The sequence below is a fragment of the Cupressus sempervirens genome, chromosome 2 (assembly GCF_028749045.1).
Source record: "Cupressus sempervirens isolate cs-2001-9-10 chromosome 2, ASM2874904v1, whole genome shotgun sequence".
Lineage (NCBI taxonomy): Eukaryota > Viridiplantae > Streptophyta > Pinopsida > Cupressales > Cupressaceae > Cupressus > Cupressus sempervirens.
In genome coordinates this window covers 337,197,448-337,269,536 of record NC_143119.1, presented here as the reverse complement: position 1 = coordinate 337,269,536, position 72,089 = coordinate 337,197,448, and positions in this window count along the sequence as shown.

The window sequence follows — 72,089 nt, the reverse complement described above, 5'->3', positions numbered from 1 at the left end:
AGTCCAATGGTTAAATTAGAGTTGAAAACTAAGGGAACCTTCTTGCAAGTGCTATGAGCTAAATAATTGTCTTCCATTATATTTAATGCACTACCATTGATTTTAGATTGCATTTACCCATATTAAATCAAGTGTGTCAGAAGGAATATTGTCCATAACAACTATACAAAGTGCTTATTAAACTAGTATAGATAATCAAGGAAGAGAGACTCATTTCATAATTTCCTCATTATTACATTCAATCTCATAATGTTGAAAGCTTACAATGCACATTTTCTTGCAAGTAACTATATACATTTTCTCAACCCACCCTTACATATTTCAACAACATTAATGAATTGGGGAAAATTTCACTTTACATTACATTGAACAACAAAATGGGGGATTAATATTTACAACACATTTTGTGGTAACATGGAAAGGTTGGTCTCTACACACTTGAACTTTCAACATTTCCAAGGAGAAGCCCTAACACCTTCAAGGAAAATCCATCAACAAAAAACCTACACAAAACACACAAACTAGGAACCATGGAGGCTCACCTCTCATCCTAGGCTTCTATGAAGCCACCCAACAAGAAGCAAAAACAAGACCCAAATGGGTTACACACATACATCACTTGTTATTGCATGAACACAACACAAAACACAAAACAACTCCCTCCCATGGCTTTCACAATGATTCACCATTGGAATAATCTCACATTGGGTGAAGGTGGGCTCTTCAAAGAGGAGATACCTTAACCAAACATAAAAATCACATTTACCATTGCATTTTTCCTCTCAAGGCTATCATAAAAATCCCTTCCTTACTCACACAAACCCCTTATATCTCCCAAAATAACAGAGGTACATAGTTTCAATGGAGCCCATACTCCGTGAAATAAAGCAAATCCCTCATCATGAGGTAACTCTCTCAACTGCAATGTTAAGCCCAACTAAGCCCTTCACTCAAGGCTTCTCTTCCCTCCCAAGGGTGAGTAAAGCCTTCACACCCATGAATACATTCAAAACTCACATTCAAACAAGAAGATCAAGAAGGAAACAAAACCAAAGGAAAATATTCAAGAACACATATCACAATCACATTCCCACAACACAATGCCAAAGTCCATAATGTAAGATTCACAATGTAATGCATACTCCATTGAAAGATCCTCCACACTTGTAGATTTATTTTTTCCATGCTAAAAGAAGGAAAGAATAAAAAAGAAACATGTTTTGACACACCAACCTTGGTCCAAGCTAAGGCAATGATAGTTTTAGAAGAGCTCCCTTAATCTCCCTTTGAAACCAAACCATCTCTAAACTTAGAGAGTGCATGAACAACTCACTAATTTGGCCAAGACTCTCTAATAAGGTCATCTCACTAACTATTTTAGCAAGGAACATCAAGCCTCCTCTTCTTAAATTTTTGCCCCTCCAAAATAGGAAAGTTGACCAAGTGGGATGGTGAGGGTACACTCATGGGGAAACCCCAAATTTCGAATTGGTTCAAGAGGGCATTGTTTTAGGGGTCCCCTAAGTTAGCTAATCACTAAGATAGTTGAATTTAGGCCCCTAAAATATTATAATACCATTAGGGTGCCTTATTTTCAATAAAATGACACCTTAGGATCCTATTTAGGCCCCCCAAAATCTCTAACAAGTTTGAATTCGAAAATCAACATGATAGTGACCCATCCTAACACTCCCTTCCAAGTGGGTGTACTTAAACATTAATTGAAAGAAAAGGAAAGGGCTAAGATTAAGTGACCTTGTGGCCAACACTCTAAGTGACATGTCATCAACACATAGACAAATACAACTATCAAGTGACACACTAAAATACATTATAGTTCACCATGACATGTCCTTAATGCATCTAGATTATGATTAAACATTTTCACAAAAAGAAACCTTACATTTATGAAGAAAAATGTTTACACAATGAGGCTTTTGAATATTCCTAAGATTCACCTTGGTTAAACTATGTTCACAAGGTTTAGAACTTGTTTCCCCCAAGAATTTCCATGGTTCCATTTCCTGCACATTAAACTTGAGCATTAGTAGTCCAAGGAGGTCATATAAACATCTATATCCTAAATGCATATAACAACATTCATATTACCATAATTCAAATTAAATTTCCTTTCCTAGTCATTTCAATTATTTCATTCAAAATGTTAAACTATCAAAATCTACATGTCATAAGTCATCATAATCAAATTAACAATTATCTACATATCAAAAATCATCAAATTAACATTTATCTGCATATCATAAATCATCATAATCCTTTATCATCATAATTAAATTGACATTTTATCACATTATAATCTAGTACTATCATGTCATAAATTACATCCATATGTGTTTGATCATTTCATACATAAAATTAGTTTCTTAGTGCATGTAATAACTGTAAAATGCTACTAAAGTATTAAAATCAATAGATAACACAATCCACTATCCATCTCAATCTTGAATAGTTGTCAAAATACCAAATTCTTGAATGTCAAAATGTAAATAAAATATCTATGCTATGACAGGTTGGGGTGAGGCCTCACAATATCATTGTAATTCAGCTTCTTCCCAAGGATAAAATCATAATATTTATCTCTCAAAAAATGTAGAGGCGCATTGCAATTATTATAGGGAGGTTCGTCAAAGAGCATATACTACCTACCCCAAAATGTATCTCTCATCCTATTACAAATACACTAATGTATGGGAAATTTATTTGTAGATACTTCTAGGGAGTTACTACTAATAGGATCAGTGAAAAGAGCACATATGTCATCTTTACATATCCCCTTTTTTTACTTGATCATATGATAACCCATTGGCATAAATTGCATGTTATCTATCCCTGCATGAAACCCATGTTTTAATCTCCCTAGATACCTCATTATCACTATTGGCCATTTTCTAAGTTACTGATGAGTGATGAGTAATGAAAAAGACTAGAGGACCTCAACCTATTAACAAATATTGATATTTTGGAAGCCTTTTTTTAAGTAGATTTATTAGTTCCTCTTATGTGACATCAATACGACCTATCAGAGGATGCAAATGTGGACATTAAGGTCAATTTGTCTATTAGTGACTTAACACTTAGTCAATTGGTTTAATTGCTACTAAGCTCTACAATTGCTACTGAGCTTATCATTCATCTAGTAGTGTTAACCAAGTTTTTTAGTTGCTACCAAGCTAAATAGTTAGATTGCAGTTTATGTTGAGCTTCATAGTCTCTACTAAGCATCTGAGATAGTTTATAGTGTTGACCAAGTGTAGCAAAGCCTACTAAGATTTCAAGTAGAAGTGATGACAATCTTAGTGTTAACTAAGCTTTGTAGTGTTAACCAAGTATATTAGTGTCTATTGACCTTGTAGTATTAATGAAGACAGTTAAATATTGATAAAGCATTACAGTGTCAACCAAGTGATTTAGTATCTATCATGTTTTTCAGTGTTCACTGAGTCATACAATGACCAAGTTCCTATTATTCAAAGTGATCAGTATGGACTGAGCTTCAATGTCAACCAAGTTCTAGATTATGTCAAGTTTTGATAGTGTTTTTTGAGTGTCAAAACATCACTGAGTTGTCTTTAGAACCCAAGTTACAACAATAGGTCAACTTTGTGAATTATCATGAATTTGGTATTGTAGCTGACTCTAGAAGGTAATCAAGTGGATTGGTGTGTGTGTGTGTGTGTGTGTGTGTGTGTGTGTGTGTGTGTGTGTGTGTGTTGTATCTATCCAAATGTACTAATCATTGAGTATGTAAAGAAGTATGAAGAAGATGAGTGTGAATTAAAGAAGGCTACAAGTAGTATATGGTATAACAAAGACTTATCTATCATAGTCAAGTGATAAATGCAATTCAAGGAATCTTATTCAGGAAATCAAAGTTGCAGATCAGAGATCGGACACTTATTCATCCTAATAGGTGCATTAGTTGAAACCTTTAACCAAGTGAACTTAACAATCTTTTGGTAAATCCCCTAACAGAGTGCATTTTTCATTGTATGTTTGTAAATCCTTTAACAAGGAGGACCTAACAATCCATATTGCTCCTAACAAGGCAGATCACTAGAAGTGGTAAATTATAAGCCTTGACAGGCCAAATTTATACTGCAGTACTAAAGCTTGTTGGTATCATCACCATCCTAGTTTTACTTTCTATTTGGAAGGTTTCTAGGTCACCATATCATGTGTCAAAGTTTTATGAATGTTTATTTCTTTCATTCTTTGATGCATGCAATTTGATCAAAATAATGTATGAAGGATTAATTATAGAAGTAAGTTAAATTTTTATTGGTTCTTGATTCACTCCTCCCCTCTTAGTAACCTAGCCTACCTTATATTTCCAATAATTGGTATTAGAGCTTTTGGTTCTCACATTAGATTCTTAACATCTTGATAAAAGATCATAGGCAATGGAGGTATACAAGATAGAAAATGCAAGAAAAATAAGGAGAAGCTCTCTCAATCCTTGCAAAGAAGGAAAGATCTTGCACCATAGATGAATGAAAATCTCTACATTGAAGAAAGAATTGAAGACTTGTGCTAAGAAATAAATTCAGATGAAGTTGATGTAGCAATCAAAGACTTACTTGAGAGAAATCTCAATCTTCTAGATGAAGTTAGAAAGCTAAAAAGAGAGAGAAATACAATTAGTTAGAATGTGTGAGGTCATGGAACAAAAGGAAAAATCCTAACAAGAGATAGAAGAAAAAGATAATGAAATCAATCAACTATCCCTTTAGCAAATAGACTGCAAAATGATCTTAGTATTGAAAAGAAAGCCAATGAAAGAATGATGAAATCTCAAGAAAGCATAAATTAATTGAATGAGAAAAGTCAATATAGACATAAACGAAAAGAAAGATTAGGATATACAGAAGAAGGTGACTTGTTATAGGAAGAGGCTCAAAAGAATAAAAGACCTACTTGTAATCATTGTGGTAAGATAGGTCATACATTAAATAAGTGTTGGAGCAATGGTAAAGAAAAATTAAATGGAAAGTGTTGCAACTATAACAAGCATGGACATAGAGAAAGTGAATGCAAAAGAAACCTAAATTTGAAGGAAAGTGTCATAATTGTAAAAACCAAGGACACAAATCTTTAAAATGCAAGACCAAGAAGTGGAACCCAATAGAGAAAATTATGAAAGCAATATTTAGTTAGGGTTACAACACATGGTGTTGATGTCATTATTGTGGTGATTTTGGGAACATTGGATCAAATTGTGTAAAACATCACATGAGGAAGAGAGATACTACAAAGAGATCTTTTGTATGTATAGAACTTATACATCTCGCAAAGAACTATATGAATTGAAGAAGAGTTGAAGATGAAAAGAAGGAAAAAGATGACAACTTTAGAAAATAAATGAGGCAAAAATGGATGCAAAAATATCCAAAGAATGTAAGCCAAACTCATGAACTCGTTGACACCCAAGTCAATGAGTTGGATGACTCAACCATTTTGACTTAGTTCTCTATGGAGGTTACTAGAACTGTGATTCATAAGAAGTCATCTAACATCTATTTTAGCCAGCAAGTAGAAAGGTTCATATCAACATTTAAGATGTACAAGGATCACTGAGCTAAGATGATAGTTGAAGATCTTACCAAGCAAGGTCAGGTCACAAGACCTTACCAATTAAAGTTGAGTTGCATATCTAGTTCTAGATGTAGTAGATGTTGAGTTGGTGACTCTACTAAGTACCATGTTTAGACCTAGTGGTGGTAGCCTTACTGAGTTCAAAGTTCCTACTAATTTGAAGGTGTCTCCCAAGCCACAAATACCAAAACGAGTGGAGGACACCCTATCATCGAACAAACATGTGTGTAACAAAAATTTGCGTGAAGCATTAATGGGGATTGTAAAGAAAAAAATTTGCTAAAAGGAGAAAATTCATCAGATGATTTCACTAAAAATTTATAGAGCTAATAGTGAAGAGTAATTTTAGAGCCCCCAAGTGATTTGAAGTAGTAATTCATAAAAGATTACTGTCATGTTCAAGAATTTACTAAGTGAATGGCATCTTCAAGAAGCAAAGTAAAAAAGGGTTCGGAGATGTTGATTTTTTGAGTGGATTGCAAGGTTTCCATATTCAAAATAGCACTAGAAATTACAGAGGCACTTGACCTAATCAGAGTACAATCTCAAATCCCTTTGAAAGTACTCCTTATACACAATATTGGATCATTTTATCCCTATTCAATTCAAGAGCTTAGAACCCTAGAAATGAAATTAGAGTTCAATGAACTTTATATGGATGGTGTTTTAAAACTTGAGTATATACATTTGGAGACAAAGGATTTGACACACGTTATGCATATGTCATGAAATTTTCAAGGAAAATGGACCAGATACATCTTAAGTAGAGTTCACAAAATGCATTTGTGGTTGGATCACCCTATCTAGATAACAAAGAAGATGATACAAAAGATTAATATTTCCAATGTTAAATAAACCTAAGACTATGAAACCCCTAGGTTAGGTTGAACTAACAAAGAGAGCTCTTGTTGAGTGGGATGGCAGAGGAATGAAGCTTAACAATGTGACAGACATGAAAATCGAGTTTGGGATACATTTGATTTCTCACAAGATATATAGCTTGAGCAGACAGAACAACATTCCTTGTGAAGCAGTTGACCTAGTGCTGAAGATGGTGAAAAACAATTTATCTTTTAACCTTGCTGAGCTACTATTGAGACAATTGGGAAAAAACATGGAGAGTATCTGGGTCTCCAAGAAAAATCTATGTAAGTTTGGTTCTCTTTTAACTTATTTATTCTTCTATGTTCAAAAAATATTCCCTTCTAAAGGCACTATGGTATGGAGGAAAGACACACATGTTTTATATCAAATAAATGAGTTTATAGCTAAAATGGTAGAAAACTTTGAAAGTATAATGGATACCTACTTTAAAACATTCAAAGAAAAAATACAAAGAAGATATAGGATTCCTAAGAAGTTAGTAGAAGAGTATGAGAAAGATATCTATTTTCTGGTAGACAATGATAAGGTTCACATCCAAGTAGTCAAGCCGAGAGTGGCATGGGTAAAACCTTTGGGTTATGAGGTGAATATTGATGATGCCAAAGATATTATAGAGGATCTCCTAAATGAACCTAAGGATCCCAAGGCTAAATATTTGTGCACATATGAGGAGAAAAAGGATAGGATTAAACTTGAAATCAAATTTCCCTAGGTAGTAATTAGAGGAAGAAAGAGGATAGAGAAAATTATGAAGAATACCAAGTCATCAAGCTCTCCTCTCATGCTTACTAAATGTAAAGGAGATGACATAGATGAAGATTAAGATGAAGAGGAGAATGCAAAGGAAGTAGAACTTGAAGAAGAGGAACCTCCTAAGAAGAAAGGGAAGGTCATAATAACACAACCTACAAAGTCTTCATATTTACTATTCATAAGGAGATCCACCAAATCTAAAAGGAAACTTAAGTTGGGTAATGAAGAGGATGAATCTAAATAGATAATATTTTAGAAGACTACCCCCTACCTGTGAAGAGAGGCTGAAAATACTAAAAGAAGGAGGGGGGATGACATCCTTCAAATCACTTAACACTAGGAGTGCAACAAAGAAGAACTAGATTGAAGAGGCCCTAGTTGCACAGATGGAAAAATAGAACCATTCCGTTGATGAACTGGTCAAACAAGTTCTTGATGGAATTATCAAGGAAATTACACTAATATGGAAAAATGCATCAAATGTTGCAAGAGATGTTAGAGAATGGACCTTGAGACAACTCATGTTGAGTCTCAGTGACAAAGAGGTAAATAAATCTTTAAGGGAGAATGAAACAAAACTGACACCTAAGTTCAATACATTGGTAATCTTATCAAAGGACATTGAATTTATGGTGAATTCCAATAGTATTGCATGGAAAAACATCTATGGGCTACACAAGCCTATTTGCCATGTTATGGAAATAGATGATAAAGATGGTGAAGAAGATGTGGCAAAGGATAATGAAGATGCAAAAATAGAGGATGAAGAAATAGAAAATGTAGATGTTGATGATACTGATGAGGAAGAAGAACAAGAAGATATAGGAGAAAGTCCCCCAGAAATTTAGAGTGTTGAGGATACTAATGTAGAGAAGATAGCAACAGAGATTATGACTTCCCTTCCTCATTCTCCAAGTGAAGCACTGATGAAATCCATCTTAGAGATTTCTTCTACCAAGTTGGTGGTGAAAACTAGATCACCAAGCACCCAACTATCTGTAGAGTTACTTTAGTGAGTACTTCAATGATTGAAGTGTCAAACACTTCATCTACTCAACAATCGGCTCAAATCATTCCAGCATCAGGCTCTACCAAGAAACAACAAGGTATTTCAAGTATTCCTATTGTTAGTCTTTTTTCCCATATTTTTGTTTCTATTCCTAAATTTATTTCTATTTCTACTATTTTCATTGTTGTTTCCACCATGGCTAGTGCAATGATAGTTAATACTTAGCCTCAATTGAGCACTGAAAGTTTGAACAAAGTAAAGGAAATTGTTCAATCTATTATTCCAATAGAAAAGGGTAAAGAAGAAGAAATTGGTCTAGACGAGGATATAGTAATACTAGATTGGGATCTTTCCTATCTAACTCCTAATTAAATGGACACCCTTGGTGAGCTATGGAAGAAAAGAGAAAGGAAAAAAAAGATCAAAGAGGAAAAGAAGAAGAAAAATCAAGTCCTTGAAGATATCAAGAGCATATTTGTTGATTCTTTGAGCATTAAGGTTGATGATAAACAACCTATTTTGGATCAATTGGTTGAAATTGTCCACAAATACAATGAATAACTAAATGGTTAGGAAAAAATTCCGTAGAGGGAAAAAAGAAAATTTGGAAACAAAGTTTTGGAGAAAGTAGCATAGAACATAGCTATTGAACAAGTAAAATTATCTACTATTCTTGCTACACTTGAAACATATATAAATATTGTTGTTTCTTTATTTTTCAAGTTGAGTAATACATCTATATTTACTAAGTACATTAAGGATAAACTATCAAAGATAGATGAAGATATGAGGGAAAGTGCACATCAATTGTCACTTGATCCTAGTTGTAGCTCTACACATTTTGTAAAGATTAGGTACCTGATAGATCCCCAGGAAGAATTTTTAAGGGAAGAAGGTAGGATTAGGGTCACACTTGTAGATATTCAGGTTATGATTATTCCAAACATGGATGCACTTCAAAAACACATTACATATGCAAAGACACTAATCCATGAAAATAACTTCTCCATAGCTGACCACATGATGGAACTTTAAGTAGAGGTACAGATAGCCTTGCATACATCTAAGGTATTGCAAGAGAATTGGGAAAAGACCATGACAATAATTTTAAAGTTACATAGTGATTTCTTTTCACATTTTGGTATTAACTTGTAAATATTTTTCACATTTTGCATTTATGTCAAAAAGGGGGAGAAGATTATTTATATAAGAATATATTATCATACTTCAGATATATGTATGGGGGAGTAGTAGTAAGGAAACACATGTCCAGATAGTAGAAAATATGTTTGCAAAAGAAATTTTGAAGAAAAAAAAGAGTAAAATAGAGTAAGAGGTTACCAAGCTACAACAACAAACAATAGTCAAAACCAAGTTGAAGACATAGATTATTGATAAGGAAGTTTTCACTTGTAATTTTGAGAATTTATATTTTTGGTATGATAAGTGTTTTTCTCACTAGTGCCAAATGAGGAGATTGTTTGCTTTAATGTTAATTTATCTATTAGTGACTTAACACCTAGTCAATTGGTTTCATTTCTACTTAGCTCTACAATTGCTACTAAGCTTATCATTACTCTAGTAGTGTTAACCAAGTTTTTTAGTTGCTACCAAGCTAAATGGTCAGATTTCAGTTCATGTCAAGCTTCATAGTATCCAATGAGCATCTAAGACATTTTACAGTTTTGACTAACCATAGTAGAGTCTACCGAGATTTCTAGTAGAAGTTATGAAGATTTTATTGTTAACTAAGCTCTGTAGTGTTAACCAAGCTCTATAGTGTTAACCAAGTATATTAGTGTCTACCAAGCTTGTAGTATTAACAAAGAGAATTTAGTGTTGACCAAGCATTTTAGTGTCAACCCAGTGATTCAATATCTACCAAGTTTTTTAGTATTTAGTGAGTCATACACTATTGACTGAGTTCCTATTACTTGAAGTGATTAGTATGGACTGAGCTTCAATGTCAACCAAGTGCCAAAGTTTGTCAAGTGTTGATAGTGTTTGGCGAGTTTCAAAACATTGCCAAATTTTCTACAGAACCTGAGTTATAGCAATAGGCCAACTTTGTGAATTATGATGAATTATGTATTGTAGTCGACTCTAGAAGGTAATCAAGTGGATTGGTATATATATGTAATATATTGTATCATATTCAAATGTACTAATCAATGAGTATGTAAAGAAGTAAGAAGAAGATGAGTACAAATTGAAGAAGGCTACAAGTAGTATATGGCATAGGAGACACCTATCTATCACAGTTAGGTGATCATTGCAATTTAAGGAATCTCATTTAGAAAATCAAAGTTGGAGATTAGAGATCAGCCATTAATTCATCCAAATAGGTGCATTAGTAAAATCATTTAACCAAAAGGACTTAATAGTCTTTTGATATATCTCCTAAAGTGTGCATATTTCACTATAAGCTTTCCTAACATGGAAGATCACCAAAAGTAGTCAATTATGAGCCTTAATAGGCCAACTTTATATTATAGTACTAAATATTGTCGGTATCATCTCCACCCCAATTTTGCATTCTATTTGGAAGATTTCTAGGTCACCATATCTTGTGTCAAAGTGTTATGGATTTTTATTGCTTCCATTCTTTCTTTCATGCAATTAGATCAAAATTGTTAGAAAAAAAAGTCCACGAAGATAATTGAGAGGGGGGATGATCAGTTATCCAATTAAAATAATTATCAACCTTAATTAATCTTAACCATTCAATCAAAGTAAACAAAAATCATAACAAGATGCACATACACAATTATACTATATTTACTAATTAGGGAAACCCTTGATTAGAGGGAAAACCTCAATGGGAATGATGCCCACAAGATGATCTATTGATATAAATATTCCTTGTTAGAGGATGGCTATTAGGAGTCTATTACAACATTTAGTACATATGAGTCCCTATTCAGAGACTTTGAAACCCTGTTAGGAGATTCCAACCCTATCAGGAGGTGTGCCAACCCTATTAGGATTTTTAGAAGGCAGAAGGACCCACTATCAAAATAGCTTATTGGGAAAGACCATTAAACTCGTTGTCCAAATGATCTCTTAACTATTCCTTGCAGAATAATTTTCTATATTGTACTTTAACCTCTTTCCTCTATCCTGTCAAGTAGACCAATCACTATCAAACCTTGTAGACTAGGTCACGAACCTCAAATCCAAATATCTAACCTCAGATCTCACAATAAAACCTCGGCAACAAAGTTCTCTCCAACTTCACTTTGCTCTACTTATCTTCGCATTCCACTCTTTGTGCTTCTGCCAATCATTCATCCATACCATACATGATAAAGGAAAATGTCATTCCTTTATATCAAATCCATAAATTAATTCTCTGAGTTAGCTATTACACCTTCTCAATTAATTATTATAGGACCTCATTAAGAAACGTTACACTTGGTAATAACATTAATCTTTCACCTTGTAACTTGAATAACTTTCCATACATGATTGATAACTTTAGATCAATCAAGTGGATTTTCCATGAGCTGGAGGAGGTCAAAGAGTAGGTGGGTCATATGGAGGATAATAGAAATGGAGTGGACTCTAATAAAAGAGATGGCAACGGTGAGAGGATTAGTCTGACAGAGAGAAGGATTAACACCCTCAAAATCTACAATCGTAATCTCTCAAATTAGATGATTTTGATGCTAAGCTCCATTAATAGCAACATCATATCTTTAACAGGATAGATCAAAGATAGAGTTATGAAGGATGATGAGGATGGTAAAGATAGGGAAGAAGTCAAAATGGGGGTCAACACTGCAAAGGAAAACATTAACAATGGTTAGGACCAGGAGGATCAAAGGGTGCACCAGCAAGAGGATGATGAGAAAAAGATGGCCTATGAGGTAGCTCAGGTCATGCAAAACTTGGAGAGAAAGAATGAGGACTAATCCTTTGCCTGTTCTTTTGTTTCTATCTATGCCTTTTTTTGGCTTTTTGTAAGGGCTTTTGCCCTGGTCATTTCTTGTTGTTTTTGTTCCTGGTCTTTTCTTTGGTTTTTGTCTGTCAGCTGGGCCTTGTGCTTATTTTCAGCCTTTGAATTGGAACTTTTTTGGCTAGGCTTTTCACACTTATTATCAACCTTATTAATGTTTTAACTCTTGGGTTTTAGGGTCCCTGTAAAACCTGTTTATCTAATAAAAAACTTTCCATACATGTGACATCATGAAAAGCAAGTTGAGCCACATCATCTCCAAAATGTCTTATATACATCTTTAACTTTGGCTTCTCAAAATATCAATTCTACTAAGATATATAACAAGTTTACCAGAACATGCTTCTGTAAACTCTATCTTAAAACAGTCTTCACCAAAACTTGCATAACTTCTTCCAAAATTAATATCATATGCTTTTGAGGTTAGTTGCATATACTAGACACTTAGTAGTATCTCCCTTTAACCTTGCTTAGTGAAAATTTTTAGTGATCTATTTGTACCAACTTGATCTTTACAACTATTCTTCTATCAGATACCACAAAAAATTGGTATGTTGACATCAATGACAAACACAGTCATGAATGTAACATATTATCATGAAAATGATCTAATCATGTTTCTACAATACTCCCCCATAGAAGTATCATCAGCATTCATAATTCCAACAATATTCCCCTTTAGCATTGATGACAACATAGATGAAAAACACCTAGTTCCAAAAATACCATTTGTAAAAGACTATTATCCTTTCTTTTCAAATCCTCTTCATTAATAAATCTCCCCTAATGATATACCTCAATGTGCTCTATATCATCTATAATCTCTCCCTTCAATGTACTATATATTAGACTATTTTTCATGCTATAACCTCTCCCCCATTGAAATCAATGTCAAAGGTTTTAGTAACCATCAATCTCTATAACAACTGTCTCTGACTAGAACAAGTGTCCAAAGACACTGTTCAAAATAACATCCAACAAGAGTCCTAGATGACTTTGTCCATCATAGATACTCCCACATATAGGAAGCATCAATGTTTAGTCTAGACAAACAATAGTGCTCTATAACACTAGACTAATGCACTCTTGCATCATTTACTTTGATGTAAGAAGGGGCATAACCCATAGCCTACCATGCAAATACTCAAAAGTCTCTTTGGGAAGAGGCTTGGTGAAAATATCAGCAATCTTCCCTTTGGTGCATACTCCAATCTAATTTCATTTTCTACAACTTTCTCTCTCACTATGTGATATTTGATAGAAATGTGCTTAGTCTTATAATGCAACAATGGATTCTTAAACATATTCACTATGCTTGTTTTATCACAATGTATGACAATAGGTTCATTGAATTCTATCTTTATATCCTTTAGCATCTGCTTCATCCAAACAACTTGATTACAATTGTTTGTTGCTACAACATATTCTGCCTCTATTGTACTTTGTGACATACAATCTTGCTTCTTACATAACCAAGAAACCAATCTTCCTCCAAGAAAGAAGGCTCCACCACTCGTGCTCTTTCTGTCATTCATATTGCCTACCTAATCAATATCAGTAGAAGCATTTGAAGCAAAATCATTAGATCTGTTGTACCATAATCTAAACTCTAGTGTTCCTTTTAGGTATCTAAATATCCTTTTGACTAATACATATTGTGATTCTCTGGGATCAGATTTAAATCTTGCAATAATTCCAACTACATTTTCTATATATGACCTTGTGTGAGTAAGATATTACAACCCTCCAACCATAGATCTATACTTCTTCTACTCAACAATAGGTGTCTCATCCTTTGTAGATAACTTGTGTCTAGTTACCATAGGTGTTCCAACTGGTTGACATGTTTCTAAACCAAATCTTTTTAGTAGATCTTTCAAATACTTAGTCTGAGAAATAAAAATTTCTTCTTTATCCTGCACGATCTATAATCCTAGGAAGTATTTTATTTCTCCTATCATGCTCATTTCAAATTCCTTCTTCATTTCTTCTTAAAACTTGTCGCTTTCATCATCATTTCTTCCAAATATGATATCATTAACAAATATTACAAAAATCATCAATCCATCATCTATTTCTTTCTGGTATAGATTATTGCCTGCCATACCTTTGCTAAATCCAAGCTTAGTTAAATGCTTATCCAACCTTGCATACCAAATTTTAGGTGCTTTCTTTAAGCCATATAATGCTTTCTTCAATCTGCATACCATGTCCTTGTCATCTATTAAAGAAAAACCTTCAAGTTGTTCTATGTATACCTCTTCTTCATGCTCTCCATTCAGAAATGCTAACTTGACATCCATCTGATACACTTTGAATTTCTTATGTGCTACATAGGCTAAGAATAACCTTACTAATTCTATTCTTACCACTGGAGCATTGGTTTCATCATAGTCTATTCCTTCTTATTATGAGTAAACTTTACATACCAATCATGCTTTGTTCTTTGCAACTTAACTTTGTTCATTCATCTTGTTCCTAAATACCCATTTTGTTCCTATCATATTCTTGTCTATTGATCTAGGGACCAATTCCTATATCTCATTGTTTACTATCTGATCCAATTCTTCTTTCATGGCTTACTTCCAATAGTCATCTTTACATGCCTCATATGCATTTTTTAGTTCAACTTAAGATATCAGACATAGTTCTTCATTAATTCTTCTTCTTGTCATCACACCTTTATCTCCACTTCTGATGATCTACTCTGGTGGATGATTATTTTTCATATTCTTACCAGAATTAGGAGTTGTTATCTCAACTCTTAGCTTTGTTGAAGGTTCTGAGCTTTGTTCCTACCTTTTCTCACCTTAATTCTACAAATCATTGTTAGTCTCAAAGAATACTTCATCATTCCTTGGTTTAGTAACAACATTCTCATCATCAAAATTGTAATCAACTACTCTTTCTTGTATCCTAAATTTTTCATCAACACTTACATTTTCACTTTCAACAATAGTCTTAGTTCTTATATTATAACATATATAAGCTCTTCTTTTCAATTAATATGTGAGGCCTCACTCTTACCCTTCGTAGCATAGTTGATACCTCATTATTTTGATACTCACGACTCGCGATGTCGAGACACTATCAGATGCTTTGAACATATTATATTATTTCATGTTGTGTGATGTTTACTTTCAGATACTTGAGTTTGTCATTTAATGCTTTATGAACATGTATGTTGGAGAAGTAAGTAAATGTAGGATTTAACAGTTTGATTTTGAAATAGTAATGATTAAGAATGTGAGTAGGATGAGAGAAACCCTAATTGATTTGAAAGATGTATGTTTTGATTTATGTGATTTCCTAATACGTATATACATATGTGCATGTGATTTTATGGGGCTACTAATGTCTGCAATGAGTGTGCAGGATATTTTAGCTGAGAAACCTGACAGAGGAACATAATTGACCCATATATGCCATTTGTGGAAACCTTGTTCTTTGTAACTTAATTGTATTGTGAGATGTGTGAATGTATCTTCCTGTAATTTTGTAAATGCTAATGTTTCGTAACTGTGTTCTTATAGTGCCACTTGGCACTTGTGAATTTGCATATGCATTCTAGATTATAGTTAGGGTTAACTATGTAACCTTTGGACCTAAGTCAGACTAGGTTAGTGCCCTTTTTTCTAATTTGTTTTTCAATCAAGTTTAGTCACCCCTAATCCAGATTAGTGCTTAATCTTCATTTTGGAGTTGTTAGATGGTCCTAATTATTCCTAGCATTTGTTTGGTCCCAAATCAATCCCTAAGGCCTTAAAACATGAAATTTTTATACCCAAGGGGTATGGGTATGGGTTGGGGGCATTTTCCACCCCCTAAGCCCCTTTTGTTGACTTTTGAGGTCACTCAAAAGGTCTATTTTTGCCTTTGTTCAAAAATTGGAAGTGGTTATCATGAGTTGCATAACCTCAACTCCACTTAGTGGTTAACCTTAGGTTTGGTTGGATTAGAAACTTCTAGATTTGTAGGTGAGTGGGGAAGTTATTGCCCTTTTTGGTGGTTGAGTTTGGATCTTTTTAGAGGCCCTTCTTGGAGTAGTTTTGGTTGTTACCCAATATCTACTTTTAGAGAGGAGTCTTGGAAGATTGAAGGCAAGGAAGGAAAAGCTCTTCTCAAATTGTTCATTTACCATTACCTCTTTGTGAAGGTAGGAGTTCTTCATCTGCTTGTTTCAAATTGTTCATGCTTGTTTCATGCTTATGCTATTGTGTTGTTATTGGTATGCTCGTATGTATGTTGGGTATATTTTGGGAAGGATTGAAACCATGTTTTCCTTGAATGCTTTTCTTTCATGTTTTTGTTGAATTTCAAAGCTTTCTTGTATGGGTGTTTTGGCATTACTCACCCTTGGAGAGGGAAGAAGTGGCCAATTTCGAAAAAGGTCTTTTTAGTTGGACTCCAACAGTGTAGAGTCTCTTCTCAGGAAGAGAAGAGGGAGAGAGGGTAGGGTGTTATGGGCCCCTACCTATCAGCACAAACCACGTATGAGTTTTGGCATGTAAGAATGGAAGAACAGAAGTTCTTGAGTTATAGCCCCAATTGGGCACCTGGTTTGGTGTTGTGTCTGACATCTCCTATTGGAAAAATCCACCTTTCCCTAGTTTTGATTCATTGTGAATCCTGTTGTGAAAACCTAGTATGAATATGCATGTTTGATTTTGTCTCTCGGTCATGCTTGTTTGACACCTGATTAGATTATGCCCCCTCCATGATCTTAGCAATGTGTTGTAGAAAATGATATGTATCCCTTGATAAGGGTCATGAAGGAAACTTATATTGGATTGTTGAAATTTTGGGATTGGAATCCTATGTAAATTGTATTTCAAAACTTTGTTGTAGTGGCAACAACGTCGAGTTTTCTTCCTGGTTCTTTCCCAGCTTAGCCTTTGAATCATGTTGCAAATAAATAGTGATCGAGTATTATTGCTTCTCATGAGTTTTCTTATAATTTTCGGTCATATGGATGCACATAAAAAATAAGATGAAATGATGATGTTCAATTAGGCAAAATTTTAAGTTTTCTTATATGTTGAAAATGAAAATTATGTTATGAATGAAGGTTCAGATTTGTGATTATTGTAAACCAAAAATCAATCTTGCAATGTTGTTTTAAGAAGTTATTCAATTCTTGGCTTAACTAGGTTTTTAGCAAAATTCAATAAAAAAAAATATACATATACCCTTCTTTGATTATTGGATAAAATAGGTAGTCATACTTAGACAAAAAAAAAAAATATCTTTATGCCTACTGTTCTTAAAATTTCAACACTTAGAAGAAATTTGAGCTTGAGAAAATTTGCTCCTGCTTGAGAAAAATGGTTCTGCTTTTTGTATGAGGATGAATTAATCCTCTCAATTGCAACAGAGCATCTATAAAGAATCTTTAAATATTCTTGTTTTGAATTTATTAATATTAGATTTCTTAAATAAATAAAAAATCCTAACGTATCATTGCAAAATCAAATCACCTAATTAACTTTTTAAACTTAACTATTTCCAAAAAATGGGCGCAGACCTTTTTGACCAGTTTTTGGATTAATTGTGCTTGTTTTGTTTTTTGGAGGGGCCTGACATGACATTAGTGCTAGCGAATGAGAAGGGGGAAAGGTGTCATATTTGGCATCAAAGTCAAACAAATAAATGTATAACAAATGCATTTTTTTTAAACAAAAAAAAATCTTCCACCTTTTTCCTTTGCTAATGCCTAGCCTTGAAGGTCTTGTCACACATGTAAGAGGGGACAGACCTGCTAGAAAGAAGGCCTAGCAGCTTAAAAGAGTGTGCCTCTTCTAGGAAAGCGCATTAGTTTGTAAGGAGGTTGTTATGTGTGTGTAGAGAGGTTGAGGCAAGTTGTTTGAGAGGGAGATGGGATGTGGATGTAGGGTAGCTATTAGGTCAGGATTGTTTGTTAAAAGTTTGAATTAAGTTTTTTTTTAGATTTAAGTTAGGATTAAATTAAGCCTAGATTTGTTTTAGTTTATGTGATGTTAGTTTAATTTATTAAAGTTTTTAAGTTAGTTATTAATTAATTTAGGATTAGTTTTAGTATAGTTTGTATCATTTAAAGTTTTTAAGTGTAGTTTAGTTTGTTTTTAATAGTATTAGTATTAGTTTATAAGTATGATGTTACTAGTTAGTTAGTTTTGTAAAGTTATGTTAGCATTTATAATTGTTTTATTAAGTCAGTGTTACTTTGTTTTAAGTTTTTTTTTTTTTTTTTAGTATGTAATAGATGTTAGTATTTCTTTTAATTAAAATTCTAAAAAAAAAAAAATTAGTTAGTTATGCTTTGTTTGATAGTAATTATTATGTTTTAATTGTTAGCATATTAAAATTGAGTTAATTAGTAGGTTGTTAGGTTAGATGTTAGTATTTATTAAAGTTAGTTAGTTTTAAATTTAATTCAGTTTAGGTTTAAGTTAGTTTTAGAGTTATAAGTTATTATTATTATTGGATGTAAATTTAATTGAGTGAAATGAAATTTACTTTAAGAATTAAATAGAAATTCTTATATGAAAAGAAGAAAGATGTTAACATTATATTGTTTATTAATTTGTAGTGTATAATTTATTTAATTTAAATTTTTTTTTTGTAGTTGATACGTTATAAGTTAAATAATAGATTTTATTAAAATGTTAATCAATATGATTGCTTTAAAATTATAGCTAACATAGTTTTAATTTAATTAAAGTATTGTTAAAATTTGTAGATAATGTTTCATGAAATATTTTTATTATCTTAGTCAAATTTAAATTTAATTCATATGGTCATTATATTAGGAATGTTTTATTGGATTTATATAAAATTGTGATTGGAATAAAATTAAAGAAAGTATATTTATGTGTATGTTAGATGTGATATTATCTTAGTTAGTTCTTTGATTTAATATTTCAATTTAATTAGAACCATTTTCATTTGAATTGTTATTCAATATTTCTTTAAATATAATGTTATATTAGTAATGAAATAACGAAACAAATGTTGATATTAGATTAATAATGAGAGTTCAAATCTTAACGATGTATTCCTCCACAAGACTATAAACTTAAGATGAAATGTAGAGAACCTTTACTTTAACTGTGATCACAACCATATCGAACTTAGAGCATTTTAATTATTAATTAAAAAAAATTGTGTGTGTTTTTGCCCTCATGTTTTTGGGCATGACATAACAACTAAGAAACATACCTTCATCACTTCTAGTATTAAATTTACCAATATCATCATCTCTTTTGACGTAACATTTACTACCAAAAATTCTAAAATACTTAACTATAGGTTAGTGATCAAACCATAGGTCATAAGGGGTCTTGTTTGTGTCTTTCCTAACTTGCACTCTATTCATAGTGTAGACTATTTCATTTTTCTCTCCAAAACATCTTGGATACATCATTCTCAACTAACATAGCTCTTGTTGCTTTTGTTACTGGCCTGTTTCTTCTCTCTACAATACTATTTTGTTTAGGGGTTCTCAAAGCTGAAAACTATCTTTTGATTCCATTATCTTCACAAAAGATGTTAAACTCATTTGAAGTAAACTCTCCTCCTCTATCCGATCTTAAACATTTAATATTCATACTTGATTCATTATCAACTCTATTCTTGAATATCTTGAATTTATCAAATGCCTCATATTTTTTCTTTAAGAAATACAACCCAAATCATTCTAGAAAATTCATCAACAAAAATCATGAAATACTTTTCACCATAGAATCCTTTAGTCTACATAGGATCACTAAGATCTTTGTGTATAATCTCCAATTTTACTATAGAGAAAATTTTTTGCAAGGTGTTGGTAAACAGATTTGTCACAGTAGAATATGCCCAACGGAGTGTGTGTGGAAAACCATTCACAACAGTTGGAGAGGCCCTTGGTATGCGGCCTTCCTCTATGTTTAGAGGGGAAGCTCCCTCGTATGATATAATTTTGAAGTTTTTCAAATAAAAGATAGAATCAAACTTTTAAAGATGAGAAAGCTCATGATGATGAATGCACCACACAACTTCAAAGCTTGCCTGAACTACTAACTTAAAACCGCTAATAACAATGATCAAGATCTACACTTGAAAACTATTACTAGTACAATGCTGATCCACAGATTCATAAACATCTACACCATACCATGAGAATGCTCACTACAAAGAGAATCAACATTTGTAATGATTTAGATTCGAAAAGAGGGATCTCAAACTGCACATTCCATTATTTTCTTGCACCAAGAACTTAAGAAGAATTTCTGATTATAAAGACAAAATCTATACATACTTTCAAAATATCATCTTTTAATCAAAATTTCAGCATAGTGTTCCCTTATTCTCCAACCCAAAAAGTCCCCTTTACAAAGCAAATAGGAGTCCTTATATAGACATAGAGGTTAATAATTACCTCTTCGTGGTTAATAACCACCTTCCAAATACGTGATTTGGGTGAGGTTAATTAACCTCAACAAAATTAACCTATATGCCCTGAAATTTGAACCTTAGACATTTTGAGAAGATGACTGAATAATTGATCTTTATTGACCCCCTTTTACTCTTTAGATCATTTATCTAATGAAGACAAATTCTAGTCCACAGTCATCTCCCTCAAAATTATAGTACCAAGCTTTTAGATGCAATCTTGTACACATTCTCTGACAAACCATTACATGCTACAATACGCTCCAGTTGAGCCTTTGCAAGTCCTTGTCTTCCCTCATCAAACCACTTCCACCTTGAGAATGCTAAACATACAAGATGCAACCTGCAGATTAAGTTTATCTAACTATAATACATCTCCAAAAAATTCATAACCAGATCCATCTCTTGCATGAAAGCTGACCGAACAACCACAAAATCCTCCAATATGAGAGTAAATTTTGTAGGATTGCTGATGTCAAAAGAAGAATGTTACATTAAACTTTGTACATTCTTGACATTGCTCAGGATACCTGAGAATGCTTGCGAAGTGAGCCAATTATTGATGACGAAGGCATTTCTACAATTTCAATTCTCTTCAACCAAAGTGACGACATGTCCATGGGAAGAATTTGATTGTGTTTTCCTGCGCACTCTACATTGTAGCAAATTTTAATGTGGACAGTCATTTTATAAAATCCTAACCTGCTATAGTGAAATTATGTCAAGCAATTGGCATGCTTTCTATTACTCTTCCTTGATATTCATTAGCATATATGTTATGATGATAAAATCCACATTAGAGAATCCTTTCAGTTTCCTTGATCATCTAACTATTTGTCTAGTCCAAAAAAATTTGATGAGATCAAACACCCATCGGAAGCATATCACAAATAAGATGGTTTTTGTCAAACATTTTGTAGTCAACTTCCAATCTAGCCACTAATACTACCACCACTTTTGAGAGGTATTTTGCATGGCATGTATATCATTATTTCTATTCAAGATTGTGTGGGTGTTCTACTAAGAAAAGGCTCTTGCTCAAATTAATATATAACACACAAGGATGAGACTTAATCATATGCCTTTTCATACACTAATCATGCACTCTTTCTCCCGACTCGAGAATGGATTTTTACCCTTAACTGGTGTTGATGCAACCCGACTATCTCTATACCCTGTTGGCACAAACTAGAAGGATGCTAGCAAAGATTGTAGAGCTGAGCTTTACACCTGCTAACTCCATGTGCTTTAAAATCTCCAAAGCTTTATCAAAGAACCCATTTTGTGTATACTTGGCTATGATTGAAGACCATGAAACCACGTCTCATTGCGACATTTGGTCAAAACCATGTGACTGACTCTTGAGGAATCCCGTGCCTTGTATTTCTCCTCAGAACAAATTAGTTTCCATATTCACAATTTGTGGCTCTGATAAATGAGCCAGTTGAGAAGGTAGGTCCCCTAAGAAACGATTACTTTGGAAGTAGAGTGAGGTGGATGCTTGCATATGCCATCTTTCTTTCATTGCTACCAAAAATAGCACACCAATCTATAGTCAAGATATTCATAATACTTATTAAGAAATTCATTGTGTTGTAAGAAATAAGAAACTTTTCATCACGATTAAATATCTCAACCCAACCAGGATGGTGGTTAAAGTAAGATGCAACTATCTCTCCTTTCAAATTAAACATGGCAACACTGCCATTGTAAAGTATCATGAATAATCATTTCCCATGCAAACATTTGCATGTATTGAACCTTGATTTTTCCAAATCAATTATCTCTTCAATATGAACATCAAGCATTTGTAAGCATTCATTCGTCTATTTCAAGCATAGTTTGGATTTTTCTTGCCCTTATTTCTCCATAGCACAACATAGACGCATTTCTTTCTTGCAATAAATCAAAAAGTTTTGCAGTGCTTGTGTTGTAGACCTACATCTGGCCCACGAATTACTTACCATAGACATTCTCCTGCCCATTGATTCTACACTAAAGCTCCTTTGGTAAACAGATTCCCAAAATCTGTCAGTCTGTAATTTTCAATATGCCTCTTGCCTAACTTCTTATGGGAGAGTTTTAAACATGTTAATAACTGCCTCATACAGGTTAAGAAAAACATGTTTTGGGTGGCGATCATTAACCTTTTAAGAGGTTAATGAAAACAAGTTTTCGATAGCTATCATTAAACTTTTCTTTGGAGAGGTTAATGAAAACAAGTTTTTGATAGCTATCATTAACCTTTTTTTTAGAGAGGTTAATGAAAACAAGTCTTTGATAGCTATTATTAACCTTTTAATAACTTGAGGCTCAGAAGTTAGATTTTAAAAATTCCAAGTGCTATGTGGAGCCAAGAACGAGCTGAGGACATGGAAGCTTAGAGACTCACAAAAATTCAAAGATAAAATGGCCAATTTAAAACTTAAAATCGAGCAAATTTCAAAAATTAACCAAGGCTTATAAAATTGAAAGAATTTTATAATCGAGCAACACTGGGAAAAGAAGTTTTGGTATGATTTTCTAATACACAATTTTTAGTAGGCTTTACAACCTTAGGAAAATCTCTAACTGCAAAAATACTACTAGTTTTCATAATTTTGTCAAACTTTATATGAAAAAATCTCTTATGCCATAACCAACTATCATTTATCATTTCAACTAAACATGTCATTTTAGTGGGATTCAACTCAAATACATTACCTCTAGATTCGGTTCCTATTCCAATTACATTTCCATCCTTGTCTCTTATCATGCATGTCTTCTCTATGAACTATAGCTGATAACCTTTAGCCATTAGTTGTCCAACACTCAAAAGATTATGTTTAAAATCATCAACAAAATATACTTCCTCAATGTTAGTCTTACCATCAAGAGTTATAGATCCAATACCTTTAACATGGCAGTTGTGTTATTTCCAACTTTGACAATGTCTCCATCATGACTTTTGAAGTCAACAAACTTATTCATATCACTAGTCATATGATGTGAACAACCACTATCAATTATCTAATCAGATTTATTTTCAACCTATGATACCAAAGCTATTTTTTCTAGACTTTCTTATTTAATAGCTACAAATCTTAATTCATCATTACTACCACCTACTATTTGTTCATTAGAATCATCTTCTTCATTTGCATACCAACAATCTCTAGCTCTTCTAGGTTTTAAATTTCCTTTGTACCTTTTTCTCTCTTTTAGGACAATTAGATGCATAATGACCAAACCCATTACAACTCCAACATTTAAATATTTTCTTACCATCCTTTTCTCTTCTTACTAGAAGGGTTACTCCTTCTTCTATCTTCATATCTTCATCAGATCTACTACTGCTAGCAAAATCTTCTCTAGCACCTGTGCTCCTTAATAAACTAGATTGAATGTTTAGGGCACTAAAAGTCATTTCTTCTCTGGTAAATTCTTTGAACTTTCTAAGCGCATTCTCAACTGCTTCAAGTCTCCCAAGTAATGTTTCCTTTGTGAAATCTTTGATACAAGAAATCAACAATTGTATCATTTGAATTGCTTGCTTAAATCCTGGCATTAAGCTCTTCAATATCTTCCAGATCACCTCATCATCTTTCTTTGTTCCTCCCTAAGATCTAATACCTTCAATGATTTCTAATATCCTACCTACATATGTTCTTATAGATTCATCTTCCATAATTTTAGCATCTTGAAATGCACAAACCCAGCTTTGTAGCATCAATTTATTAGAATGTTCATCACCTTCAAAACTATTTTCCAAAGCTTTCCAAATGTTATGAGAAGTATCAAGTGATTTTACTTGGTTGTACTCAATTTTAGGAAGTATAGATAACAGTGCTTCTCTAGCTCTCATTTTGCACATGAAAAATTCTCTCTCTTCCTTGGTATAAGTTTCCAAAGCACTTTTAGCAATAATTGTCTTTTTTTATTTTGTCAAGATCCAATATCTTGGACCCATACATAGAAGATGTGTCTTCATATTTTCCTTCCAACTTTCATAATTTGTTCCATTAAACTTCAAACTATCCTTTCTAAATATGTTCATCATGGATCTCCCAAAATTGTTTAGCTTTATCTTCAAGGATCTGATGCTTTGATACCAATTGTTAGAAACAACAGTCCACCAAGATAACTAAGAGTGGGGCAAGGGGTGAATCATTTATCCAATTAAAAAAATTATCAACCTTAATTAATATTAACTATTCAATCAAAATAAATAGCAACCATAACAAGATGCACATACACAATTATACCAAATTTGTTAACTAGGGAAACCCTTGATTAGAGGGAAAACCCTAGTGGGAATGATGTCCATGAGATGATGCACTAATATAAATATTCGTTGTTAAAGGATGGACCCTATTAGGAGTCTATTACAACATGTAGTACAATTGAGTCCCTGTTAGGAGACTTTGAATCTTTGTTAGGAGTTATGCTAACCCTATTATGATTTGTAGAAGGAAGAAGGACCCACAGTCCAAATAGCTTCTAGGACAAGACTACTAAACTCACTATCCAATTGATCTCTCAATTATTCCTTGTTGAATAATTGTCTATAATATACTTTAACCTCTTTCCTCTATCTTATCAACCAGACCAATCACTGTTAGACCTTGTAGACCAGGTCATGAACCTCATATCCAAATATCAAACCTTGGATCTCAAAATAAAACCTCAGCAATGAAGTTCTCTCCAACTTCACTCTGCTCTACTATCTTCACATTCTACTCTATGTGCTTCTTGTAGTTATTCATCCATTTCATACATGATAAAGAAAACTGTTCTTCCTTTATCTCCCTTTAACCCTTCTTAGTGAAAATGCTCAACGATCTATTCATACCAACTTGATCATCATCATTGTTTCTATGTCAGATACCATAGAAAACTAGTATGTTTACATCAATGACAAACACAGTCATGAATGTAACATATCATCATTATAATGATCTAATCATGTTTCTACAATAGTCCCCCATAGAAGTATCATCAACATTCATGCTTCCAACAAGAATAATATATGAAGGATTAATTGGAGAAGTAATTTAGAGTTTTATTGGTTCTTGATTCACCCCTCCCCTCTTAGTAACCTAGTGTACTTTATATTTCCAATAGTAGAGGGTTTACATTTGGGTTTGGTAGTGGGTTTGGCAATGGGTTTGGGTTTTGTTGAGGGTTTTCTTGTTGTGGGGCTACACTTTGAGGGTTCTCTTCTTGTTCATTTCCAACATTATCAAGATTTTTTTTGAAGATATTTTTTTCTCTCTTTCATGGATAGGGATTTCTTTCTAAATCTAACATCGAAATAATTTAAAATAAATTTAAAAACTTACAAAAAACATATCCAATTGAAATTTAAATAAAAATAGTTTTAGAAAATCATTTGTTACCTATTTGAAGGTGTGCCATGCTTGCAAAATAATGAAAATAAAAATAAAATCTAATAGCACAAGGAACGTGCTTGATTTTTGGGAGTTTTTACTTCCTTTCTCTCCTTCAATCTCTATTTTGGTGTGTAAAAATTACCCAAAAGGCAATTTTTTCAAAAAAAATTGTGAGAGCTAAAATTCGATCATGTTTTGAAAAGCATTTTTCTTTGCAAAATGCACTCGCATTTATTAAAATTAATGGTTTTTTATTATTTTTGTGGCTTTGAAAGGCTTGGTTTTTCCAAGCCTAGTGTTTTCAAAATGTGAATAAGAAGATCATGTTTTGAAAAGTTTTTTTTAGGAGGTGGTGATGTAGGAGCATCCTATTGGTATGTTTGTCATTGCACCAAAAGTTTGAGCTATCAACGAATGTCACAAATAAGAGACTTACCCAGATCCACGAGAGGTGGTTAAGTTATGTTGCAAACCCCAAAAGAGGTGCAAACCACCAGGTCAACAATCTCCCCCTCAACACCAACTGAGGGTTCCACACTAAAAGAATGAAGGAGACCTCTCGAGATTCAAACTCATGACCTAAGGCTCTAATATAGATTGTTGGTATGCTTGTCATTGCACCAAAAGATCAAGCTATCAATGAACGTCACAAACAAGAGACTTAACCAGATCTATGGGAGGCAACTAAGCCTTGTCACAAACCCTAAAAGAGGTGTTGATTACTAAGTCAACACATCCTAGGTGTAAGAGCAATCTTGCATCACCCAAAAATATTTTTATTTTAGTCTCTTCTATTTTAATAAAAACTAGTAGACAAGGGGGTTGCTATTTCTTGGAACTTACTATTTTTATTAAGTTTTTCATAGAAGCTCAAAATATTGTCATTTTCTAGAGGAAGCTTCATTTTAGAGCTATAAGATTACCATAAAAACATCATAGCTCTAGCTTAAGTATCAGAGAAGTTGTTATAGATTTTTGGTGGAAAAAATTATAGAAAAATCTTCATGCTCACCATTGAAGGCCTTAGATTACCTAGATGAGGTCTGAAAACTCAACAAAATGGTACTAACACCATTTAGAGCCTCTACAACAAGAGTTGACATTTATGAAAAGTGGTTATAATAGCCAATCAGAGCAATGGATCAAGAGTTATGGCAATCCAAAGATGGGTTACCCAAAATATCTAAAATAATTGTCAAATATGTATTTGGCTAACTCTATATGTAATGTTAGAGGGTATGTCAGCCCTAGGTGTTAAGTTTCAATGTCTAGAACCTTCCTTAGTGGCATAAAATTTCCTATTTAAGAAAGGCCCAAACATTGTCAAGGATAAATTTGAGTGCAGTTCGTAGTATCATCTTGCATATTACTATAATGAAGGTACCCATGTGGGTTCGCATATTGTACTTGTGAACTATGTAATTACACATTTGCAAAAAATAAGAAGTCCATATTTTATTCTCACATTTGTTTTTTTTTATTTGTTTCTATTATGGGTTTATGGTATTGGGAAAATCCCTTCATCAAGTGGTATTAGAGCTAGAGTTCTTGAGTGTATGGACAAATCACCAACTATGAGGTAGTTTGCACAAAGACCATGGTTTTGGTTGAGCATGTGGATGGATCGCCAATTATGAAGTAGTTTGCACTAGGGTTTCAATAGAAGCAAGAAAATGCCTCCACGAAGAGAGTGTGGTGGAAGAGTTGTAAGTGTTAGTTGAGGATTTTAGAGCCCTCCAAAGACAAATACAAGCATTGGAAGGAAAAATGCATAGAGGAATAAATCTTTCCATAAGAGATGAAAAAAAGGATGAGGACGAAGAAGAAGAAAATGTTAAATTGAAGGCAGTTCTAAACTTAGAGGAAGAGAGGCTTTTTAGGTCCATCTCCAAGATTAGAAAAAGACCTAATATTGAAATTCTCATATTTTTGGGAAATCTTAACCCAAAGGATCTAATCAGTTGGATCAATGAACTAGAGGAGTACTTTGAGTAAGAATATATTGATGATCCTGATAGGGTCAAGTTTGCAAAGGTGAAACTAAAGGGACATGCAAAGATCTGGTGGTAGGAGGTTCAGTTCAAGTGAAATAGAGAAGAAAAGAACAAAATCACCTTAAGGGATTGAATGATAGCTAAACTAAGAAAAAAAATTCATTCCCATGGATTATGAGCTTGATCTATTGAAGAAGATTCAAGGGTTGAAGCAAAAAAAAAAATCTATTTGAGAGTATACTGAAGAGTTATATTGAGTTCTCATTAGAATTGGCATTGCAAAAGTTGATAAGGAGAAAGTGGCATGTTATCTTAATGGATTGAGGCCAAATATTTAGGATGAGTTGAGTTTAGTTTGAATGAACATTGTTGAGGAGGCATACTAGTTTTCCCTAAGAGTTGAGGAGAAACTAAGAAAGAAGTTTGACAACAACAATAGAGGAAGAGGTTGTAGTGGAAGATCTAGTGGACAATCTTATGGAGATCATAATGATGATTAGAAGAACAAGGATGAGGCCAAAAGTAGTAGTTAAAACCATAAGAGAAATAATTCCAATCATTTCCATGATCACAATAAAAAAAGATCAGAGATGAAGAGGCAGAGGACAAGGATTTAGAAGAGGAGGCTTTCATGGGAAATGTTTTCACTATAGAGAAGAAGGGCATAGAGCATTTAAATGTTTCGAGTGCCAAGAAAAGATAAAATGAAGAACAAGAGGCTAGGCTACAGTTTCACATGTTGATGAAGATGTTGAAAGAGGAGAAGTCCTAGTTAATATAAGAATCCTACTGTGTTGTGAGAATGAATTTGATCAAACGAGCTTGTACCACAAAAGCTCCAATTGTGAAGATAAGTGTTGTGATGTGATCATTGATGGTGGAAGTACTGACAATTTGGTATTAGAAACAATGGTCATAAAGCTAAAGCTAAAGAGATAGAAACACTCATATCCATACCATATTTCTTGGGTGCAAGATGACCACAAGGACATCATCAATGATTAGTGCTCAATAAAGTTCAAGATTGGAAGCTACCAGGATGAGGTACTATGTGATATCATACATATCAACATATGTCATATGTTTTTGGGTAGGTTGTGGTAGTTTGATAGGCATGTTGTACATGATACACAAGCATATACCTACACTCTAACCAAGGATAAAGTGAAGCATAAGTTGAAGTCATTGGAGAAAGAAGAAAAGGTATATAGTGCTACTAGAATATGTTTTGTTGATGGAAAAGAGTTTATCAAAGGAATGGAGTGTGAGTTCTTTTTCTATATTTCCAAAAGATAGTAAAGAAGAAGTAGAGGAGGTACCTGCAAAAGTTGTAGATATGTTAGGAGAATTTTTTGATATTGCATTAGATAATGTACCTAATGGATTGCCCCCAATGAAGAAGATCAATCATCAGATGGATTTGGTTCTAGGAGCTAGTTTTCCAAACAAGGTAGCAAATAGAAAGGCACTAATAGAAAGTGAAGAGTTGAACAAGAAAATTCATGAGTTGTTGCAGAAAGGGTTGATTTGAGAGAGTCTGAGTCATGTGTTGTATCATTTGTATTAACACCAAAGAAGAAGGGAGAATGGAAGATGTGCACAGATTCTTTTATTATCAACAAGATCACAATCAAGTATAGATTTCCATTACCAAGGATGGATGATATTATGGATTGTTTAAGTGGGGCTAAGTATTTCACAAAGATAGATCTAAAGAGTGGGTACCATCAGATTTGTCTTAGAGAAGTTGATGAATGGAAGATTGCTTTCAAGACAAGGGAAGACTGTATGAGTGGTTAGTCATATCTTTTGGGCTAACCAATGCACCGAGAACTTTCATGTGACTCATGAACGAGGTACTAAAGGAGTTTTTGGGTAAGTATGTCATTATTTACCTAGATAATATTTTGTTCTTTAGTAAGACATTGGAGGAGAATTTGATCCATATTACTAAGGTGTTTTATGAGTTGAAGGAAAAAAAATTATTGATAAACCTTAAGAGGTGTAGTTTTGTAAAGAAGGAGTTGGTGTACCTGAGATTTGTAGTCTTATTAGAAGTTTTGAAAATGGACCCAGAGAAAGTGAAGGCTATCATTGAATGGCCTACTCCAAGAAGTGCAATAGAGGTAAGATCTTTTCATGGATAGGCTAGTTTTTATAGAAAGTTCATAAGAGGTTTTAGTAGTATTTGTGGACCCTTGACTGAAACAATGAGAGGGGATAGGAAAGACTTTAAGTGGACTATTGGAGCAAATAAGAGTTTAGTCTATTGAAACTGAAAGTTACTAAGAAACCTATCATGACACTTCTTGATTTTAACAAGGTGTTTCAAGAAGACTATGACGCTAGTGGTACTACAATAGGAGATTTTTGAGCCAAGAAGGTAGACCTATTGCTTATTTTAGTGAGAATTTGAATGATGCATAAAGAAAATATTATGTTTATGATTAGAAATTTTATGCTAGAATTAAAGAAGTGAAGACACTATCCATCCTAAGGAGTTTTTTTGTATACTGATCATCAAACTTTGCAATATTTGAACAGTCAAGGAAATTTGAACCAAAGGCATTTAAAGTGGGTTGAGTTTTTCTAGAGTTATACATTTTTTTTGAAATATAGGAGTGGGAAGTCTAACAAAGTTGTAGATGCTCTTAGTAGATGACAACTTTTGCTGATAGAAATGCAGATAGAGGTGGTTGAGTTCAAGGAACTTGATATTTTGTATAGAGATGATTATAATTTTGGTGAAGTGTGGAAGGCTTGTATAGAACTTGTTACACTTGATAGGACAAAGTGGTTGGATTTTATGATCCAAGATAGTATGACATTCAAAGGAAGCTAGTTGTACATTCCCAAAAGTTCAATGAGAGAGGATCTAATCAAGGAGTAGCATAGTGGAGGATTGGCTAGACATTTCGGTAGAGATAAGACCATTTATTTGGTTGCTAAGAATTATCACTAGCCACAATTGCAACAAGATGTGAAGAAGTTTGTACAAAGTTGCAGAGTATGTTAGATGGCAAAAGGAGTAAAGCAGAATACAGGGTCATATCAACCATTACCTATACCAAATAAATCGTGGGAGGATGTCAACAAGGATTTTGTTCTTGGATTACCAAGGACACGATGTGGCCATGGTTCTATTTTTGTGGTGGTTGAGAGGTTTTCAAAGATGGCACATTGTATTCCTTACAAGAAGACTAGTGATGTTATTCATGTGGCAAAGTTGTTTTTCAAAGAAGTGGTGAGATTACATGGTCTGCCAAAGAGTATAGTGTTAGATCGAGATACCAAATTTTTTGGACATTTTTGGTGTATGTTGTGGAAAAAGTTGAAGATAGATTTGAATTATAGTTCATAAGCCTACCATAAAACTCATAATAGAAATAATGAAATAACAACAAATGTGAGAATGAAATATGGACTTCTTATTTGTATCACAAATGCGATATTATAGAATTCACAAGTACAATATGCTAACCCATACGGGTGCCTTCATTACAACAATCTAAAAGACAAGCTATGAACTATCACCTAGAGTTGTCCTAGAAATTATTTGGGCCTTTCTTAAATAGACAATTTTATGGCACCTAGTAAGGTTCTAGATACTCAAACCTAATAACTAGGGTTGAAAAACCCCAACAATACATATAGAGTCATCTAAATACATTTTTGACAAATTATTTTAGATATTTTAGTAGCTCAACTTTGGAAGGCCATAACTCTCAAATTGTTGCTTATATTAGCTATTATAACCACTTCTTAGAAATGTCAGCTCCTAATCTACAGGCTTGAAATGGCATAATCACCTTTCCATCAATTTTTCAAACATCATCTGAGCACTCTAAGGTATCCAACGATGAGCCTAAAGATTTTTTCCGCAAATTTTTCCTCCAAAAATCTGCAATAACTTTTGTGATACTTAAGCTGGAGTAATGAGATTTTTATGGCAAGCTTATAATTCCAAAATGAATCTTCCTGTAGAAAATGAGAACATTCCAAGCTCATATGACAAACTTACTAAAAATAAAAAGTTCCCATTAATAGTAACCACCCTATCTACTAGTCCTTATTAAAATATAAATGATTAAAAGGAAAATATTTTTGGGTGATGCAAGATTGCTCTTGCACCTAGGATGCTCCTACATCAGACACCCGAGATAATTTTAGAAGTGACCCCATCACATCTAAGGTGTTTAAAGGAAAACCAAGATAGTTAACCTCCTTATTTTCTAGCCATGATGAATCCTCAACTGGCTCCCTTTCCATTTGACCAGGTATTCCTCATAAGTTTTGTTCCTAGTACTTTTTCTAACACAACTGTCTAGTATCTCCTCAATCTCCTTTGTCATTGAACTAGCTACTAGAATACTCCACTATGCTTCTGCAACTTCATCTCCATCACCTCCTTTATAATACTCTATCAAATCTAAAATGTTAAATACTAGTGAAATATTCATTTCAATAGGCAACTCCACTTCATACGCATTTCCAAAATCATGCCTTTTCACTATCTTACATGGTCCAAACTTCATTTTCAACTTATTATATGTACCCACTAGAAAATGCTCCTTTCTCAAATGAACCATGACTTCAACTCCAATCTAAAATTCCTAATACCTCCTTTTCACATCTTCCTTAGCCTTATACTATGTATTCATCTTTATGATGTGCTTCCTCACCTCCTCATGGATGTTCTTCAAATATTCAACAAAATCTTTTGCTTCGACACTACTTATCTCGCTTTTATCCAACTATCATAATTTAGAAGCATTTCTAGGACTACTCCCATATACAATCTAGAATGGTGATTTACTAGTACTCCTATTGATAGAATTATTATATGTAAATTCTACTTGTGGTAAAATCATATCCTTTTGATTTATCTCCAACCAAGCATCTCAGCAAGTTTCCCAAACTCCTATTCACCACTTCTATTTGTCCATCAATCTATGGATGATGCCATGAACTGTACATCAAATATGTCTTCAATTTCTTCCACAATGTATGCCAAAAATATCCAAAAATTTTGGTATCTCAATCTGAAACTATACTCTTTGGTAGACCATGTAATCTTACAATTTCTCTAAAAAACAACTTTGTGACATGAACAATGTTACTAGTCTTCTTGCAAGGAATAAAATGTGTCATCTTTGAAAACCTATCAACTGCCACAAAAATAGAATCATACCCACATTGTTTCCTTAGTAAGCCAAGAATAAAATCCATGCTGACATCCTACCATGGCTTCTCTAGTATAGGTAATGGCTGATACAACCCCATGTTTTGCTTCACTCCTTTTGCCATTTGACATACTCTTCAACTTTGTACAAACATCTTCACATCTTGTTGCAATTATGGCTAGTAATAATTCCTAGCAACCAAAGGTATGGTTTTATCTTTGCCAAAATGTCTAACCAACCCTCCACTATGCCTCCCTTTAATGAGATTCTCTCTCATTGAACTTCTAGGAATGCATAACTGACTTCCTTTGAACAACATACTATCCTAAGTCATAACATCCAACCACTTTGTGTTGTCAAGTGTAACAGGTTCTATACAAGCCCTCCACATTTCACCAAAATCAGGATCATCTTGATACAAAGTACTAAGTTCCTTCAACCCAACCACCTCTATTTGTATTTTTGTTAGCAAAATTTGTCTTCTACTAAGAGCATTTGCAACTCTATTAGACTTCCCACTCTTGTGTTTCAAAAAAAATGTATAACTCTACAAAAACTCAACCTACTTCAAATGTCTTTGGTTCAATTTTCCATGACTATTCAAATATTGCAAAGTTTGATGATCAGTATACAAAACAAAATTCTTAGGAAGAAGATAGTGTCTCTGCTTCTTCAATACTTGAATTATAACATAAAATTTCTGATCACAAAGAGAATATTTTCTTTTTGCATCATTCAACTTCTCACTAAATTAAGCAACAAGTCTACCTTCTTAGCTCAAAAAAACTCCTATTGTAGTACCACTAGCATCACAGTCTACTTGAAACACCTTGTTAAAATTTGGAAGTGCTAAAATAAGCTTCTTAGTAACTTTATGTTTCAATGGATTGAAACTCTTATCTGCTCCTATATTCCACTTAAACTCTTTCTTACCCCTCTCATTATTTCAGTCAAGGGTCCAAAAATACTGCCAAAACCTCTTATGAAATTTTTGAAAAAACTAGCTAGTCCTTGAAAAGATTTTACCTCAGTTGCACTCCTTGGATTAGACCATTAAAAGATAGTCTTCACTTTCTTTGGGTCCATTTTGAGACCTTTTGCTGAGACTACAAATCCCAGGTACACCAACTCCTTCTTTACAAAACTACATTTCTTCAGGTTTATCTTCAACTTTTCTTCGCAACTTATCAAGTATTTTGTGAATATGAATCAAATTCCCCTCTAATTTCTTACTAAAGATCAATATATCATCTAGGTAAACAATGAAAAGCTTACCTAGAAACTCCTTCAATACCTCATTCATGAGCCTCATGAAAGTGCTTGGTGCATTGGTTAGCCCAAAAGACATGACTAACCACTAATACAATCCTCCTTTGGTCTTGAAACCAGTCTTCCACTCATGATCTTCTCTGATACAAATCTGATGGTACCCACTCTTTAGATCTATCTTTGTGAAATACTTAGCTACACTCAAATAGTCCATAATATCATCCATTCTTGACAATGGAAATCTATACTTGATTGTGATCTTGTTGATAGCATGAGAATATATGCACGTCCTCCATTCTCCATTCTTCTTTGGTGCTAGTACTATTGGTGCAACACATGGACTCAAACTCTCTCAAATCAACCCCTTTTACAATAACTCATAAACTTTTCTATTCAACTCTTCACTTTTTGGTTATGCCACTCTATGTGCTGCCATGTCTGGAAAATTGACTCCTAGAACAAATCCATCTGATGATTGATCTTCTTCATTGGGGGCAATCCATCAGGTACATTATCTGATACAATATCAAAAAATTCTCCCAGCATATCTACAACTTTTATAGGTACCTCATCTACTTCTTCTTTACTATCTTTTGGAATTATAGCAAAACACATGTGCTCACACTTCATACCTTTGAGAAACTCTTTTCCATCAACAAAACATATTCTCGCAACACTACATACCTTTTCTTCTTTCTCCTTCAACAACATCAACTTATGTTTCAATCCATCCTTGGTCAGTGTATAGGTATTTTCTCACCCATCATGTATAGCATGATTGTCAAACTGCCATGGCCTAGCCAACAATATATGACATATGCCCATAGGTATGATATCACAAAGTACCTCATCCTAGTAGCTTCTAATCTTAAACTTCACTGAGCACTTCTCATTGACTATAACCTTATGGTCATCTTGCACCCAAGCCATATGGTATGGATGAAGGTATTTCTACTATTAGAGTAAAGCATTAATTTAATTTCATTTATTAGGTTACCCTTTCAAGTTTTGATCTCCTTTTCCTTTTATAAGGATTGACCTTTTGTAATTATTTATTATCTCTTTCATTTTTGAGAATACATTTGTATAATTTATAGAGTAAAACCCTTGCCTTCTCTCATCTTTTTCTTTTGTGACAAGTTTTTTACATGCAAGTGTTTGAAGGCTTTGTGGATTTGTATTGATCAAATCCTTCATGGTATCAAAGCTAGATCTACTATAGCTTGTTTATTATTTGGAGAAAAAGGAGAAGAGTTTGATAGAATAGATTTGGGGTTTTTCAAATTTTTTTATGAAAAGAAGGTGGTCACAGATTTTTTTGAGTAGCTTTAGGCCAAATGGAAATCATGGATGGATTTAGAAGGTGTCAAAACCCCTATCTCCATATAAATTTTCTCCATTCTGGACAACATTGATCCACAACAAAAAAGAAATTTGCATAGCAAGCCATATAGCCTCTACATGTAGTTCGAGATGCATAAAAATTACAAAAATGACATTTTTTTGGCTACTATGGTTTTAAAAATTGGCTAGCAGTTACCCAAACTGCTAGCGGTCTAACAAAGTGACAATGGTCCCACAAATCGACACATTGCCACTCAGCTTTGCTATGCTTGGCAATGCTCTACCTCCTCTGCCCTCCTCCACACAGGTCACCGCTCCACCACCACTCACCAGTGGTGGGCTTTTTAAAAAGATTTTATTATTATTGTTATTTAAATAAATTTTATTGCTTATAGGGGTCTTGTTTCTTTTTTTGCAATAACTCAAGCATACGAGGGTTATTTTCTAATCCAAAAAAAGAGTCAAAAAGCTAGTTCTAAGACAAAGACAATGGAGAAGGAATTTTTTGGATTTTATTCTAGATTGATACATGTTTTGGCACTTGAAATCTATTGATGACTTCTATCTTCTAGGGGGCATAACTTCTTTGTTATAGCTCAATTTTTTGTTCTGAAAAAAGCATCAAAAGCTCTTCTCAATCACTTTCCAGATTCTCTGTCATTTCACCAATATTTGGTACCAAGTATTTTTTATACATATTTGAATCTTTTTCTCTTCTCTCATTTACACAGTCTATTTGTAAGCTGGGGTTTGGTTTATTTCATTGTGGGGGACATTTTTATATTATTTTCTATTATTATGTCATTATATCAAAATATATATAAAACCCTTTTGGAAACAATGGCCGAGACCACTTCTTCTCTAGAACTTCTCACCCCTCATAATTATCACACCTATAAGACCTTGATGACTCGGCTTCTCTAATCAAAATAGTTGTGGTCCTGCTTAGATGTTGTGTAGCCTATTTTTTAGAGGCCTTATGAGATCATGCAACACTAAAGCAAAATAGATGAAGTATTTGGATTGATTGCATTACAGGTATTAGATAGTCTATAGTTTCATTTGGATGGGTGCAATACTCCTCTAGAAATGTGGACCAAGTTTCAAGGCTTGTTTGGTGCTGTCAATGAGTTCAAGGAACTTTAGATAGATTGAGCTTACATCACTTGTGTTAGATTCCTTTCCAACTATTGATGACTTCTTGATGAAGTTTACTCAAAAGAGATCCTTGTTGTAGAGTTATGGAAAGGCAAAGACTAGTGTTGAGTGCATCTATTTGATTCTCTCTAAGCTTTGAGGGAATTTTTAGATATTTACTTCCACATTCTATTCCACCAAAGATGCTTTGTGGAATAGATTTTTTATGGCTACTTTTGACATCTTTTTTGATCTCTTGACTAGAGAGTAGTCAAAGCTCACACAATTGGATACTATGACTAGTTCTAAGATGAAGGCATTGGTAGCTCGGATATCTATACAAAAGTTGAAGTAGAAATAGAAGCATAAGATAGATTTACAAGGCAATGAGATTTCATCCAAGCCTCCTCCCAAATTAGATGCTTGGAAGCCCTCTCAGAAGGGTAATACTTCTAATTCTAGTGAGTCTTCCTCCAAGACTAAGAAGTATGCAGGTGAACCTTGAAATTTTTGTAGCAAGGAAGGACATCCATTTTTTGGGTGTTGGAAACATCTTGAGGCATTAGAGGAGGCCATGCAAAATTCTAGTATTACTTCTCTGAAGCTTGCACCTCCACCTCCAAGGAAAGGAAATGCTCTTTATGCATGAGTGTTGTCTTCTATAGCTTCTTGGATTCTTTATTCTAGAGCTTCCCATCATATGACATGCTCACCTAATTTGGTTACTTCACTTTCTTAGAGTGCTATTACACAGATTGTAATTGGTGATTCTTCCCAACTTTCAGTCACAGGTTCAAGAACTATCTCTTTAGAAGGTGGTTCACTACAAGATATTCTCTTGGTTTCAACCATTTCTATAAACCTCCTATCTATCTTTCAGATTGGTCATTCAGGCTCTAGAAAGGTAGTTGAGTTCTCACCACATGATGTGGTTATTTGAGAGCTCCATGATCTTGACTTAGTTATTGCTACAAGGAGTGGTTATCTTCAGTCTCACTTATATCAGTTTGATGGATTAAGAGCTTTGATTCTATAGGTGTTTCTCTCATTGCTCATGTAGACATAGTGAGAAATCTTTGGCATGAGCATTTTGGCCATGCCAACTGTAGATATCTACACCAAATGAGTATATAGGAGCTAGTGATTGGGTTACCTCAGATCTCTTGTACTAATGATGTGTATCAAGGTTGTGCACTTGGAAAACATCATAGAGATCCTTTTCTAGAAGGTAGATCCACACATGCTATGGCACCATTGGAGTTGATACATAGTGAGATTATGTCATTTCCCACTCCATCTTTTTCAGGTGCTCGATATGTGCTCACCTTAATTGATGACATCTCTAGATGCACATGGGTGTACTTTTTGATGTACAAGTCTGATGTCTTTGATTCAATTTTGAATCTTTAAGACTTTTGTAGAGAAGCATTCTAGTCTTTCAGTTAGGCATATATGCACTAACAATGGGGGGGAATATGTGAATCAATCTTTTAGAGATTTTTTCACTCAGCATGGTCTACAACATCAATTCATTGTTCCCCATACACCTCAATAAAATGGGGTTGCAGAGAGAAAGAACAGGACATTATGGGAGATGGTCAATTGTATGATACAATCTTGTGCTATGAGTTCTCCATTTTGGGCTGAGGCTATCAATTGTGCCAACTGTTGGGACTAAAATTGAAGCCCTAATTTTGAGTACCATTGAAAAAAAAGCCCTACAAGCACTTTTAATGCATGTGTACCTGGCTATACTTGTGAAGCCTAAGGGGTGTTTAATATTTCTAACACCTTGCATTCAGTATGCCTATGCATCCCATGAAGATAAATTTCCATTCTGAGCCATTCTGTGAAGTCCCGTTTTGAGTGATGTCCAATTCTACATTTTGCCTAAGTGTCAAACAACAATAAGAGGCCATGTTTGCAATTGAATATCTCGCACCCAATAACATTTCATGACTCACCACTTTGGGATTGTTTAGTGTTTATACCAAAGAACCTATTTTTTAGATTTTGAGTCATTTCAAATCCATTTGACTAGGTTTTAAATCCCTTAAATTTGGTCATTTATTGTTGTAATGCTGATGCAAATTGTTCAAAATTATGGGAGGCCTTGTTTGACTTGTTATAACTTTGACCTAGTTGACCAAAATGAGATAATTCCTTTTAAATTGCATTCTAGAGGTTAGATATTTGCTATATTTCAATTTTGAGCTTATGAAAAATCTGTTTGATCAGTTATCAAACATGATTCCAAATGCAATTTGTAAAGCTTTACAAGTGTTAGTAAATGCAGATTGGTCAGTACCCTTTTTCATGATGTCATATCTCTAAATCCATGATAGGTGAGATTGAATGGATTATACCACTATGTTCTACTCTAAAAATACTTTAGGTGTGCCAATTTTTAAGTCTTCACAAATCCATCTTCACACTTTCCCAAATTAATTATGTTTGCAAAAATTGCTTTTCTGCCAGTGCTTTTAGTCTGCAAATTAGAGTAGCCTACTTTGATAGCTCACCATTCTCACCCTGTTATTCATAATGAGACCTAATCATAGATGTATACCCTCCTCATGATAGTAAACAAATGCCCCAGTTTTCATTTCCCCAAGTGTTAGTTTGCCTAGTTTCCAAAGCCAAAACATAACGCAATTTATTATTTTCTGACATGTTTTCTTGTAGGAAATTCAAAGAGGGTAACTTCGACAGTCAATATCTTTTGACTAAAAAATTTTCATGAGAAGAGATTTGATAGGGTAAGAGTGTTTAGAACGAAGAATCAATAATTTTGATTTCAAAGCCCAATTATCTCTTTGGATCAATTTTTAAAGCCAGCCAATAGGCCCTATTAGTAGAAAATCATAGTTTACAGATAGGAAGTAAAATGAGTTTTAAAGGTTGAATCAATATTGCAAATTGTTTCTAGTTAGTAAGGTAACTTCTTTGGAACAATTTGGAGGTTTAGTTGTTCAAAAATGAAAAAAAAATTAGCCAAACACACATTGGGGCCTGATTGATCCATCACATTGATAAATTGTTAGGGAGTGAGATTGCTCAAGAGTTTTTTTAATGATTATTATCATTAAATATTTTGGTATGTAAAAAAGGAACCATTTGATAATGTAGTTGTTTTTCAATAGTGCAAACAAAGTAAGAAAATCTTTCTTTTCCAATACAACTTATATCTAGTTAGCATGAGCTTACAAATGGACCATTCAAAAGGCCATGGTTAGAGCTTCAATGTCATTTTAAAGAGAAGTGTTAGTATAGCTATTGCACTCACAAATAGTTCCATTATCTGACACTCTTAAGACGTGAAGGACCCAAGATTATAAGTTTGGTTAATTTAGAAGATGTGATATGTTATGAAGCTTTATGTTATTTTACAATCAGCTCACATTGCCATACATGGATTGCACTACAAAAGGAGAAGGTAGAGGCTCTCACCTATCAAGTTTGGATAAATAACTTAAAATAGTCATCATGCAAATTGGGGCTTTCATGTAAGGCATGGTTTCTAATTGAAAGGGAAAGCAAGATTGCATGTTGAGAAATGGTACTACATGAAATTGTGAATTTGGAATGTGAATCCCAATGTGCATGTCAGGGGAGGGTTGGCTTTTGATAGGATTGTCCTAACTCCACATGATTTGTAACTCTTCATGTTGATGTTTTCATGAATTTCATGCTTGTGGAAGTAAATAGCAGTTTGAAAAGAAAATTTAACGGTGAGAGCAGATATGTTAATGGGAAGGATTACAATGTGTGAGGAACTTTTCCCCTTCCACTCTATTGTCAGGGTTCTTTATCAGAATTGCTTCTTTTAATGCCAAAAGCTCATCATCACTAGTCTATCACCCTAAATAACAAAAAGGGATTTTGAAAATTATTTTTCTAAAGAGGGAACATATAGCATGTCCATGCATTTAGAAATATCATGGATTTGGATTTGTTACTAGGGTACACATAGTAGGTCTAGTGATCCATGTAGTTCTCATCATTCTCCAAGTTATTCTCCATATAGGGGAGATCACTTTGATTCACCAACACACTTACTATATGATAGAAGAAGATAGAGGAAGTAGTAGGAAGGAGATTTTTCAAAATCAAAGCATCCAAATGTTCACCGCAAGCCTCTGCATCATTCCTATTCTTTTGCAGTCAAAGTGAGTGTAGCTATGGTGAAAAAGGATCACCATGAAGTTGATGTAGATTGCATGCATGATCTTTCATAAAGGAGATGCTAGCATTAACACAGTTGAGAAAATAGTGATGGAAGATTATAATTTATGCCCATTTTATGCTAGTTCTCCATGGCTGAATCTATGCTTGTGGCTATAAATTGCTATGTGGTAATAGTTCATAAGTCTAAATTGATATTGATGTCAACATTTATTCACAAAGTGCTTGAATTCTAATATCTTACTGCAGAAACATCTCATATTAGTTCTTGAAAGCCCATTAAAAGTTCCCACATTGTTTGTACAAATGAGCTTTGAAGTTTTTAAATAGAAAAACACACACAATGTTATTGTCTAAAAGGCTCATGCCTTTTGAGACACAAGGCAAGCTTGTGGTGGACCCATCCGGCCAGATTTGGAGGGAAACAAATTTTGAGAAAACATGTTGAATGGTGATGATGTGGACTCATAGCCAAATCTCTGACTAATACGTGGCAAATCAACTAGACCTAAGATGGGCACTCCAGATTTTGCCACATAGCGAGATATGACGGTTGGTGCTTCCCTACATTCCAGAGATGCACGAAAGTTAAGAAAGTGGGGAAGCACCTAGCTGCCACATGGTAGCGAGCCCCAATCCATGATGACATGATAGGTGCAACTCCCGATGAATAATGAAGTGTCACATGGTGATGATGTGGCAAGCTTTGACAAAGTAGTGAGTTGGTAGTGACAAGATAGTTGAGAAGCCAATGAGAAGCTGCCACATGGTGGTAACTGATAAGCCAATCAAAGAGTGCCATGTGTCAACTGGGTGGATGGTGATTGTGCAAAATCTAACCAGTCAAATCACCACACATAGAGGAGATGGTCAAATAGATTTGACCCAAAATACATGGTGAGCCAAAAAATTGAAAATGATACAAAATGATTTTTAATCATTTTTCAAAAAGACACGTACACTATTTTTCTTCAAATTCAAAAATGAATTTAACATAAAGTTTAAACTTTAGGATTTTTAAAAAAATTCATAAAATTTTAAAATGACAAAGTGCAAACAAAGACTCTAAAATAGGTATATTTTTCAAAATGACTTTTTGGGAGTTTCTAATGAGCATATATACACATATTATATATTGTCAAAATTGAGAGAAGATGAACTTTCTGATTCTAGATTTTTTTTTGGCATAGGAAACTATTTATTCAGGTTATTCAAGATTTTCTCCCAGATTCCTAGTTTGCAACCGCATTAAGGTATTGAAGTTCAAAACTGATTTATAGTAGGCTAATGAGATAAATGTGCATAAAAGACAGTAAAAATACAATTATGGATGAGTTGGGTCACCTTCAAATCAATTAAATCTAAATTTTATCAGCATTTCTTGATGCATTCCAAATATTTTGGTGACACATCAGTTTTCATCATTCCTAAGAAATATTTTCAAGTTTGTTATAGAATAATGATGAAAACTAAATCAAATTTTAAGGGTAGAAAGAGGAGAGATGTTTTACAACAAAAAAGGATAGAATTTCAATGGACACATGTCATCTTTAGATTAGATTTGAGAATTCATTCCTTGTCTATATCTTCTTCTTTCTCATCCATTAGAGGGGTTGGTTCTAGTTTTGGAGAAAAATTATTCACTGTTGTGATACCATGTGTGTTCCAATCATGAGTTTTCTCTGATTTGTGAAACTAGGGTTCCATTCTTGATTTGTTCTCATCACTGTGACACCACATTCTTCAGTAATTTCTCTTGTAATGAACAACAAAAAAATGAGAATATAGATAGTTCTAATCTATTAGGTAGTTTTGCACTTCAATTTCATGCATCTTATTGTATTTGTTTCAAAGAAATGAATGAAAAGACAACAACAAATTAGTCTTCATTCTGATATCTTATCTCCCATTCATGTTATTTGTGATCTTTTGTGTTTTTTAAACAAAGACTATGAAACTCAATTACAGTCTATTGGTTGTATATGTTGATTTATTTTTCTTATGACTCAAAGAATTATATAAATTCTTGATTCATCATCATAGGATTGTAGATCTCATGAAGGGATAGGTCAAGTATGAGATTTAGAAAGATGTCGATGTCTAATTCACAAAGTGGATAGATAGATTAGGAAGTCTTGAAGTATGGCATATGTCAATGACTTTTAGGGATGTGTGTTAGGGGTTTGTGTGACTGCCCAACAGATAAGGCAGTAATCATTTTGAAGGATCATAGGGATATGTTGTTCATGTCATGTTTTGTTGAACTCAACATCATTAATCAAATATATTTCCCTTTAATGTTCAATGAATTGAAAAGGATGCCCTCACTTAGCTTAGCAATTTATTTGACCATGTTATTAGCTATTCTATGTCTAAGATCTGTGCATATGTGGTAGAAGATTAAGGGTTTTTATCTACTTTGTTAGATTCAAGAATATGTTTTAGCACTAGTACCATATAAGTGAATTTGAGGTACACTCACCTAGGTTTTGTAGAGCCTAAAGAAGAAGAAGGGCCTAGCCTTATAGTTGGTCTAGTGTCTAAATGGTATGGTTAAGATGGAAAGTAGCTACCCCTAGATGTATCGTGTTCTCATTGGGGTAATTTGAAACCATGTTATTTCAAAACACCAACAAAGTGCCGACTCTACTAGGGAGATAAGATGGCAATACACCTTGTTAAAAGGACAAGAACCTCTGGTGTGAATTAAATATCTCAGTCCTATTTTCAATATGGTTTTTCCCATCTTAGTCACCAACAAAATAGTGCCTCTATTAAGGATGTATTGAATTTGAATGGTAGACAAACCTTGATAATTTGAAATAAGGAGATTCAATCCAGTAGGAGAAGTGCATGGAAAATGTTGTAGCAATATGTCCTTTGATGTGTTTCTAGTTGCTTACTCAAATATCATGCACCCCAGTCATGCCTTGTTCAGGACAGCAGTATCTTTGATGGTAAATGTGAATTGTACTTTTACTAGGTTTTATCTTCAATCAATTCATCCAATTGTGGCTTTCAAAATATTGTTGTAAATTCAGAATTAGAATTGTTTTAAAGTGGTTTCTATCTTCTAAGTGTTTATTGATTTGAAAGTCCCATTAGTTCAAAGTTCAGTTCAGATTTGTCATGCTATAAATCATGTTTTAAATCTTTCTCTTGATTATGAGTGGGGACTCTCCAAAGGATCTTTGTACTAGTGCAAATTGGTTCTATATAAATGTTTTCAAAGAGTTTTTAGCTTGGTTATGCAGATTTAAAAGTTATGATAAGTTTTAGGCAAGAAGAGAGATTATACAAGTTCTTGACTAATAAGTTATGAGGTGTTGTATGTGATCTACTGTCATAAGAAATTTTAATATTAAGAATGAATCACAACAGTGATTTCATTTGTTTCTAATCAAGGAGATGGTGAATCTACTTGTTTTGATCAATGGTGTGAAGAACTGAAGTTAGCACTCATGCCAAATCAGTAGATTAAGTTTGCAAGCATCAACACTCAAGGTATTTTTCCTACTTTCAAGATATATTTTTTCCATGAAGGTAAGATTTACAAAAGATTCTCCATCAAGTGGTATTTTCAGCACTAAGTAGGAGAATGGTTTGATATATCTCAACATACTTTGTGAAGGATAGATTTAGCAAATATTCTTATTATTTTGGAGTACGTTCAAATTTTGAATTGGTAGAAAGGTCTTTAGATCTGTTGCAAGTAATAAATTTTGAAAGTAATTTTGGTGAATGAATTATAAGTTTGTTAGAAATGGCAAATTTCTTTTCATCTACTATGCAGCTCATAAATAAGAATTATAGATCTATTTCTTCCAACAGATGCATGCCATTAGTTTTTTATGGCATCCATGGTTTCTTGAATATTATGTCATATGATCTTAGAAAGTATTTTCCTAAGTTTAGTGGGAACCATGAAAATTCAGCTAGTCATCATGTTCAAATGTTCAGTGATTTGATTGGTGATTTTGAGATTGCTCATGAACATGTGCATATGAAGTTGTTTGTTCAAACTTTAGAAGGTGATGCTAGAGATTGGTTTTCCTTTCTGTTGACATGTTCTATTTCATGTTGGGATGATTTACTTTCAGCCTTCATGAAGCAGTTTGGGGAAAGAGTAAGCATTTTTTATTATTTTGATAAGTTCTTGAAAATCCAAATTAGGAAAGATGAATTAGTTCCTGAATTTAATATCATATTTACAAAAGTTTTGAATGAAATTCCTAAAAATTACAAGCCAGATGATCAAGTGTGTTTAGTGGTTTATCTTGAAGCATTTGATAAAAAGATGAGTTATCAATTGAGAGATAAAGAACCTAAGACTTTGCATCAGGCATTCATGGTAGGAATAGAGATTGAAAATAATGTAAAGTAAAGACTAACTAGGAGTCACTTCTCTAGAAACATTTTCTAGTAAGATGAGGTTCAAAGGACAAATCAATGTCATAAAGAGTGTTTGATTTGAGATCAACAAATAGGTACCCCTATTGTTGTAAACAATTTTGTTAGAAAATTAGAATTAAAAACATGTGAAGATGAAGTTTCTTTGTTGCAAAGAAGAGATGATTCCATTCTTGCTAAATTTAATGCACATGTTTGTAGTATTTCAGCAGCATATAATAGAGTTAGTTCACATGATCAATTAGATTGCAAGATATAAATTTAGTTTCTTCCTTTCCTATTGATGATTTGCTTTATGTTGAAAACATAACTGGTCATGAAGTTGAGGGATATTCATCTCAATATGAGGACAAAGAAGCAAGAAGTGATCTTTCAAGTAATGATAGAAAAGTTGCTAATTAGACATATTACGAAGAAGCATCATGTAAAGACAATGATGAGAGTGGTTACTTGAGTCAAGAAGAGGACAGCGGTAGTACATGTTCATCTTCATATGAATATGATGCAGATTGGGATGAAGAAAGCAATGACAGAAGTAAGTAATCTTATGCTAGTAGAGGTATGAGTTATTTTCCTAAATCTAAAAATGAACTTCCATTTTAGAATTATACAAGTCATCTTGAGGTTGAAAGTTGTGAAGAAGAGTTATCGACACAATATGAGGATAAAGAGATTGTTTATAATGATGAAATGCTTAGTCATATAGATGAATATCAAAAGGTTACATGTAGTGATAATTAATAGATGAGTGATCCTAAGATTAATGCATCAACACCTATGGATAAAATGAAGGATTACTAGTTTGTAAGACATTTGAATCATCTTAGAGAAGACAGTGAAAATAACATTGACTTATATTCTACATGCTTCATTGATGGAATGAATGTTGTGTCTTTGTTTGATGATTCTGATTTTTCTTCTTCATATGCTAAAAGTGTCCATGACAGTGACATTAGAAACAATTTTAAAGTCTTTAGAAATCCATTATATGGTGAGAAGTTTGATGTTGATTAGCACATCACTTGTGATAATGTCTACAAAGGAGCTTTGCATGGAGTTATCAACCTACTTTTTGAAGAACACATGGAATGTTCAAATTTAGTTCAAGATGAGTTTAATGATGATACATTGTCTTACTAATGTAAGAGATCAGATTGTTTTTCTTCTAGATGAAATAGTGATTATGATGATGATGTTGCATCTTATAATGTTGATAACAAGGGGTTTGATGAAGTTGTTATTGAAAATCAACATACACCTTGTAATGAGTTTTATGATGAATACTCTAATGTGATGATTAATCCATTTGCTGATTTCAAAGAGTCATTGGAGGATTGTGGATTAGTTTTAGATTCTAACATTGATGATATTTATGAATATAAGTTTGATTTCTCATTTGAGTACCATTTCGTTATGCATAAGGATACACAATTTCAAGGTATGTGTGACCTTTTTCCCCATGTTGAATATGAAGCTTTCATATTCAAGACTGATAGCATGCATGATTCATTTGATGAAGAGGATTTTTAGTTTGAGTTTGATATGTTTGAGCATGATGATCAATACTTTCACAATGAGCAAGTTGTAGAAAGTGATTATAGATTTTATATGCATTATCAAAGTGAAGATGTAGATTCAGTTTGGCCAAGTGAGTTGATTCATAATGCTAATATGATTGGTGAAACTGATAGAAGAAATATTTCCAGCTTACCTCACAAAAGTTCAAATGAAAATTAGATCTATGATAGAGGTAAAAGTTTTTGTTGAAGTTTAGTGGCCTAGGGACATCATTTGTACAATTTAGGAGTAATAGTTTTTTATTTCAATTAAGTTGCTCGAGAGAATTTTTTGCTATCAATTATGTGGTCGTGATGTAGGGGACTACCCTTAATACCATAAATTCATAAAGAAAAGAAAGAAACAATAGAAAATGTGAGAAACAAAATATGGACTTCTTGTTATCACTGCAGATGTGGAATTAAAAAATTCTCAATTACAATATGCTAACCCAAATGGGCTCCTTCATTACAATAATCTGCAAGACAATGTTACAAACTATAACCCAGAGCTATCATAGACAATGTTCAAGCCTTTCTTAAATAGGCAATTTTATGCCACTTGGAAAGGTTCTAAATGCTCAAACTTAATACCTAGAGCCAATAAAGCCTAAAAATAAACATAGAGTCAGCCAAATACATCTTTGACAAATTATTTTATAAATTTTGGTAGCCCAACTTTGGAAGGCCATAACTCACAAACCATTGCTTTGATTGGATAGTATAACCAATTTTCAGAAATGCCAACTCCTAATCTACAAGCTTCAAACAACACTAGAACCCTTTTGTCAAGTTTTTGGATCTCATTCGAGCACTCTAAGGCCTCCAATGGTGAGCTTGAAGATTTTTCTCCAAATATTTCCACCAAAAATCCGTAATAACTTCTCTGATATTTAAGCTAGAGCAAAGAGATTTTTATGGTAGGCTTATATCTCTAAAATGAACCTTCCTGTAGAAAATGGGAACATTTTGAGCTCGTATGATAAACTTACTAAAAATGGCAAGTTCCCATAAATAGTAACCACCCTGTCTACTAGTCCTTATTAAAATAAAAAATGGCTGAAAATAAAATAGTTTTGGGTGATGCAAGATTGCCCTTACACGCAGGATGCTCTTGCATCAGATATCCGAGGTAATTTGAGAAGTGACCCAGTCACGTCTCAGGTGTTCAGAGGAAAACCAAGAAGGTTGACCTCCTCTTTTGCTAGCCATGATGAATCCTCAACTAGTCTCCCTTTCCATTTGACTAGATATTCCTCATAAGTTCTATTTCTGGTAATTTTTCTAATATGACTATCTAGGATCTCCACAATCTCCTTTATAGCTGAACTAGCTGTTGGAATGCTCCATTGTGCTTCTACAACTTCATCTCCATCACCTCCTTCATAATACTCTATCACATCTAAAATATTAAATACTGGTAAAATATTCAATTCAGCGGGGAACTCCACCTCATATGCATTTCTAAAATCATGCCTCTTCACTATCTTGCACTATCCAAACTTCTTCATCTTCAACTTATTATATGTACCTACTGGAAAATGATCCTTTCTCAAATGAACCATGACTTCATCTCCAATCTAAAATTTCTTATATCTCCTTTTCACATCTACCTTAGTCTTATATTATGTATTCATCTTTATGATGTGCTCCCTCACCTCCTCATGGATGTTCTTCAAATGTTTAGCAAAATCTTCTACTTCAACACTACTTTTCTCTCCATTATCCAACTTCCTCATTTTAGAAACATTTCTAGGACTACTCCCATATACAATATGGAATGGTGATTTACCAATACTCCTATTGACAGAATTATTATATGCAAATTTTTCCTATGGTAATATCCCATTATTTTGGTTTATCTCCAACCAAGCAACTCAGCAAGTTTTCCAAACTATGTTTCACGGCTTCTATCTATCCATCAGCCTGTAGATGATGTGATGAACTAAACTTCAAATCTATCTTCAACTTCTTCCACAATGTATGACAAAAATACCCAACAAATTTGGTATCTCATTCTGAAACTATACTCTTTGGCAGACCATGTAACCTCACCATTTTCTTTGAAAAACAACTTTGCTACATGAACAACATCACTAGTCTTCTTGCAAGGAATAAAATGTGTCATTTTTGAAAACTTGTCAACCACCACCAGAATAGAATCATGCCCATATTGTGTCCTCGGTAATCCAAGAACAAAATCCATGCTGACATCCTCCCATGGCTTCTCTAGTACAGGTAATGGCAGATACAACCCTGTATTCTACTTCACTCCTTTCGACATCTGACATACTCGACAACTTTGTACAAACATTATCACATCTTGCTACAACTGTGGCCAGTAATAAATTTCATCAACCTAAGCTAGAGTTTTATCTCTATCAAAATGTCAAGCCAATCATCCATTATGCTTCTCCTTTATGAGGTTCTCTCTCATTGAACTTCTTGGAATGCACAATTGGATTGCTTTGAACAAAAAATTATCTTGGATCATAAAATCCAACCACTCTGTCCTATCAAGTATAATAGGTTTTGTACAAGCCTTCCACACTTCATCAAAATCAGGATCATCTGGATACAATGTACGAAGTTCCTTGGACCCAACCACCTCTATCTACATTTCTCTCAACAAAAATTGTCTTCTACTAAGAGCATCTGGAACTTTGTTAGACTTATCACTTTTGTGTTTCAAAATAAATATATAACTCTGCAAAAACTCAACCCACTTTAAATGCCTCTAGTTCAATTTTCCTTGACTATTAAAATATTGCAAAGCTTGATGATCAATATACAAAACAAACTCCTTGGGCAGAAGATAGTGTCCCCACTTCTTCAATGTTTTAACTATAGCATAAAATTCTTGATCATAAATAGAATATTTTCTTTTTGCATCATTCAAATTCTCACTAAAATAAGCAATTGGTCTACCTTCCTAGCTGAAAACAACTCCTATTGCAATACCACTAGCATCACAATTTACTTGAAACACCTTGTTAAAATTATGAAGTGCTAAAACAAGCTACTCAGTAACTTTCTATTTCAACAGATTGAAATGATTATCTACTCCTATAGTCCACTTAAACTCTCTCCTATCTCCTCTCAATGTTTCAATCAAATTAGGGGTCCACAAATACTACTAAAACTTCTTATGGACTTTCTATAAAATGTAGCCAGTCCTTGAAAAGATCTTACCTTTATTACACTCCTTGGAGTAGATTATTCAAGGATAGCCTTAACTTTCTTTGGGTCAATTTTCAAAGCTTCTTTTGAAACTAAAAATCCCAAGTACACCAACTCCTTCTTTACAAAACTGTGCTTCTTCAGGTTTATCAACAACTTTTCTTCCCTCGACTTTTCAAACACCTTGTGAATATGGATCAAAAGTTACTCCAATGTCTTACTAAAGATCAATATATCATCTAGGTAAACAATGACAAACTTACCTAGAAACTCCTTTAGTACCTCATTCATGAGCCTCATGAAAGTGCTCAGTGCATTAGTTAGCCCAGAAGGCATGACTAACCACTCCTACAATCCTTCCCTTATCTTGAAAGTAGTCTTCCACTCATCACCTTCTCTGATATGAATCTGATGGTACCCACTCTTCAGATCTATCTTTGTGAAATACTAAGCTCCACTCAAATAGTCCATAATATCATCCATCTTTAATAAAGGAAGTCTATACTTGATGGTGATCTTGTTGATAGCATGAGAATCTTTGCACATCTTCCATTCTCCATTCTTCTTTGGTGCTAACACTGCTGGTACAACACATGGACTCAGACTCTCTTAAATCAACCCCTTCTACAACACTCATGAACTTTCTTGTTCAACACTTCACTTTTTGTTGGTTTCATTCTATGTGTTATCTTATTCGGAAAACTAGCTGCTGGATCCAAATCCATCTGGTGATTAATCTTCCTCTTGGGAGCAGTTCATCAGGTACATTATCTGATACAATATCAAAAAATTCTTCCAACATATCTGCAAATTTTGTAGGTACCTCCTCTACTTCTTCTTTACTATCTTTAGGAATTATAGAAAAACACATATGCTCATGTTTCATACCTTTAAGGAACTCTTTCCCATCAGCAAAACATATTCTGGCAGCACTACATACCTTTTCTTCTTTATCATTCAATGGCTTCAACTTATATTTCACTCTATCCAAGGCTTACCCAACAACATATGACATATGTCCTTATGTATGATATCACATAGTACCTCATCTTGGTAGCTCTCAATCTTGTACTTCACTAAGCATTGCTCATTGACCATAACCTTATGGTCATCTTGCACCCAAGCAATATGGTATGGATGTGGATGTTTCTATCTCTTCAGCTTCAACTTGGTGACCATTCTTTCTATTACTAGATTGTTAATACTTCCACAATCAATGATCACATCACAACACTTATCTTCACATCTACACCTTGTTCAAAACAAACTCCTTTGATCAGGTTCATTCTCACCACTTAGCAGGACTCTTCTATTAATTAGGACTTCTCCTCTTTCAACATCTTCAGAATGTAAGGATCTGACATCTACATCAACATGGGCAACTCTCACCTAATCTTATGTTCTTTGATCTATTCTTCCTTGGCACTGGTTACATTCAAATACTCAGTGCCCTTCTTCTCTGTAGTAAAAACATTTTCCATGGAAGCCTTCTCTTCTAGATCCTTGTCCTCTACCTCTACCTCTCTGATCTCTATTGTTCTGATCATGGAAATGATTGGGATTGTTTCCCCTTTGGTTCTAGTTGCTACTTCAAGCCTTATCCTTGTTCTTTTGATCATCATTACAACCTCCATAAGATCATCTGTCAAATCTTCCACCACAACCTCTTCCACTATTCTTATTGTCAAACTTCTTGCTCAGTTTCTCCTCAACTCTTAGGGAAAACTGTATGCCTCCTCAATACTACTCATTTGAACCAGACTTCGCTCATCCTGAATGCTTGGCCTTAACCCATTAAGATAATAGGTGACTTTCTCCTTATCAGCTTTTGCATGGTCAGTTCTAATTTGAACAGATTTTCTCGCTTGCTTCATTCCTTGCATCTTCTTTAACAGATCAAGCTCATATCCATAAGAATTAATTTTTGCTTCATTTTAGCTATCATTCAATCCCATCTGGTGATTTTTTCCTTTCCCTTTCTCTTTTTCCCCAACTAAACCTCTTCCACCAGATCTTTGTATTTCCCTTCAGTTTTGTCTTCACAAACTTGACCCTATTCAGATCCTCAATATCTTCATACTCAAAGTACTCCACTAGTTCATTGATCCAACCGATTAGCTCTTTTGGTTTAAGATTTCTTAAAAATGTGGGAACCTCAAACTTAGGTCATTTTCCAATCTTGGAGATGGCCCTAAAAAGCCTCTCTTCCTCTGATACACTCAAGAACTCTAGCTTCGATACCACTTGATGAAGGGTGCTCCCCTTAATACTATAAACTCATAACAGAAATAAAGAAACAATAGCAAATACAAGAAAAAAATATGGACTTCTTATTTGTGCCACAAATGCGGTATTACCAAATTCACAAGTATAATATGCTAACCCACATTGGTGCCTTCATTACAATAATCTATAAGACAACCTGTGGACTATCACCCACAATTGTCCTAGACAATGTTCAAGCCTTTCTTAAATAGGCAATTTTATGTCACCTAGGAAGGTTCTAGATGCTCAAACTTAATACCTAGGGCTGACAGACCCTAACAATACATATAGAGTAAGCTAAATATATTTTTACCAAATTATTTTAGATATTTTAGTAGCTCAACTTTGGAATGCCATAACTCTTGAATTATTGCTCTGATTGGCTATTATAACCACTTTTCAGAAATGTCAGTTCCTACTTTACAGGCTTGGAATGGTGCAAGCACCCTTCTATCAAGTTCTCAGACTTCATTTGGGTACTCTAAGGCTTCCAACAGTGAGCCTAAAGATTTTTTTTGTAAATTTTTCCATCGCAAATCCACAATCACTTCTTTGATACTTAAGATGGAGCCATGAGATCCTTATGGTAGGCTTATAATTCCAAAATGAACCTTCTTGTAGAAAATGAGAACATTCTGAGCTCATATGACAAACTTACTAGGAATAGCAAGCTCCCATAAATAGTAACCACCCTATCTACAAGTCCTTATTAAAATAGAAAAGACTAAAGAGAAAATATTTTTGGGTGATGCAAGATTTCTCTTACACTCAAGATGCTCCTTCATCACATAACTCTCAATATAACTCAAGTAAGATTAGAAAAATACAAGTAAGATGAAAGGATTCCAATACTAATCACAAATTATACCAAGGAAGTATGCAAATAAGTCATCTTTCATCCAATATTTATTAAACTTAGATTTATAATCTGATTCAATTAAATTGATTGATTAAATGCAAGATTGATTAACTTGCTTAAGGATAATTAATTTATATGCAAGAAACAAGTGTAAAATACTAATGAAGGAAGAAATCAACTATGAGACACAAGAGGAAGAGAGAGAAGTTGAGTTACTTTGAAAAGGGATAGCATAAGACACCTTTTCACTAACAAAAGTAATGACATAAATTGTAACACAAAAAATTAGGACAAAAAATGTAGAAATCCTTGGAAAATGTAGATCTCTAGGTATAGGTATATTATCTTCCTAATGATCATTTTCCCAAAAGGCAGAAATACAATTGACCTCAGATCTCTTAGAAGATATCAATTATAGGTTTTTAAATCCAAATTCAAATTTCAAATAACCTATTACCACAAATAAGAAATTTTGGATTTGTTTGTTGGGGGAGGGATTTCCTTGGTTGACCTTAACCAAGAAAAATCACTATTACATAAGATAGGGCATTTAGACCGAAGATACATGAAGTGGTCAACTTAAGGAGAAAGAGAGGATCCAAATTATTACAACACATTCCCTTAAGATAGATTAGGATCATACCTAAACTAACATTCCAACAACAATTGTGAAGTGTGTCTAGAATAAAAGGAAGAATCCAATTAAGGTAGCACATATGAATACATAGAAACATAATATAACAAAACATATTGTGTAGATATCATCAAAGATCACTTGTGAAACATTATTATCATTAGAAAACATGGTGTATGATTAGGCATAATTTATAATATCATTCAATAACCTTGAATCATACCCAAGCGATACCAAAGATATTCGAGGTTAGTCTAAAATAACCTCTTAGTCATCAAAGAGTTCCAACACTATCAAACTACTAAACCTTTCTTCAACTACAACATAAATATTACCATATATAGTAGCAACACATGGTGTAAAAATTATAACTAAAAACAAAACTAGACCAAAAACTTGTACAAAGAAATATATTGATCATTTCAAATATGCATCATCAATAAACATCCTAATCTCTATGATTCTTGTATTCAAACATTAATGTCACATGAGATATGAATCAAATCAATGAAATCACAAAGTATAATATTAAAAAAGAATAAGTGATCAAACATATAAGGGAAACTTATAAGAGGATACAATTTAATAAACATCTTCTAAACCAAATTTAACATCAACAACTTATCATCAATAATACACCAGTAGAAATCAATCACTCTAAAAGAACATTAATCCAATACTACAACTATATAAAAGCTAACATTGTACTAAAATTTAATCTAGAATCATTACTAGATATAAGAAGAGATTCCATTATCACCATAACACTGTCTAGAAGATAACTTGAATGCTTTTAGGAACATGTTTCAAACCAAAGGAAAATATGTGCATAAGAAATATGCTAAATCATATCCATATAAGTAACTATCTCCATGTTCTCTATCAACCATAGTTAGATTGAATGATTTGAATACATCAAAACAAACAAGGTATCAATAAATTTGTTAATACCATATTAATGCATCATCCTATCACATCATCCTCTAAACAAATATTCTACCAATAATCTATCTATCGATCAATTTTGACATCAATGATAGCCAACATACCATATCTGCATTATAGAACACATGAAGAAAAGAGAATGTATGGATCTACTCAACTTGTTTTTACTTTTCATACTTGATAAATAATGTGTAATTGACCTCATCCCCTAATTTTAGTAGAACTATGAGAAAATATGAAAGAAGAGTACAAGTCTTTTTGGGTCAAAATTATGGAGACAAGAAAATGAGATGGATTCCAATGCTTTGCATCATCCCCAAGTAGAAAAAACAAAGGCACATTTATAATAATAGAACACGTAAAAAATAAAATTTATTTCACATATCTAATAATCTCATCATAAGTTTAGTCTATCATCTTGCACCAATAGAGGTATAAAAATGTTTTGTTTCTAAAGAGATCTATATAACAATAAGTATAAAAAAGAAAGGCATCTAAGGTGAAGTACATTGCGAATAAGAGAACTTGTAAAATAATTATAATACGAGTGGAGTTATTCATGTTTATCATTTCCTAACCCATCTTGTTTGAGGTCAAAAGAAGTAAATGATAAACTTTTCATGACTTCCCAAAGGCATACAAAGACTACAATTAATTGTGATAATATATACATTAAGAGAAAATTTCAAATACTTATGGATAGGAGACAAAATAGCTTTCATATAAGTAAGCCATAGAAATCTTAGTCTTACTTGGAATTGATCAGAGGTAGGGATAACAGCAAAGGTGGCATCTAAACACTTCCTACCAACTTCAATATGAAGTGTAATAGACCCATGGGTAAAATAAGAGTAAGTGCAACAAGTTGGGTCTCACGTTTGGAACTAAAGTGGAAATGTTTTTCATGTTTTTGGAATATCTTGTCAAATGATGTCAAAATTTGAGGCACCTAGAGATTGAATATCAGAACACTTCAATAATCAAAATTGTAGTTCTTGGAGTCTACATTTTGAAGGTGTAATTTATTTGAATACCCATCTAACAATTTTTTGGGGGGTATGTATCTTTAAAACCCACTTTTTCAAAATGCTTGTTTCAAGACCATACCACACTTATGTAAGGACACCATAATGTGAGACAAATAAATGATTTCTTTGTGAATCCTTTTAAAGGAAGTTTCCTCACACACAAATATTGACAAAAATATTTTTCCTTTATTTTTTATTGAATAATATTTGTATTAATTTTTTTAATCGGTCACTAAGCTAATTTTTATATCAACTTGTGCACGAATACATAATTTGATCACAATTTCACTTTTAAAAAAAATATTTTTTTAACTTCAAATGAATTGTATTAAAATTTATGACATATAAATTAATTTAAGAAAAAACAAAAAAAAAATTATAAAAATTATAAAAGTTTTAGTGAACCTCACAATTTTGTGTTTAGGTGACACTTTTAATTAATAAATCATGTAAAAATAGTAAATAAAACCATAACACTATAAAATTAACATTTTTAAAATCAAGACAATGAGAATTGTAATGGGTTTTTGTTTTGTAAAAAAATTTGATCAACAAGACCCTCTAAAAATTATGGCAAGGTCCAAAATTGTCAATCAATTGCCTTGGCCAAATTTTGATCTTATATTGTGCCTTTCTCCAAGCCAAGACCTATGGCTAAGTGGTGGTTCCGACACATGTCTTTAGAATCAAGTCCCCTTTTTTAAAATTAAAAAATTGGTTGTCTGATTCATATTTAGTCTTTGATTGAGCATGAATCACACACTCGATTGTTTAAATAGTGTGCACCCAACTTATAAAATGGGCATCCAATTGTAGGATATATGTTGAGGCCCAAAATTTGTCTCACATGGGAAAAAAATAATAGGTGTAATTATTTCTCAATAGTCCCAAGTTGCAACAACAGAATTATGTCATATTATTTTGTTCTCTTATCTTCTTTTGCATTTGACAAGTTAAGATTAATTTGAATACAAATTTGGTGCAAACATGGTGTTGGTCTGATTTTTTACATATTAATTTTTCTTAGAATCATGGTGAAAAAATCAAATGTGAGTTCTTTTGTTAGGTCCTAAGGTTTTAGGTTTTGGTCTTGTATATTTGATATCTTTTAAAAACTATGTAAAACCTTAGGTCTTGCCTTTTAAATCTTATTTTGGCACGAAATTCTTAACAACAACTAAGTACTCTTTCCTGCCTATGTCGAGGTCATTGTTGACTCCTTTTGAAAAATCTTATCCCACCGTTGGATCTTGTTAGGATCAACGGATGTCATATACTCGCTATAAAAAGTTGTGAGGTTGTTTCGCATAGTGAGGTAGTGACCATCGGAGAACTTTGTTACGGTATTGAAGAATGAAGTCTAGCACTGGAAAAGGGTGCATTATAACCACGTGCTATGTGCTAGGCTTGTAAGTTTTAAGAAGAAATGCACGTGGAAAAATAAGAAAATGGTGTCACCGGAGTTCAAGTTTCTCTGGCAATTCACTAAGTCACTATCGGGAAATCCATGTGACTTGCGGGTGGCGACGTAGTGAGTGCCCAGATTTTGTAAAAGGCAGTAACCTATTTAAGGTTGATGTGACATTGGAAATTCCCATGCAATCTTATAAATATGCATGACTACCTTCTCTGACACCAGTTTTAATTGGTGAAGTCTCAATCAATGTATCTTTTGTTATCCGTCACTAGAATTGTGAATCCATTGGAACTCACTAGATCACTAGCCAGATAGTTAGTAATTTTTCCAGTAGCAATGTAGTGACCCACCTCAAAGTAATAGTTATGTAGCAATGTGGGGCTAAGAATTGTCAATGTGTGCTCTGGTGTGCCAAGCTATAAACCAATTATTGATATGTACTGCCAGTTATGCAAATAAAGTGTTTCGTTTGCCAGATCAACTGAAGTTTTGTTAGACCATAGATCCTTCAAAGATCGAGGGCTGGTGCATTCCTACATTAAGAAAATGCTCAAGAAATAAGGAATGTTGGTATGAACCTTTGTGCCACATGTCACAATGGGGTGAAGGATTAAGGGAAAATGTTGAGTCATGCCATGATGTATGCCACATATGCTTAGCTAGAAGTACTAATGATGTGGGCGCATAAAGTTTCAAAAATTAATGCAGTTGTTAGATAGGTCAGAGCACGAGAGTTGAAAGCAATCATTTCATTGGCCAAACTAGATGAAGCGACAATAAAGTGTAGATTTTTTCTTACACCGTTGATCTTGTCTTGATCAATGAAGGGCACTTGCCCACATTGAGAACTTGAATGAAATTTAAATATTGTGGGCAAGCAGTTTGCGAACATGTGTTCATGGTGGCATCACTATTCCCAACTCAAAAGGATTAAAGGTATAATCAGTGTCAAAATTGATCTTTCAAAGATCAATGGCTGGCGCAATTCTGCATTAGGAAAGTGCTCGTTGGATAAGGAATGTGCAGATGCGCTAGCTTGACACATGGCAAAGATGATGTCAGGTACCACTTTCTCAGATTTTAATATGGGACCTACTTGCGTGGGAGTTTTTAGGAGGCACAGATTCACATCTAGCTTTCCCATTGGTCAGTGCAATAGACTGGGCCTTATTTAAATGTAAATTTGGTATGATCGTTGATTTTGTTTGATCAATGATTGGCACTTACCTACTATTTTAAGATGCAAGAAATTTAAGGAATGTAGGTAAGCAGTAATGTGACATGTGGCCCTACTCCTAAGGACATAGGGCTTATTTATTTTTGAATTAAAGTCATCCGATCTGGTGAAATTGACGGATGAAATTTGAAATTCTAATGCAACTTGAGAAAAAATGGCTAATGGAAGTTAATTTGGTTCAGAACTCATTCTTGTGATTTCAATGCTCGAATATAATCTATGATCTCGCCATTACTTGAACTATATAATTTCAAGAAATTAATAGAGCATAAAGAAGTTTCAAAGCCAGGGCACAGAAATTTTATCCAGTGATCTGGAGAGTTGAACTGAGAATTATACAAAGAAGAGGTGCAAATTTAATGTTGCAGATGAAATTGCAATTAGATATAGATATATTTTCATCTGATTTGACTTCTCAAGCAATTATAAGGATGAATTGAATGTTTTTGGAGGTGGTTGATGTAATCAAGTGTTTTTTTCAATAGCACAAGTGAATTTCATGGCAAGGCAGAAGTGACATGTTGAGATAAGATCTTTGGAGCCTCCATATAGATTGTGATGATTTCTTGATATTCCTCCATGAGATATTTTGCAGATTATATGGGTGAGATATATCATATATTTTGGACATCATTTATGGTTTTCAAAGTGCACATAGATGAGGAAGTTCAGTTTCAGAAACTCCATATTGAAGACTCTTTCAATGGGACAAATGTCAATTCCAGATTACATTTCCAGAAAGATCTTCTCTCCTATATATCTTCCTTTTTTGCTAATTGTAGGGGTTCCAATTCTTTGAATATTTTAGGAGGATTGTGAGACTCGTCGGGTCCCAATTTCTTGAGACTTTCTCATAGTTGTGATACCATTTTCTTAGTGTTATTTTGTCATGAATAGCATATTGTATTCCTTTTGAAGCATTTTCATATTACACAGTCATTCTTTGTGTAGTTTCTGAGTTTTGATATGCAGATGATGTATTGGTTTCAAGGAAATTAATGCAAAGAGTTTAACCTTCTTAGTTTCATTTTGATTCTCATCTCCTTCTTCTGTTATCTATAATGTTTTGTGTTTGAGAACAAAGAGCTTGGACTCAGTTGCAACCCTTAAGGTTGTATATCAGGATGAATTTTCTGTTGGAAAAAAGAAGCCAAGTAAATGCTTGTTTATAATGATAGGATTGCAGGTTACACCAAAAGGATTTCATCATAAGTACGAGAGTTATTATGAAGATTGATGTTTGTTTGCAAGTCAAATAGATAGATTAGATATCTGAATATATGAGTATACTTTAGGTATCCATCTGTATGTTAAGATTTAGTTGATGCCCAATGGATAAGGGACTGGTTAGCTTGAAGGATGCATGTTCTCTATTGTTGCATACCTGGAAAATGTTGAGATACAAATCTTAATTGAATATCTTTCATTTTGTGTTTAAGAGTTAAAAGAGTTTTCCCTCACTTAGTTTATCAGGTTCATGTGCTCTGTTATCAGTTATTTCATCCATGAATACTTGCATAAACATAGAAGACTAAGGGATTTTATCTATTTTCCAAATTCAGTTGAATGTCTTTACACTAGTACCATATAAGGAGTCTAAAGTCCACCCGCCTAGGTCTAACAGAGCCTGAAGAAGAAGAAGGATTTATCCTTATAGTTGGCCCAAGATTGCAGTCAGGTGCATCCATCATAGGAATTTGCTAGCCTTAGATGCATTTTTCTAGTTTATTGTTTTTTTGTAAAACTATTAAATCAGTAGCCAATAAGATGGCGACTCTGCTACAGAGATAAGATGGAAAATAAAGCTTGTTAAAAGGAAAAGAATCTCTGGTGTGAATTGAATATCTCAGTCCCATTTTTCAGTATGGTTTTTCCCATCCGAGTAGCCAATAAGATGGCAAATCCACTGGGGACTTTTTTGAATCAAAATGATAGACAAACCTTGAGAATTTAAAAAGGGATTCAATATAGCAAGAAGAAGGGCATGAAAAATTTGTAGGAGTAAGCTCTCTGATATGTGTTTCAATTTTCTTACTTAAATGTCATGCACCCCAGTGATGATTTGTTCAGGACAATAGTATATTGGAGGGATTGAGTATAGATTGTGTTGATACTAAGTTTTATGTTCAATCAATTCAATCAGTCTAGTTTTCAAAGATATGATTATAAAAATTAGAGTCACGAATCTGAAAATGAAGTGTACCCTCTTTCCAAGGTTAGTGATCTACAAGTTTTCCATATTGAAAGTCTAGTTCAGAATGTACAAGCGGTAAAATTGTTTCAAATTTTTTCTCACTAAGTGTGAATGGTGACTCTAAAGTAAATCTCTATACCAGTGCATGATTTTTTTTAAATGTCAGAGGTTTTCAATATTTCTGGGCAATTCGAGTTTTTTGGGAAAGAGAAATTATAAGTTTCTTGATTGATGTTTTATGTGGTTGTTTGTATCTGCTGAAGTAATTCATTTCAAAGGGTGAACCATGGTTGTGATTTCATTTTCCTCTCCAAGGAGGTGGTGGATCTACAAGGATTCTATCTATGGTATGAAGGGTTACATATTTGCACCTATGCCAATCAGTAGATCTAAGGTTTCAGACCGCAACACATAAAGGTATTTTCAATTTTCATATGTTTGTCTCTAATGAAAATTGAATGACCAAAATGGTTGAATCCATCTAGTGTTTTAGCACTAAGAAATAGAGGTAGGAGTTTTTAAAAGTTCAAGAGATGGATTTTGAGTTTAGTTCTAAAAGTGATGTGCCAACTCTTGAAAGTATTCATGAACATATTGATTGGCTGAAAAGAGAAATCCATAATGAGACTATCATTGACATAAGAAATATAATGGGTGATATTAAGGGTCTTAATGGATTTAAAACTTACATGAAGTTTAAATCAATAGTTATGAATCTCCATGAGTTTTGTAGACCTAAGGATTCTTCATGGCCAGTGGTACTCTTAGAATTTTTTATGCCATATTCAATTGATTGGCCAGCCAAGATAATATTTGATAAGATGTGTGAAATCCAAGATTTTATCATGGAAGTTGAAAATGTTTTGAAGGCTAATGAATCTAATGTTAATGAATATAATGAATCCATTGAAGGTGATACTGAATATGAAGAGTCTCAATTTTATAAATCAGAGGACAGTAGTCAGCAATTTGATAATAGGCATAATGTGGATTTATCTTTTTATGATGATGATTTTCAAGAAGAGGAAAAATGTAACAAAAATGATAGTCTTTCTTCTAGTGATGAATGTTATTGTGTTACAATGCATGATGATCAGAGTTCTAATTTTTCAGAATATGTTACTAATAAATCTACTGTTGTAAATGTACCAAGCTATTCAGATAATGATCACAGTCAAGGGGAAGAAACTAGGGATGAAGTCTTGTTAGGTGTGGATGAGATTTCTGACTTGTTGGCTCATGATTATGAAAGGTATGCTAACCAATCTAAGGATGCTTGTGCTTTGCCACATTTTCCAATTTCATATAGTGAAGTTAGTTCTCCTAAATTTGACGTTGAAGAAGATACAGTTTGAGAATATGCTCTATCAAGCTTGTGGGGTGTATGTGATGATAATGGCATACATGATGACTTCTATGTTGAGAATGAAGATGTGGAGATAAGGTATGTTGCTAGTTCATTGTTTTCTTTTTTCATGAGGATGAGATACATTCAAATTTCTCATGTGTTGAGAAAAATAATACTAATGAAATGATTTATCCTAGTGTGTTATTTGAGGGGAAAATTGACACGAATCAGCATATTGTTAGAATGAAATTTCATGATAATTCTTGTGATTTGGGATCTAATCATTTGTTGAAATATGAAGACAATGCAGCATATATTCAATCTAATTTATGGTGTACTAATGTTGCAAGTGAGGTGAAATCAGATTTTTCATTCTCTTCACACCCGGAGGCACAAGGTGAGTTACAATTTGATTCATGTAACTCATCAAATGAAGTAGAATACCAAGCTTTTGTGTTTCTAGTTGAAGGTGTTTATGAGTCAGTTAGTGGTGATCAGTTTCAATTTGATGTCAGTTGTTATGATCACGTTGATTCATATTTTGAGAGTGAGCAAGATGAAGAAAGTATGTCTGATTTTTATATGCACTATGAGAATGAAGAAAGATATTTCATTTTGCCAAGTGATGTGATTCAAGATGCTAATCTGATTGGTAAAACTGAGAAAGATAATTCTAGCTTACCTTAGGGAGATGTAAATGAGAATCAGGTTTATGATAGAGGTAAGGAATAGTTGTTTCTCACTTTCAATAAAGTTCTTAAAGTTTTGTTGTCAGGTATGTGGTCTGCTCTCCCAAAGATTCTGAATTCTTGCATAGACTCAAGTAGTCTATCATCCCCAAACAGAGCCACTATTGGTCTGATTTTTTACATATTAATTTTTCTTAGAATCATGGTGAAAAAATCAAATGTGAGTTCTTTTGTTAGGTCCTAGGGTTTTAGGTTTTGGTCTTGTATTTTTGATATCTTTTTAAAATTGTGTAAAACCCTAGGTCTTGCCTTTTAAATCTTATTTTGGCGTGAAAGTCTTAATAGCAACTGAGTACTATTTCTCACCTACGTCAAGGTCATTGTTGAGTCCTTTTGAAAAATCTTATCCCACCATTGGATCTTCTTAGGATCAATGGATGTCGCATACTCGCTATAAAAGGTTGCAAGGTTTTTTCACATAGCGAGGTAGCAACCATCAGAGAGATTTGTTATGGTACTAAAGAATGAAGTCTGACACTAGAAAAGGGTGCATTATGACCACATGTTATGTCCTAGGCTTGTCATTTTTAAGAAGAAATGCACATGGAAAAACTCGCAAATGGTGTCACCAGAGTTCAAGTTTCTTTGACAATTCACTAAGTCACTATCGAGAAATCCATGCAACTTGCCGGTGGCGACATAGCAAGTGCCTGGATTTTGCAAAAGGCAGTAACCTGTTTAAGGTTGATGTGATTGTGGAAATTCCCATGCAGTCTTATAAATATGCACGACTGCCTTCTCTGACACCAATTTTAATTGGTGAAGTCTCAATCAATGTATCTTTTGTTATCCATCACTAGAATTGTGAATCCGTTGAAACTTGCTATATCGCTAGCTAGATAGTTTGTAATTTTTCCAATAGTGATGTAGCAACCCGCCTGAAAGTAACAGACACGTAGCAAGGTGGGGCCGAGAATTGTCAGTGTGTGTTGTGGTGTGCCAAGCTATAAAACAATTGCTGATATGTACTACCAGTTATGCAAATAAAGTGTTTCATTTGCCAGATCAATTGAAGTTTTGTTAGACCATAGATCCTTCAAAGATCAAGGGCTAGCACACACCCACATTAAGAAACTCCTTAGGAAATAAGGAATGTGGGTATGCACCTTTGCACCATGTGACACAGTGGGGCCAAGCATTAAGGGAAAATGCTAAGTCATGCCATGTTGTATGCCACATATGCTTAGCTAGAAATACTTATGATGTGGGCACAGAAAGTTTTAGAAATTAATGCAGTTGTTAGATAGGTCAGAGCATGAGAGTTGAAAGTAGTCATTTCATTGGCCAAAGTGGATGAAGTGACCATAAAGTGTAGAATTTTTCTTACACTGTTGATCTTGTCTTGATCAATGGAGGGCGCTTGCCCATATTGAGAACTTGAATGAAATTTAAATATTGCAGGCAAGTAGTTTGCGAACATGTGTCCATGGTGGCATCACTATTCCCAACTCAGAAGGATTAAAGGTATAATCAGTGTCACAATTAATCTTTCAAAGATCAATGGCTAGCGCAATCCTACCTTAGTCAACTATAAATTTGGTATGATTGTTGATTTTGTTTTGAATAATGATTGGTGCTTACCCACTATTTTAAGATGCAAGAAATTTAAGGAATGCAGGTAAGCGGTAATGCGACATGTGGCTCCACTCCTAAGGAAATAGGGCTTATTTATTTTTTGAATTAAAGTTGTCTGATCCGATGAAATCAATGGATGAGATTTGAAATTTTGATGCAACTTGAGAAAAAATGGCTAATGGAAGCTAATTTGGTTCAAAGCTCATTCTTATGATATCAATGCTCGAATATAATCTCTGATCTCACCATTATTTGAACTATAGAATTGCAAGAAATTAACAGAGCATAAAGAAGTTTCAAAGCTAGGGCACAGAAATTTTAACCAGCGATCCAAAGAGTTATAGCGGGAATTGTATAGAGAAGAGGTGCAAATTTAATGTTGCAAATGAAATTGCAATTAGGTATAGATATATTTTCATTTGACTTGACTTCTCCAGCAATTATAAGGATGAATTAAATGTTTTTGGAGGTGGTTGAAGTAATCAAGTTTTGGGATAAAGATAGGGTAACTGAGAGGGGGGGGGTTGGGGGAGGTGTGAATCAGTTACTTACAAAAATTAATTCACAGATCCCTTAGATGTCTTAAAGATCTAGTTACTACTGATACTCAGTAAACAAATGTTGTAACTTGGTAAATTAAACTATTACTTGTTTTTCACGCATTCATGCATGTAACTGAAAACAAAATGAACACAAGAGACACCAAATTTAATGTGGAAATCCAATATGGGAAAAACCACTAAGTAACTAGTCACCAATTTTTCACTCTTCTGAAGTGAGCCCTATTAGGAGCCAACACTGTTAAAGGTTACAATACACACTATTAGGTGTGACCATGTTAGAGGATTTAATCACCTTGTTAGGAGTGGCCTTGCTAGAGGTCTTTAGAACAATTCAATTGAACTGTCACCTTGTTAGAAGATTTACAAAATGGCTATTAAACCAACTCTGTTAAGAGATTTGAAATCATCGCTACAATTGTTAGAAAGAAACAATGAATTAACTTGAACAAGATGCAACTAAATTTGTTGGTTACAGGTCTTTGTTCAACATCATTAGATCCTCCTTGATCAAATATGGCTCTGCTGCTCCTCAATGATCTCTGATCATCCTTCAAATTTGCTTCCACAATTATCAATCTCCATATTACATTAATTCCATTTCCCACACACTTAGAATTCGTGACTTGACTTCTTACTTATATCATTTAGATTGTCAAGTCAGCCCATTTACATGTTACATTTGCCAATAAACCATACATTAGTCGGCTACAGATATTACTCTGAACAAATAAATGTTATTTCATAAAATAGTGAAATCCTTTACTAGCTGACCCTACTCAGTAAATACTACTTCCAAAAATTTCTTGAGTTAACCTTCTTGACTCGGTTAGCATTGCAATATCTGTAAAATCCTTTGGCTACCGAGTTTACTTGGTAAGAATTGAATTCCTTCATGAGAGCTTGGTAAGAACTACTTTTGCCACATTTCTTTTGATGATTGAGGGAGCTTGGTAAGAACTACTTCAGTCACATCTCCTTTGATGACCAAGTGAGCTTGGTAAGAACTGCTTTAGTCACATTTGCTTTGATGATCGGGTGAGCTTAGTAGATTCTGTCCTTTTGCCTCGCTGACCATCTGAGCTCGGTAAACACTGTCCTTTGCCTTGCTAACCTTCTGAGCTTGGTAGACACTATCCTTTGCCTTGCTGACCTTCTAAGCTTGGTAGATATTTTCCTTTGCCTTACTGACCTTCTGAGCTTGGTAGACACTATCTGATGACTGATATGGCATTTGTGTGACATCAAAGACAACACACAATTTGAATAATTGTATCCAATAATCTTCATCTTTGGCATTGATGGCAACACAACATGTCATAGCAGAATGAAATTTGAAAACAATTCTTTTACTGACAGAATGCTTTACTTTCTTTTTCAAATACAACAAACTCCCTCTTTCATAATAATCTCTCCCTTTTATACAAACTCTTATATTTTACAAATTATAGATCTTCAATTCTATTCCTATTGATGCATCAACTGATAGATCTTCAATTCTATTCCTATTGATGCATCACTAAAGTTGTATTTTAGTGAGCTTTAGATACTGGAATGACCCCTAACTTACCTCTTAGATATAAGAATGCATCCTTAGGTAAAGGCTTTGTGAATACGTCAGCAATTTTTTCCTTTTTATGGACATATTCTAGTCTTATTTCCTTTTCTTGTACCAATTGTCTAACAAAGTGATACTTTATGGCAATATGCTTGGTTTTTGAATATATCACTGGATTCTTGGAGATGTTAATTACACTTGTGTTATCGCAAAACATAACAACAGGTTCTTTGATGTCTTGCTTCATACCTTCCAATAATTATTTAAACCACACAGTGTTTGAGCAATTTACTACTGCTACAACATTTTCAGCCTCTACTGTGGATTGAGATGTACAATTCTACTTTTTTCTTGTCCAAAAAAAAAAAACTTTTTCCAGGAAAGAAAGCTCCTCCACTTGTGCTCTTTCTGTCATCAATATTTCCTACCCAATCTACATTAGTGAACACCTTTAAATCTAGATTTTCTCCAAGTTTATACCATAATCCATATTCTTCATTTTCTTTTAGGTATCTCATGATCCTTTTGATTACCATCATGTGATTTTCTTTTGGTTTTGCTAAGAATCTTGCTACAATTCCTACTGGAAGGGAAATGTTTGGTCTTATGTGCACTACATATTGCAATTTTCCAATCATAGATCTATACAATGTCTGATCCACTTCCTTTGATTCATCATCCAATCATAGATGTACACATAGGAGTCCCAACTAGTTTGCAGTCTTCCATACCAAACTTTTTTACTATCTCCTTGATGTATTTAGATTGAGTGATGTAGATGTCATTCTTATTTTGTTGAATTTGAAGACCAACAAAGAATTTTATTTCACCAAAGATTGACATTTCAAATTCCTTGTCCATTTGTTCTAAATTTTTTTTGCAAAGATCATCATTTCCTGTGAACAAAGTATCATCTACAAATATTTCTGCCAAAACAATCTTATTATCTGGTCCTTCCTTTATGTACAAACTGTTGTTGTCATTAGTTCTTTGAAAACTAATCTAAATAAGATAGTTGTGCTATATTTCATACCATGCTCTAGGGGCTTGTTTAACACCTTATAATGATTTATGCAATTTTTAGACCATGTCCTTCTTGTCTAGATCAACAAAACCTTTAGGTTGTTCAATGTAAACCTCTTCATCCAATATGCCATTGAGAAATGCTAACTTGACATCCATCTAATAAAATTTGAATCCCTTGAATGCAGAATATGCAAGTAAGGTTCTAACACCTTCCAGTCTTTCAATAGCAGAAAAATTTTCTCCATAGTCTACACCTTCTTCTTGAGAGTATCCTTTGCATACTAGTCTAGCTTTGTTTCTTAATACCTTACCATCTTCATTTAGTACTTTTCTAAATACCCACTTTGTTCCAATCACATTTTTGTCTTTGGGTCTTAGTACAAGAGTCCATGTTTTTTTTTTCTCTATCTGTTCTATCTCTTCATTCATAGCTTCAATCCAACTTTCATTGTCTAGTGCATCTTTGACATTTCTAGGTTCAAAATCAGCAAGTAAACAAGTGCCTTTCAACTTACTTCTTGTCATTGTTCCTTCCGTTTTATCTCCAATGATTTGATCTGGTGCATGATGCTTTCTGACATACTTGGCTAACATGGGCTCTTTGCCTTTTGAATGACTTGCATTTTTATCCTTCTGTGTCTCAACTTCTAGTTTTGATTCTAATTGCTCGAGCTCAGTAGATGCTAACTCTATAGCTTTTGTCTGCAACTCAAGTTCTTGCAGCTTGGTAGGTATTGACTTGGTTTGAACTTCTTGTGACTCGGTTAATGAAGACTTTGGAGTTGAGGATTCTTGATTGATAGGTAACTTGGCATTGTATCAGGTTTAATGTAAACAAATATTTTATAGTCTTTAGGTTCCTTTTTGCTTTCTTCTTCTGTTCTTTCTGCAAACTCATCAACTTTCACATGTGCACTTTCTATGACTTTGTGTGTAGATAAGTTCAAACATCTATATGCTTTGCTTTTGCAAGAGTATCCCAAAAATATTCCTTCATCACTTTTTATATCAAATTTACCTTTTCTAGATTCTTTCAAAATGTAACATTTGCTTCCAAATACTTTTAGATAACTTACATTGGGTTTGTAGCCATACCACAACTCATAGGGTGTTTTGAATGAGTCTTTTTTCAGCTATACTTAGTTCAAGGTATGAACTCTAGTGCTGATAGCTTCATTCCAATATTCGATAGCAATGCCTTTCTCAATCATTAAGGTTCTTGCACAATCCATGATAGATCTGTTCCTTCTTTCTACTATTCCATTTTGTTCAAGAGTTCCAGGTGTTGAAACTTGTCTTTTGATTCCCCTTTCAATGCAAAAGTTATTGAACTCATGTGAAATGAATTCACCACCTCTATCAAACCTTAAGCATTTCAGTCTTTTGCCTGTTTCCTTTTATACTCTGGCCAAATACTATTTGAACTTTTTAAATGCTTCGGATTCCTCTCTTACGTACATGACAGTCATCATTTCTAAATAATCATCAACAAACAGAATGAAGAATTTTTCACCCATATAACTTTCAATGCCAATAGGTCTGCACAAATTAGTATGCACAATTTCTAGAACTTCTTTAGTCTAATAGTTCTTGCTTTTAAAACTAGTCTTTCCCATTTTACCAATTTGACAATTCTTGCATAGACCAACCTTAGGTTTCTTTATGTTAGGGATACCTCTTACTTTCCTAAATTTACTAATTTTTATTAAGTTGTCAAAATTTACATGACACAACCTCCTATGCCATAACCAACTTTCTTCAATTTGAGCAATGAAACATGAACATTCACCAAGTACAAGATAAAATAAGTTACCTTGTGTTTGAGTGCTTGATCCAATCAGCTTTCCTTTGCCACTCAGCAATCTTGCTTTTTCATACATAAATTCTGCTTTGAATCCATTATTGAGTAGCTGTGCCACACTCAACAAATTATGCTTTAGTCCTTCTACCCAATATGCATTATCACATACAAGTTCCTTGGTTAGTGAAATTCTTCCTTTTCCTCTTACACAACAAGGTTCATTGTTACCAAAGTTTACACTGCCACCATCATAGTCTTCAAAGTATTCAAACTTAGTTTTATAACTAGTCATGTGATGAGAACAACCACTATCTATGATCCATGTATCATTTTTTCTCATATGAGAAATGAGTGCCATTTCCTCATTATTATCAAAATCATCTTTCATAGCACTGTAGACAATTTTATCTTCTTCTTCATCATCAAAATCATTAGAATCTTTAGCCATAAAACATGTTTTCTTACCTTTATCCTTGAATGATTTGAAGTATTTCTTTCCATTGTACTTGTGACCTTTCTTCTCATCTTTGTTATGCTTATTTGGGCATCTAGCAGCAATATGTCCAATTTCTTCATAGGAAAAGCAGATTAGAGGAACCTTACCTTGTATTTCCCTTTACCTCTTGAATATTTTCTTGCTAGTAGAGCTTCAACCACTTCAAGATCACTGTCTAAACTTTGTTCTGATTCTTCATCACTATCTAATTGTGGATCCTTCATCTTTTTCCCTTTTTCTTTGAGTGAAAGATTGGCTTCAAATGCTAATTCAACGTTCTTGGCAACTGGAACATAATTGTCATAGTTGTCTAGCTCAGATGCAATCAATCTTCCAACTATGGCCTCTAAATTTATTTTATGATTTGCCTCACATCTCCTTTCTTGAATTGCAGAGACTCTGATTGCATAAATGGGAAGTAGAGTTCTAAGAACTTTACTTATAATTGTCTCCTCACTAATATCACCTTCAGATGCTTTGTTTGCACGAACACATGCTTTAACTCTTTCAACATACTTTGCAATGTTTTCATCCTCTCTCATCCTCATTTGATCAAATTGTCCTCTCAAACTTTTTTCTTTGGTACTTCTCACATTATCATGTCCTCCATAGATTTCTTTCAACTTGTTCCACATTTCAAAGGTATTTTTGCAATCCTTGATATCATCAAACTCTTCATAACTTAGAACAGATGATATATCTATCATCATGTTATTGTGAGTCTTCTTTTCAGCAATATCATTAACAGATAATGTACCAAAAGGTTCTTCATATTTTTCATCAAGGTACTTCATCCCTATATCACCAATAGAAGCTAGATGAAGCCTCATCAATCCTTGGCATGCTAAGAAGTTGTCCCTGTTAAGTCTTGGAATTTTCCTTTTGTAAGACATCTTGATCTTTAGCTTAGATCCTTGAAATCTTTTCCTGTAAGCACCAATAGCTCTGATACCAATTGTTGGGATAAAGATAGGGTAACTTGGGGGGGGGGGGGGGGGGGGAGGGGGGGGTGAATTAGTTACTTAAAAAAATTAATCCGCAGATCCCTTAGATGTCTTAAAGATCTAGTTATTGCTGATAGTTGGTAAACAAATGTTGTAACTCAGTAAATTAAACTATTACTTATTTTTTAGGCATTCATGCATGTAACTAAAAAAAAGAACACAAGAGACACCAGATTTAACGTGGAAGCCCAATATGGGAAAAACCAATAAGTAACTGGTCACCAATTTTTCACTCTTCTAAAGTGAGCCCTGTTAGGAGCCAACCCTGTTAAAGGTTACAATACACACTGTTAGATGTGGCCCTGTTAGAGGATTTAATCACCCTATTAGGAGTGGCCTTACTAGAGGTCTTTAGAAAAATTCAATTGAACTGTCACCTTGTTAGAGGATTTACAAAATGGCTGTTAAACCAACTCTGTTAAGAGATTTGAAATCACTACTACAATGGTTAGAAAGCAACAATGAATTAACCTAAACAAGATGCAACTAAATTTACTGGTTACAGGTGTCTGTTTAGCATCATTAGATCCTCCTTGATCAAATATGGCTCTGTTACTCCTCAATGATCTCTAATCATCCTTCAAATTCGCTTCCACAATAATCAATCTTCAAATTAGATTAATTACATTTCCCACACACTTAGAATTCATGACTTGACCTCTTACTTATATCATTCAAATTGTCAAGTCAGCCCATTTACATATTAAATTTACCAATAAACCATACATCAGTCAACTATAGATAATACTCTAAACAAATAAACGTTATTTCATAAAATAGTGAAATCCTTTACTAGCCGACCCTGATCGGTAAATACTGCTTCCAAAAATTTCCTTAGTTAACCTTCTTGACTCGATTAGCATTGCAATATCTATAAAATCCTTTGGATTCCAAGTTTACTTGGTAAGAACTAAATTCCTTGATGAGAGCTCGGTAAGAACTAGTTTTGCCACATTTCTTTTGATGACCAAGTGAGCTCAGTAAGAACTGCTTCAGTCACATCTCCTTTGATGATCGAGTGAGCTCGGTAAGAACTACTTCAGTCACATTTCCTTTGATGATCGGGTGAGCTTGATAGATTCTATCCTTTTTCCTCACTAACCATCTGAGCTCAATAAACATTGTCCTTTGCCTTG